Here is a 72089-nt window from a genome sequence, read left to right on the forward strand (position 1 = left end):
GAATACAACAGTCCTGGCCTAAGCCCTTCTGAAGGAGGCGCCATTACCGCCATTACCCCTAACATTGTTTGGTCTCAGGCCAAACAAGAGGGAGGGAACACAGCCTCACCCATCAACAGAAAATTGATATAAATGCATGAGAAGAAATTAAGGAACAGCTTTCAGGAGAAATTTCTACTTGACCTGATGTTGTTGGGATTGTTATTCAGTTGCTAAGTTGTGTCTGACTCTTTACAACCCATGGACTGTAGAACGCCAGTCTCCTCTGTCTTCCACTATCTCCTGAGTTTGCTCAAATTTGTATCCATTGAGTCAGATATGCTGACTAATCATCTCATCCTCTGCCACCCTCTTCTCTTCCTGCCTTCAATCTTTCCCAACATCAGGGTCTTTTCCAATGAATCATCTCTTTGCATCAGGTGGCCAAAGTATTGGAACTTCAGCTTCAGCATCAGTCCTTCCAGTGAATATTAAGGGTTGATATTCTTTAGGATTGACTGGTTTGATCTCCTTACTGTCCAAGGGACTCTCCAGAGTCTCCTCCAACACCACAGTTTGAAACCATCGATTCTTTGGTGCTCAGTCTTCTTTATGTTTCAACTCTCACATCCATACATGACTACTGGAAAACCCATAGCTCTGACGAGAGAGACCTTTGTCAGAAAAGTGATGTTTCTCCTTTTTAATCTGCTGTCTAGATTTGTCACAGTTTTGCTTCCAAGGAGCGAGCGTCTTCTAATTTCATGGCTGCAGTCACTGTCTGCAGGAGCCCAACAAAACAGAATCTGTCACTGCTTCTACTTTTCCCCCTTCTCTTTGTCATGAAGTGATGGGACCAGATGCCATGATCTTAGTTTTTGAATATTGAGTTTCAAGTCAGCTTTTTCACTAGCTTCTTTCACCTTCATCAGGAGGCTCTTTAGTTCTCCTTCACTTTCTGCAATTAGAGTGGTATCATCTGCATATCTGAAGCTGTTGATATTTCTCCTGGCAATCTTTATTCCACCTTGTGATTCATCCAGTCCAGCATTTCTCATGATGTACTCTGCATAGAAAGTCGCTCAGTTGTGTCTGACTCTTCGCAACTCCATGGAATTCTCCAGGCCAGAATACTGGAGTGAGTAGCATTTCCCTTCTCCAGGGGATCTTCCCAACACAGGGATTGAACCCAGGTTTCCCACATTGCAGGTGGATTATTTACCAACTAAGTTGTCAGGTAAGCCTGAGGCAAACCATTTAATATCACAGTATTCCAAGACTACGTCCCAATCAGTAAAGCTGCAGAAGCTGACATTGATTGGTTCCATAAAGACCTACAAGACCTTCTAGAACTAACACCCAAAAAAGATATCCTTTTCATCATAGGGGACTGGAATGCAAAAGTAGGAAGTCAAGAAACACCTGGAGTAACAGGCAAATTTGACCTTGGAGTACAGAATGAAGCAGGGCAAAGGCTAAAAGAGTTTTGCCAAAAGAATGCACTGGTCATAGCAAACACCCTCTTCCAACAACACAAGAGAAGACTCTACACATGGACATCACCAGATGGTCAATACCAAAATCAAGTTGATTATACTCTTTGCAGGCAAAGATAGAAAGACTATACAGTCAGCAAAAACAAGACCAGGAGCTGACTGTGGCTCAGATCATGAACTCTGTATTGCCAAATTCAGGCTCAAATTGAAGAAAGTAGGGAAAACCACTAGACCATTCAGGTATGACCTGAATGAAATCCCTTGCAATTATACAGTGGAAGTGACAACTAGATTCAAAGGATTACATCTGATAGACAAAGTGCCTTAAGAACGAAGGATGGAAGTTCATGACATTGTACAGGAGGCAGTGATCAAGACTATCCCCAAGAAAAAGAAATGCAAAAAGGCAAAATGGTTGTCAGAGGAGGTCTTAGAAATAGCTGAGAAAAGAAGAGAAGTGAAAGGCAAAGGAGAAAAGGAAAGACATACCCATTTGAGTGCAGAGTTCCAAAGAACAGCAAGGAGAGATAAGAAAGCCTTCCTCAATGATCAATGCAAAGAAATAGAGGAAAAGAACAGAATGGGAAAGACTAGAGATCTCTTCAAGAAAATTAGAGATACCAAGGGAAAATTTCATGCAAAGATGGGCTCGATAAAGGACAGAAATGGTATGGACCTAACAGAAGCAGAAGATATTAAGAAGAGGTGGCAAGAATACACAGAAGAACTGTACCAAAAAGATCTACATGACCCAGATAACCATGATGGTGTGATCACTCACCTAGAGCCAGACATCCTGGAATGTGAAGTCAAGTGGGCCCTGGGAAGCATCACTACGAACAAAGCTAGTGGAGGTGATGGAATTCGAGCTGAGCTATTTCAGATCCTGAAAGATGATGCTGTGCAAGTGCTGCACTCAATATGCCAGCAAATTTGGAAAACTCAGCAGTGGCCACAGGACTGGAAAAGGTCATTTTCATTCCAAATCCCAAAGAAAGGTAATGTCAAAAATGCTCAAACCACCACACAATTGCTCTCATCTCACACAGTAGCAAAGTAATGTTCAAAATTTTCCAAGCCAGGCTTCACTAGTACATGAGCTGTAAACTTCCAGATGTTGAAGCTGGATTTAGAAAAGTCAGAGGAACTGGAGACCAGATTGCCAGTATCAACTGGATCATAGAAAAAGTAACAAACATGTCGTCACTCAGTCGTGTCCAACTCTTTGTGACCCCATGGACTGTAGCCTACGAAGGTCCTCCATCCATGGGATTTTCCAGGCAAGAGTACTAGAGTGGGTTGCCATTTCCTTCTCCAGGGGATCTTCTCGACCCAGGGATTGAACTCGGGTCTCCTGCATTGCAGACATATGCTTTACCCTCTAAGCCACCAGGGAAGAAAAAGCAAGGGAGTTAAAAAAAAAAAAAATCTGCCTCTTTTGCTGACTATGCTAAAGCCTTTGACTGTGTGGATCACAACAAACTGTGGAAAATTCTTCGAGAGATGGGAATACCAGACCACTGACCTGCCTCTTGAGAAATCTGTATGCAGGTCAAGAAGCAACAGTTAGAACTGGACATGGAACAACAGACTGGTTCCAATTTGGGAAAGGCGTGCATCAAGGCTGTATATTGTCACCCTGCTTATTTAACTTCTGTGCAGAGTACATCATGTGAAATGCCTGGTTGGATTAAGCACAAGCTGGAATCCAGATTGCTGGGAGAAATATCAATAATCTGAGATACTCAGATGACACCATCCTTATGGCAGAAAGTGAAGAGGAACTAAAGAGCCTCTTGACGAAAGTGAAGGAGGAGAGTGAAAAACATGGCTTAAAGCTCAACATTCAGAAAACCAAGATCATGGCTTCTGGTCCCATCACTTCATAGCAAATAGATGGGGAAACAATGGAAACAGTGACAGATTTTATTTTGGGGGGCTTCAAAATCACTGCAGATGGTAACTGCAGCCATGAAATTAAAAGACGCTTGCTCTTTGGAAGAAAAGCTATGACCAACCTAGACAGCATATTGAAAAGCAGAGACATTACTTTGCTAACAAATGTCTGTCTAGTCAAAAGTATGGTTTTTCCAGTAGTCATGTATGGATATGAGAGCTGGACCATAAAGAAAGCTGAGCACTGAAGAATTGATGCTTTTGAACTGTGGTTGTTGGAGAAGACTCTTGCGAGTCCCTTGGACTGCAAGGAGATCAAACCAATCCATCCTAAAGGAAATCAACCCTGAATATTCATTGGAAGGACTGATACTGAAGCTGAAACTCCAGTACTCTTGCCACCTGATGCAAAGAGCTGACTCATTTGAAAAAACCCTGATGCTAGGAATTTTTGAAGGCAGGAGAAGGGAAAAACAGAGGATGAGATGTTTGGATGGCATCACTAACCCAATGGACATGCGTTTGAGCAAGCTCCAGGAGTTTGTGATAGACAGGGAAGCCTGGCGTGCTGCAGACCATGGGGTGACCAAGAGTCAGACACGACTGAAGGACTGAACTGAACTGACCCTGCACTGAAGTTAAATAAGCAGGGTGACAATACACAGCCTTGTTGTCCTCCTTTCCCAATTCTGAACCAGTCTATTTATCCATGTGGTGTTCTTTTTTTAAAAAAATTATTTTGATTGAAGGATGATTACTTGAGAATATTGTGATGGCTCTTCTCATACATTGACATGAATCAACCATGGGTACTTATGTTTCCCTCCATCCTGAGCCCCCCTTCTATCTCCCTCCCAACCCCATCCCTCTGGGTTATTCTGTGTTGTTTCATGCATCAAACTTGCACTGGTGATCTATTTCACATATGGTGATATACATGTTTCAGTGCTATTCTCTCCAATCATCCCACCCTCGCCTTCTCCCACAGAGTCCAAAATTCTGTTCTTTACATCTGTGTCTCCTCTGCTCCCCTGCATGTAGGATCATCTTTACTGTTTTTCTAAATTCTGTATATATGGGTTAATATACAGTATTTGTTTTTCTTTGACTTACTTCCCTCTATATAATAGGCTCGTTTCTTCCACCTCATTAGAACTGACTCAAATGCACTCCTTTTTATAGCTGAGTAATATTCCATTGTGTATATATGTTCCACAACTTTATCCATTCATCTGCCAGTTGACATCTAGGTTGCTTCCATGTCCTAACTATTGTAAACAGTGCTGCAATGAACATTGGGGTACACGTGTCTCTTTCAATTCTGGTTTCCTCAGTGTGTGTGCCCAGCAGTGGGATTGCTGTGTGGTATGGCAGTTCTGTTCCCAGTTTTTTAAGCAATCTCCACACTGTTCTCCATAGTGGCTGTACTAGTTTGCATTCCCCACCAACAGTGCAAGAGGGTTCCCTTTTTTCCACAACCTCACCAGCATTTATTGTTTGTAGAATTTTTGGTGATGGCTATTCTAACCAGCATGAGATGGTACCTCATTGTGGTTTTGATTTGCATTTCTCTAATAATGAGCGATGTTGAGCCATCTTTTCATGTGTTTATCAGCCATCTGTATGTCTTTTTTGGAGAAAAGTTTGTTTAGTTCTTTTGCCCACTTTTTGATTGGCTTGTTTGTTTTTCTGGTATTGAGCTGCATGAATTGCTTGCATATTTTGGAGATTAATTCTTTGTCAGTTGTTTCATTTGCTATTATTTTGTCCCATTCTGAAGGCTGTCTTTTCACCTTGCTTATAATTTCCTTCATTGTGCAAAAGCTTTTAAGTTTAATTAGGTCCCACTTGTTTATTTTTGTTTTTATTTCCATTACTCTGGGAGGTGGGTCATAGAGGATCTTGCTGTGATTTATGTCAGAGAGTGTTCTGCCTGTGTTTTCCTCTAAGAGTTTTATAGTTTCTGGTCTTATGTTTAGATCTGTAATCCACTTTGAGTTTATTTTTCTGTAGGTGTTAGAAAGTGTTCTAGTTTCATTCTTTTACACATGGTTGCAGTGCCGGTTCTAATTTTTAATTCCGGACGTGCATACAGGTTTGTCAGGAGTACCTCCTTATTTAACTCAAAGACATTATTTCAGAGTTCTCCATTTTAAAAAGTTAGAAGATATTTTGTGTGCATTTGTGAGTTAAATAGTTCTGAAATTATTCTTTTATTCTAATTCATGTTCTAAATCCGGTAATATAAATGTTTATCACTACAATCTTTACTGATTGTTATGCATGTTCCATATTAGGCACTAATCAATAATTATAAAATAGTCTATGGTTTGAAGGAGATTCTTCTATAATAGCAAAAAACAACTGTGAATTGTTTAAAGTGCTTTCAAGAGGGACTCTATATGTAAATAATTATTTTAAAAACCCAAACCATGTTCACCCCTGTTCAGTTAACACAGTATTGGATTAGAAAACACATAAGCTAGACTATGTAAACAGTACTTCTTTGTAAAAAGTTATAATGTCAACTTTTCGCTGACTTCAGTGGGCTTTTCTAACAGTTATGTGGACACTTTCCCTGAGAGCAGAAAAAATATTTATAAGTAACTCTCCTCAGGTAAAGAATCTGCCTGCAATGCAGGAGACCTGGGTTCGATCCCTAGGTCAGGAAGATCCCCTGGTGAAGGAAATGGCAACCCACTCCAGTATTCTTGCCTGGAGAATCCCATGGACAGATTGCCTGGCAGGCTACAGTCCATGGGATTGCACAGAATCGGACACAATTTAGAGACTAAATCACCATAAACCACCACTACTTAGGTTGCTACTTGGATGAGCTAGTTGCCTAAACTAATAAACAATATACCAAGGTATAATACCCTTCCAGAAAAGGTTAGGGGCATGAGTAAATTGTTCGATCTTGTTCTTCTGTGTTGGAGGACATGTCAAGCCTATTACAGAAGGATCACTTTCAAATACATATATATAAAATATATAGTTTTAGCACTCTAATGCATTTTGGTTAATAAGCTTCTTTTTTCAATGTAATGTCATATATAACACAGTAAAAATAATCATTTAAAATCAAATATCTTTCTCTCCTAAAATCTAGCTGGTTATCCATATGGGAGAAATTAAAATTTATTCTGACCGTGGGATGTGAAGAACTTTGGAGTATGAAGCCCTTCAGACTTAGGGTAGAACTTAAGTGGAACATGTAATTGAGTCCCCAAAGAGCCTCTCTAGTGCTATACACAGGAGAAGGCAATGGCACGCCACTCCAGTACTCTTGCCTGGAAAATCCCAGGGACAGAGGAGCCTGGGAGGCTGCAGTCCATGGGGTCGCTAAGAGTTGGACACGACCGAGCGAATTCACTTTCACTTTTCACTTTCATACATTGGAGAAGGAAATGGCAACCCACTCCAGTGTTCTTGCCTGGAGAATCCCAGGGACGGGGGAGCCTGGTGGGCTGCCATCTATGGGGTCGCACAGAGTCGGACACGACTGAAGTGACTTAGCAGCAGCAGCAGTGCTATACACAACATAGGTTGTCAAATTCAGGGTTGTGCTTTCCTTATCCAGGCTTGAAAGGAAAAGTTACTAGTCTCAGGCTTTACTATATACTTTTCTAAATTATAGTGAAAATGGAACGGTGTTTTCTAAAAATATTAAATTTATTATATTCTCTATCAATTGTTCTCAAGGTGTGGTCCCCAAACTAGCAGCATTAGCATTGCTAAAAACTTGTTAGAAATGTAAATGTTCAGACCATAACCCAGACCTACTGAATCAGAAACCCTGGAGATAGCAATCTGGATTTTATCAATAATATTACACATCATACTTTGTAAACACTATGCTTCACTGTTCTATAGATAAGTATCCCTTTCATGTCATCATTTATTCTAGAAATATCTACATCTAGTATACAATATGTATTGATAATTGAAAAATGTATGTTTGGTAACATATTCATGTTGTAAAGGATCTCAAAGAGTGATGTCTTGAATATTACCTAAAAGTTGACAACTAATTCTATTTTAAAAGATCTAGAAACCAACACAACATTGTAAAGCAGTTTTCCTCCAATTAAAAAGTAAATTTAAAAAAGAGCTATTAAGCAGTTATTCCAATTTGTTTGTAGTGTTAATGTCCTGTGATTATTATTTTGAAATGTGCATATCTTCAACATGACACGTGGCACAAAAATGGTTTAAAACTGTTAAATAAAAATCTGAGTTTCTTTTCAGGATTTAATATACCAAACTCTGAAAGTACGTCAATATAACTTATTTCCTGTTTAACTTAATTTGAGTTTGAGTAAACTCTAGGAGATAGTAAAGGATAGGGAAGCCTGGTGTGCTGCAATTCATGGGGTTGCAGAGAGTTGGACATGACTTATCAGCTGAACAACAACAATAATGGAGAATATCTGGATACCATGTCTAATAACCCTTCGTAAATACTTGAATATATTGTCTCCTGTCAGTCTTTTTTTCCTAAATGATCCCAGTTTCTTAACCTTTATTCACTGTCTTGTTTCTCAACTCTTTAATTCTCCTCTTGCAGTTCTCTGACTCTTCCCCAAGTACACCTTATTTTCTCCAGCAATTAAGTCACAATATATGCTCTATAGTGTCCAAAATATCATTTATACACATTTGATTTAAATTGGTGAAGGTCATTATTTACATACTTTCTATATGTAAAGGTATATAATTTATCATTTGGAAATACAGTTTTAGGAAGTCAAAATTTGAACTCTTATGTGAACATGAATTTTTTTCTGCTGAATTAGAATGACAGCATTTTAGAACTAAAAGGCAAAGGAGATCACTTAGCTCAGCTCCCACCTTTTAAACAAGAAGAACTTAAGGTCTTGAGAAGTTATTCTGCACTATCCAATATGGTAGCCACTATTGCGGTGGCTGCACAGGCGCAGCAGGGCCTAGAGGAGCTATCCCACATTGAAGGTCAGGAAGGGCAGCAGTGAGGAGATACCCTTTGTCCAAAGTAAGGAGCAGTGGCTGTGCTTTGCTGGAGCAGCCGTGAAGAGATACCCCACGCCCAAGGTAAGAGAAACCCAAGTAAGATGGTAGGTGTTGCAAGAGGGCATCAGAGGGCAGATATATTGAAACCATACTCACAGAAAACTAGTCAATCTAATCACACTAGGAACACAGCCAGGTCTAACTCAATGAAATTATGCCCGCTGGGCAACCCAAGATGGGCGGGTCATGGTGGAGAGGTCTGACAGAATGTGGTCCACTGGAGAAGGGAATGGCAAACCACTTCAGTATTCTTGCTTTGAGAACCCCATGAACAGTATGAAAAGGCAAAATGATAGGATACTGAAAGAGAAACTCCCCAGGTCAGTAGGTGCCCAACACGCTACTGGAGAGCAGTGGAGAAATAATACCAGAAAGAATGAAGGGATGGAGCCAAAGCAGAAACAATACCCAGCTGTGGATGTGACTGGTGATAGAAGCAAGGTCCGATGCTGTAAAGAGCAATATTGCATAGGAACCTGGAATGTCAGGTCCACGAATCAAGGCAAATTGGAAGTGGTCAAACAAGAGATGGCAAGAGGGAACGTCGACATTCCAGGAATCAGGGAACTAAAATGGACTGGAATGGGTGAATTTCACTCAGATGACCATTATGTCTACTACTGCGGGCAGGAATCCCTCAGAAGAAAGGGGGTAGCCATCATGGTCAACAAAAGAGTCCGAAATGCAGTACTTGGATGCAATCTCAAAAATGACAGAATGATCTCTGTTCGTCTACAAGGCAAACCATTCAATATCACAGTAATCCAAGTTTATGACCCAACCAGTAACACTGAAGAAGCTGAAGTTGAATGGTTCTATGAAGACCTACAAGACCTTTTAGAACTAACACCCAAAAATGATGTCCTTTTCATTATAGGGGACTGGAATGCAAAAGTAGGAAGTCAAGAAACACCTGGAGTAACAGGCAAATTTGGCCTTGGAATGCGGAATGAAGCAAGGCAAAGACTAATAGAGTTTTGCCAAGAAAATGCACTGGTCATAGCAAACACCCTCTTCCAACAACACAAGGGAAGACTCTACACATGGACATCACCAGATGGTCAACACCGAAATCAGACTGATTATATTCCTTGCAGCCAAAGATGGAGCTCTATACAGTCAACAAAAACAAGACCAGGAGCTGACTGTGGCTCAGATCATGAACTCCTTATTACCAAATTCAGACTCAAATTGAAGAAAGTAGGGAAAACCGCTAGACCATTCAGGTATGACCTCAATCAAATCCCTTATGATTATACAGTGGAAGTGAGAAATAGATTTAAGGGCCTAGATCTGACAGATAGAGTGCCTGATGAACTATGGAATGAGGTTTGTGACATTGTACAGGAGGCAGTGATCAAGACCATCCCCATGGAAAAGAAATGCAAAAAAGCAAAATGGCTGTCTGGGGAGGCCTTACAAATAGCTGTGAAAAGAAGAGAGGTGAAAAACAAAGGAGAAAAGGAAAGATATAAGCATCTGAATGCAGAGTCCCAAAGAATAGCAAGAAGAGATAAGAAAGCCTTCTTCAGCAATCAATGCAAAGAAATAGAGGAAAAGAACAGAATGGGAAAGACTAGAGATCTCTTCAAGAAAATCAGAGCTACCAAGGGAACATTTCATGCAAAGATGGGCTCGACAAAGGACAGAAATGGTATGGACCTAACAGAAGCAGAAGATATTAAGAAGAGGTGGCAAGAATACACAGAAGAACTGTACAAAAAGATCTTCACGATCCGGATAATCACGACGGTGTGATCACTCATCTAGAGCCAGACACGCTGGAATGTGAAGTCAAGTGGGCCTTAGAAAGCATCACTACGAACAAAGCTAGTGGAGGTGATGGCATTCCAGTTGAGTTATTTCAAATCCTGAAAGATGATGCTGTGAAAGTGCTGCACTCAATATGCCAGCAAATTTGGAAAACTCAGCAGTGGCCACAGGACCTGAAAAAGTCAGTTTTCATTCCAATCCCAAAGAAAGGCAATGCCAAAGAATGCTCAAACTACCCACAATTGCACTAATCTCACACGCTAGTAAAGTAATGCTCAAAATTCTCCAAGCCAGGCATCAGCAATACGTGAACCATGAACTTCCTGATGTTCAAGCTGGTTTTAGAAAAGGCAGAGGAACCAGAGATCAAATTGCCAACATCCACTGGATCATGGAAAAAGAAAGAGAGTTCCAGAAAAACATCTATTTCTGCTTTATTGACTATGCCAAAGCCTTTGACTCTGTGGATCACAATAAACTGTGGAAAATTCTGAGAGAGATGGGAAAACCAGACCACCTGACCTGCCTCTTGAGAAATCTGTATGCAGGTTAGGAAGCAACAGTTAGAACTGGACATGGAACAACAGACTGGTTCCAAATAGGAAAAGGAGTATGTCAAGGCTGTATATTGTCACCCTGCTTATTTAACTTAAATGCAGTGTACATCATAAGAATAGCTGGACTGGAAGAAACACAATCTGGAATCAAGATTGCTGGGAGAAATATCAATAACCTCAGGTAAGCAGATGACACCACCCTTATGGCAGAAAGTAAAGAGGAACTAAACAGTCTCTTGATGAAAGTGAAAGAGGAGAGTGAAAAAGTTGGCTTAAAGCTTAACATTCAGAAAACGAAGATCATGGCATTCGGTCCCATCACTTCACGGGAAATAGATGGGGAAACAGTGGAAACAGTGTCAGACTTTATTTTTGGGGGCTCCAAAATCACTGCGGATGGTGATTGTAGCCAAATTAAAAGACGCTCACTCCTTGGAAGAAAAGTTATGACCAACCTAGATAGTATATTCAAAAGCAGAGACATTGCCAACTAAGGTCCGTCTAGTCAAGGCTATGGTTTTTCCTGTGGTCATGTATGGATGTGAGAGTTGGACTGTGAAGAAGGCTGAGTGCCGAAGAATTGATGCATTTGAACTGTGGTGTTGGAGAAGACTCTTGAGAGTCCCTTGGACTGCAAGGAGATCCAACCAGTCCATTCTGAAGGAGATCAGGCCTGGGATTTCTTTGGAAGGAATGATGCTAAAGCTGAAACTCCAGTACTTTGGCCACCTCATGTGAAGAGTTTGACTCATTGGAAAAGACTCTGATGCCGGGAGGGACTGGGGGCAGGACAAGGGGACGACAGAGCATGAGATGGCTGGATGGCATCACTGACTCGATGGACGTGAATCTGAGTGAACTTCGGGAGTTGGTGATGGACAGGGAGGCCTGGCGTGCTGCATTTCATGGGTTCACAAAGAGTGGGACAAGACTGAGCGACTGGACTGAACTGAATTGCATATTAAGTAGAAAATTCCATTCCCTTAGTCACACTAGCCACGTTTTAAGTGCTCAGTAGCTATGCATGTGGTTAGCAGCTCCAGATATACAACACTCCCCTTACGCCAGAAAGTTCTATTGGATAGCACTGGATAAATTACTTGCCCATACAGCTTTTGTGTGACAGAACCAGAGGTTCCAGTTCCTGGTCCAGAGGTATCTCACCATATTTATTTTAAAATAATAATACCACCTTTTAAAAAAAGGCAAAATAGAATAGATTACTTATCTAAAACATTAATTAAGTTTTATAAAAGCAGTGTGGAAGGCATGGATCCTGACCCCAAAAGGCTTTGAAGAAAATTACCTTAGGTGGGCTTGCTGCCTATTTAAAACAACAGCAGGAGGTTTAGTTACATGTCCCTTCTGCCCTCCAGCTATTTAATGTCTATAGCTGACTCTTGTACAGTGTGTGGGCTGGGGCTCCAACCCTCCCCACAGTCCAAAAATCTGCATATAAAATTACACTTGTCCCTTGATTTTACATCTAAGGATTCAACCCACTCAGATCATATGGTACCATGGTGTGTATTTAGTGAAGGATAGATGGGTGTGAGCTGTTGAATCTGTGTTGTTCAAGGGTCCACTGTATATGTATGCAAATGTGTATTCACTGAATGCACCAAATGTTTACTGAAGTGTATTCAGACCCTTTGATTTTCCCTGACATATCAGACATTTCTCAATTCACATCTCAGTTCTTACAGCTCACTCCTAGCTGGTCTCCTAGGCTCCATTTGGCCTTTCCCACTTCTGTCAATTTTCTATCGTTCAAAATCCATTTCCCTCAATACCATTTTCACCCTTGATCTTCTATTCAAAACTGTAGTGGATTCCTCGTGTGTACATAAACTAACAAATATGATACAGTCAACGACTTGCATTTGCAAAATAAAAACTTCTCCACACATTACCCATTTCCATTTTTCTCCCCAGATTTCAAGGCCTTCAATTAACTGTTGCCCTTTTATTTCACAGGATTGCTTCCTGTTAAATATTTTAAAGACTTTTTCTAAAAGTTCAAAAACCGGGAACTTGAGAGTCAGCCTCGACTTTCCAGTTCCCACTTCCCAACCCCCAGTTCAGTCCATCAAAAAGTAATGTTGGTTTGGTTCTGGGTCCAGAAAAACATCTGGAATATATCCACTTCCCTCCATGTATTAGTTTGCTAGGGCTGCCATAACAAAGTATCCCAGACTGTATGGTTTAAACAACAGCAATTTACTTTCCCACAGTTCTGGAGACTAGGAGTCCAACATCAAGGTGTCATCAGGGTTGGTTTCTTCTCAGGTTTCTCTTCTTGGCTTATAGATGGCTGTCCTCTTCGAGAGTCTTCACAGAGTCTTCGCTTGCTGTCTGTGTCCTAATCTCCTCTTATAAGGATGCTACTCATATAGGATTAGGGCCCATCAATGTGACCCCATTTTACTTTTTGTTGTTCAGTGTCACTAAGTCGTGTCCCGCTCTTTGCAACCCCATGCTTGGCAGCATGCCAAGCTACCCTGTCCTCCACTGTCTCTTGGAGTTGTCTCAAATTCTGGTCCATTGAGTCAGTGTTGCTATCTAACCATCTCTTCCTCTGTGGTCCCCTTCTCCTTCTGCCTTCAGTCTTTCCCAGCATCAGGGTCTTTTCCAGTGAGTCAGCTCTTTGTATCAGGTGGCCAAAGTACTGGAGTTTCAGCTTCAGCATCAGTCCTTCCAATGAATATTCAGGGTTGATTTCCTTTACGATGGACTGAGTGGATCTCCTCGCATCCAGTTCAGTTCAGTCGCTCAGTTGTGTCTGACTCTTTGTGACCCCATGGACTGCAGCATGCCAGGCTTCTCTACCCATCACCAACTCCCAGAGCCTACTCAAACTCGTGTCCATTGAGTCGGTGATGCCATCCAACCATGTCATCCTCTGTCGTCCCCTTCTCTTCCTGCCTTCAATCTTCCCCAGCATCGGAGTCTTTTCCAACGAGTCAGCTCTTCGCATCAGGTGGCCAAAGTATTGGAGCTTCACCTTCAGCATCAGTTCTTCCCGTGAATATTCAGGACTGATCTCCTTTAGGATGGACTGGTTGGATCTCCTCACAGTTTAAGGGACTCGCAAAGAGTACCACACTTTGAAAGCATCAGTTTTTCAGTGCTCAGCCTTATTTATGCTACAACTCTCACATGTGTATGTGTCTACTGGAAAAACCATGGCTTTGACAATGACAAACCATCACTTTTTTGGCAAAGTGCTGTCTCTGCTTTTTAATATGCTGTCTAGGTTTGTCATAGCTTTTCTTCCAAGGAGCAAGCATCTTTTAAGTTTATGGCTGCAGTCACCATCTTCAGTGATTTTGGAGCCTAAGAAAATAAAATCTGTCACTGCTTCCACTTTTTCTCTTCTATTTGCCATGAAGGGATGGGACCAGATGCCATGATCTTAGTTCTTTGAATGTTGGGTTTCAAGTCAGCTTTTTCACTCTCTGCTTTCACCCTCATCAAGAGGCTCTTTAGTTCCTCTTCACTTTCTGCCATTAAGAGTGATATCATCTGCATATCTGAGGCTGTTGATACTTCTCCTGGTAACCTTGATTCCAGCTTGTGATTCATCTAGCTCGGTATTTCACATGATGTACTCTGCATATAAGTTAAATAAGCAGGGTGACAGTAGAGAGCCTTTTCATACTCTTTTCCCCATTTTAGCTTAACTACCTCTTTAAAGCCCTTATCTCCAAATACAGTCATATTCTGAGGTACTGAGTATGAGGAGCTTTAGGGAGGACACACAATTCAGCCAGTAACATTCTATCTTCAACAAAACCAACCTAGCCCAAACTGTCTTCATTTCACATTGGACTATGGTAATAGTTTCCCCATGTTGTCTCAAAACCATTTACAAGTTAACAGTCACGGTGACCTTTTGATCTTTTGAAAATGTACATCACTCCCTTGTTTCAAACCTTATAGCAGTCTCCCACTGCACTACCATTAAATTCCAAACTCATTTTATTGGTGAGACATGAGTGATCGTTCTCTTTCCCAGTTTCAACTCATGTCACTCTTGTCTGTTATGCTCTGTCCACAATGACTTCTGTCAATTCCTAGACACACTAAACTCATGTCCCTCCCAGGGCCTCACATATGCTGTATTTTTCCTGAGAACATTCTTGGACTATCATTGATTTATTTCCTAGAAAAATCATAATTTATAATTACTTTATGTATTTTATAGTATTTTTTTGTCACTGGATTATAGTGTTTTGGAAGCAGTGATTTTTGGGTTTCGTTTACCACTGTGTTCCCAGGGTTAGCATTGTGCCTGGCACTCAGTGGACATTAGATGAATGATCTACTTCTCTAAGTGTATCTACTGCTCTATTCAGTTCAGTTCAGTTCAGGTGCTCAGTCGTATCCAACTCTTTGCAACCCCATGGACTGCAGCACGCCAGGCTTCCCTGTCCATCACCAACTCCAGGAGCTTACTCAAACTCATGTCCATCGAGTCCGTAATGCCATCCAGCCATTTCTCATCAAGTGGCCAAAGTATTGGAGCTTCAGCTTCAGCATCAGTCCTTCCAATGAATATTCATCAGTCCTTCCAATGAATATTTCCTTTAGGATGGACTGGTGCATCTCCTTGCAGTCCAAGTGACTGTCAAGAGGCTACTTCAACAATACAGTTCAAAAGCATCAATTCTTCAGTGCTCAGCTTTCTTTATAGCCCAACTGCTCTATTCAAGGAAGTTCATAATCCTACATGTTCTTTCTACCTCTGTACCATAGCCTGAAACGTTTTCTCTGCCTAGAAATCTTTCCCCCCAAGCTAATCCATAACTGTCCTTTCTTTTAAAATGTCCCTCAATTCCCTTCTCAAAGAGTCCTTTCATTATGAATCATCCTTGACTCTGATCTCTCTAGACTCCCTCAGAACTTCAGTGATAAGTTTTATATTTTAAATGTAGGAAGTAAGCAGTTGCTTTATATGGAGGAAGTAAGTAGTTTTAAGCAAAATAAGCATTTTATTTTACAAAGTGTTAAGAGGATAAATGGTAATACCTGATAAAAAATTTGGTTGAATGAAAGTCATAGGTGGTTTCTATTTTACTACTTCTTTCATACATATATATTTCTAGTAACAAAAAAGGTAAGAAGAGGGAGGTGGGAGGGGGGTTCATGTTTGGGAACACATGTAAGAATTAAAGATCTTAAAATTAAAAAGAAAGTAAATAAATTTAAAAAAAAAGAAAAAAAAAGGTAAGAAAAATAATTTACAGATTCTATTTGTTAAAGCCCAGTAACTTAGTTCTTTCTAAAAAAAAATAAAAAATAAACAGAAATGATAAGTTTCCTTATCATTGATAAGATCAAGACCACCTTGGTCTTCCCTGGTGGTTCAGATGGCAAGGAATCTGCCTGCAGTGCAGGAGACCTGGGTTCAGTCCCTGGATTGGGAAGATGCCCTGGAGGAGGGCATAGCAACCCACTCCAGTATTCTTGCCTGGAAAATCCCATGGACAGAGGAGCCTGGTGGTTACAACACACGGGGTCACAAAGAGTGAGACATGACTGAGCGACTAAACCTTACTGAAATCCAGTTCAGCCTGCCTATCCCAATTCACTGTAACACATGTGCCAAGTCTCCTCACTTGAAGACTTAACATTAGAGGATATCGGGTATACCAGCTACTAAAGTTTGCCAGTTGGACACTGCTAAATGTGGCTTTAAATGCACCTTTTTAGTGCTAATTAATGCAGCTTTTACTTAAAAGACACATACTTCTCTGTCTTTAATTCTTTCCTTTCATCTACTCTCTGTCTTTTTTTTTAAACTAGAGAAGTAAAGAGCAGATGCCCAACTGTGGAGCTGCCCACCAGAATGAATATATATTATCAAGGGAATATACAAAACTCAATGTTCCACCTCATAAAAAAGTCAGAACAATTAAAATAATAATTACCATTTCATACAGATTGAAAATAATAAAAATTATGAGTGTATCATTTCTCCAGCAAAACTCTAAGTTTCTTGAGAGTAACTGGGTATTTCTCTCATTGCTCCTCACAAATGTTATGGGTTCTAGAATGTAAACTCCCCAGTATAGACATTTTTGTCTTTTTTGCTTATCACTGTATCTGTACTACCTAGAAGGGCCCACCCAGCACATAGTAAATAATCAATAAATATTTTTGGAAGAATGAAGGATATTAGTTCTTAACAAACATTTGCTGATTAACTGGATGACTGAAAAGCCTTCAGCCAGTTTTCAGAAACTTCAGACCTAGGTTTTTGAAGTTGTAAGGACCAAAGTCGGTTGAGCATGGGCTGGGGCAGGCAGAATGAACGATTTCCCCTCTCCGACCATAGCTTCCTGACACAGTTCCCACTTCCCAGTTCTTAGTGCTTCAAGTACCCAACACTTCATAATTCACTCAGTAGCTAAGTTTTGGGGGCCATGGCTAATTTTTTCCTAATGAGCACTCTATTGTTATGTACTTCATGATACCCAGAAAGGTCTCTATTGTTATTAACTCAGATCACTCAATTTTGTGTTTCAACAATTATTATAATCTTCTATTTAAACTTTGGACCTTGAACTTTCTTCATGCCAATTTATAACCGATGGACTAATCTTTCCAGAGTACCGCTTTCATAATCCTACTACCCTGCTCAAAGGTCTTTCATGACTTCTATACATCACCTACTTAAAAGATTTGAATTTCTTAGCTTTGTACCCATAGCCTTCAGTGACCAGGACCCCATTCACTTGTCTTCCCTGTGTTATTACCCAGAACTCCTGGACAGAACTCCTCAGTCCCAGTTAGTCCAGGTGTACTTACGTCCTCCTCAAATCACCTTGTGTTTCAATGTCTCTGTATTTATTTGCTTGCTCATGGGTCTTAAGAGTCCCAAGTTCTCTGTTATTCAGCCTAGGGGCCTTTTCTGAACGTCGAAATTATAATTCTGTGAGCCTTCTCTCTTTAAGTTACTTTCAGAATTTCTGAAGAATGCTCTCAAATTCTGGAAAACCATTCTGTTGTTGCTTGTCACTATGGTTGTTTTTTTTCACCCCAGAAAAATCCTCCACCCTCAGCTGATTACAGTTGACTCTTTCAAAGCTGGCTTTCACAGGCTGTTACTGTTCTCCAGGGACAATTTTGTCCCAGGCATGTTCCCAGGCTGCATATCTAATCCCACACAGTACAGCTAAATCCAAATTATAGTAGTTTGCAAAATCTTACAAAAGGCTTAGGAACAGCGAGAGGAAATACTGCATTATTGATACTCCTGGTCCTTACTCGCCCACCCTCTGCCCCCCATCTCACACCTGCAGTCACACTTCAAGAGCCAGCTTCTCTCCAGCAAGTGGACTCAATCAGGAAACCGATATTGAGTGTCAACTAAGTGCCAGGCAGTGTGCCACACATTGGGGATGAACCAAATAGACACAGTTCCTGTTTTCAAGACAGATATTAAATAAATTATTACAAATAATTGGGAAAATAATTCTAAGTATGCAAAATGCTGCCAAAGAAATACCTGGAGTACAGTTTTAAGTCCACATTCTCTAGTGGCCCAGGGGGAGGGGGGCGTGGAAACCAGTTCCCATCTCTTACAGATGTCTAATCAAATTAGTAATGGTATAATCTGTAGAAAAGCAATTCTGACCTTAAGGAAGATAGTATTTTACATTATGCAGACAATTTAGCTCCAAGTTTTTTTTATTTCCTCCATGGAGAATGAAAAGAGCCAAAATGCATGAACACTTAAACTATGTTCTTGGTACCATTCTAAGCCCAATATATATTAATTTATATAATTTCCACAATAACCAATGAAGGAGTCCTACTATTTTCCCCATTTCACAGATAAGGCAACTAAGGCACAGAAAGATTGTAACTAGCTCAAAGTCACACAGCAGGTAATGGCAGAATTAAGAATCCAGGCAATCTGACTGCCAGCCCCAATTCTTTATTACTGGGCTATTACACCTCTCAATACAGAGAATTTCATAATCTTTTCTCAACAGCGCATTCCTATCTTTTGCCTCTGGATGTCCACCCCAGGGCTGGGGTTAGAGCACCCTGCCACATCACGCTTCTCCACTCGCTGCACTGTTTCTCCTAGTTGCTGACAGCCCACTAGTTCCTCTATAGAAGCCAGAGGAGACCCTTCCTAGGTCTTCACAGGAATCACTTCTATCTCTGAATTCATGTACAATCACTGTGCACAGACACACTCTTACAGATTATGTTCTCTACTAGGTTTACAGCAAGTATATGTTTCCCCAAAGTAAATAGCACAGTACCTTGTAAATTGGTACTCAGAATTATTAAGAGAGGGTCCCTGGGTTGTAGGGGTCTGTATGATAGGCAGCAAAGTCAGTGGCAAATGGACATTTTAGTTCTTGAGTTTATGTTTTTATGATTTTTTAAAAAAAAGTCTATGGAGAAGCCAATGGCACCCCACTCCAGTACTCTTGCCTAGAAAATCCCATGGACAGAGGAGCCTAGTGGGCTGCCGTCCATGGGGTTGCATAGAGTCGGACACAACTGAAGCGACTTAGCAGTGTCATGGATATTAAGACCGTATCTGGAAAATATTCTTTCAATAAACATTTAACATACCAAAGCATTGTGCTAAGTATTAGAAGTGAAACTGACTCTGTTTCCTGAACTATATACCTAAATTGGCAGCTGCCTTCCAGGTACAACCACAGGTTCAAATCCAAGACTATTATCCTGATCCCTGCAACTCAGAAATGCATATTCCAAACAGCTCTTCCTCAGGGTTTCAGCATTTCTTGCAGGCTCTCCATCATCATCTTTGGGGTATATGTCAATCATTAAAAAGATCAGTTATATATTCATTGTATGAAGGTAATGAGGGGCTTCCCTAATAGCTCAGTTGGTAAAGAATCCTCCTGCAATGCAGGACACCCTGGTTCAATTCCTGGGTCGGGAAGATCTGCTGGAGAAGGGATAGGCTACCCACTCCATTATTCTTGGGCTTCCCTGGTGGCTCAGCTGGTAAAGAATCTGCCTGCAATGTGGGAGACCTAGGTTCAATCCCTGAGTTGGGAAGATCCCCTGGAGAAGGGAAAGGGTATCCATTCCTGTATTCTGGCCTGGAGAATTCCATGGACTTTATATAGTTCATGGGGTCACAAAGAGTTGGGCATGACTGAGTGACTTTCACTTTCAATGAAGGGACAGTACTAAGACACCCTGTACTTTACTCATCTGCCAACCTAATAATACAATGAGGGCAACTCTCTTTGTTTATACAGCTCTTGAATTAGTGGTGGGGCAGCTCCAATTTTATTACATAATAAAAGAGTTTTCAATTATGCTCAGAACATTATTTTTTTTTTATTGAGAATTTTAAGTGGGACAAATGAAACAAAGGAATGGTTATGCTTTTCACAGTTCCAGAAACAAATCTTCATACAATGAACAAACGTAATTAAATGAAACTTAAATTTTAAAAGCTAATGATTCACATTGATTCATGGTTAGACATGTTTAGTTTTCTCTCACAATTTCAATCCAGAATTAATTGGCTTCTAAATAAAATGCATGGAATATTGAAGACTCACTTGAAAGTTAATGTAACAAATATGAACAAGATTTTTAGTTCTTTGTGACTTTCTGTAAAAATTTCATAACTGTATTGGTGGAGATTACATTAGAGATAAAATTTGGTTCCTGTGCTGGTATTCTACAAAAATTTAAAGAAAAGCATCTTGGTATCTGTTTTCTTCTCCTCTACACAGGTTCTTTACATTTTACTTGAATTAACTTGCAGAGTAAATGTTTATCTGTAAATCAGTGTTAAAATAAAAAATTGGTAAAGAAAAAACATTAAGTATGGATAACCTGAAAAAATATTAAGACACTTCCCCCACGCCATAACAGTGGTATAAAACATGAACATGACGCTTAATAGGATCCACAATAAAGTAAGAAAATGTCTGTTCATGACTCTTTGTTGAAGGGTAGCACACACCAACAGAATCCTGAAAAAGATAAACTTATTTAATATACAGCTACATTTAAATAATAGTCAACACATTTAGCTATTATGTATTTTCTATTAAAATATCATGAAACACATATAAAATCTTTGACAGTAAGTTGGACAGCACAGTCTACTATGCCAACAATACATATATACTATACACACATGCATACATCTTGACCTTAAGGAATTTATAATCCAGAGAAAATTCTATCTTTTAAAAAAGTGCTAATATAGAAAAAAAAGTTTTGCATTTTTCTTCTATCTTCGCTTTTGTTAGAACACAGTCTATAAATACTATTTGGGCTGGGACTATGTTTCCTTTGTTTAACCCTGGACCCTAGCCCAGCACAGTAGCTGATACACAGTAGGAATTTTAAAAATAATTATTCAGTGATTGAATAGTTACAAACTGCTTCATATGTATAATAATATTTTGTGCAATGCTAAAATTCAAGTATCAGATGCTGTGATATAAAAACATTTATGTCATTCTTACTTATTTGTCCTATAAATTATGGTTTGACAAGTTTAAGGAACTGTGTTCTACCTCATCTGAGCTACAGATTTAGCTCTCAAATAAGAAGTAACTATTATTAGGCATGGATAACAGAAAAGCTGGGGGGGGGAGTTCATCCCATTCTCCAAATAAAGCATAGCTCATCAACTTTTAAGAGAAAACTATTAAGTTTATGTTAACTATGTTCTGTGCATACATGTATGAAGTAAAAAAGTAAAAGTGTTAAGTCATTCAGTCACGTCCAGCTCTTTGGAAGACGCCATGGACTGTAGCCCGCCAAGCTCCTCTGTCCATGGAATTCTCCTGGCAAGAATACTGGAGTAGGTAGCCATTCCATTCTCTAGGAGATCTTCCCAATCCAGGGACTGAATGTGGGTCTCCTGCATTGCAGGCTTATTCTTTACTGCCTTAGCCACCAAAGAAGTGTATACACATATATGTTCTCTTAACCGTGTCTCTCCTAGTTGCTAACTCCAGTTACAACAATTCTAAAATAACAAGTAATTAAATTGATTGGCTGCAAATTTCCCCCTCAACACTTACATATGCTGTAACTTTAAAAATAGAAGAGGTAATTTGTATTTTCTTGGTCTGAGGATTCTTCCGAACACTAAAATAGGGGGGAAAAGGGAACATTTTAAAATTCAGCAAACACTAGCGTAATATATTTAAGATACTGATCCCTTTTAGTACTTGGGTGTCCTCATTCACATATAACATGGAAATATAAAATATCTAATTACGTAGTTTGAAAAGGATGGCACCTGTGGTTTCAGTAAGGTTGACTGAACTGAAATTGCAGAAAATGGAATTTTTCAGTTGGAGGGTTTGAGGTTAGTTTGAGACTCAGATGATAAAAGCACTGTTAGGCCAGAGACAATTACTGACAAACAAGAACAGGTTAAAGTTAGAGTTAAGGGTAAACAGCTGAAAGGGGTAGATAAAAGCATACTAAAGACTTAAACAGCCTGAACATAAATGCCAGTTTTGTCACCAATTTGTTATTCTACTTTTAGCAAGATTAACCTTTCTCAACATCAGTTTTCTCATATGTGAACTCATGATATGGTTCCTTTTAGGATTATATGAGAATTAGGATTATATGAGATATTAAGAATAATATCTATGAAAACTATTTGTTAAATCATGTATTGCTAAATTAAAATCACTTTCTCTCCTAGCTCTCTTTCACTTATTCTCCCCACAAAAGATAATCTTTAGTAACATATAGTGCAGAAGCAAACAGAAGATTGGGGAAATAGATGACTTAATTTATATATAAATAAATACATGTTAAATTTACAATGCTTTACAATCTGCAAAAAACTTTTTATACTTTACTTCACATAAAGATCACACAACTCAGTGAGGTAGGCATCATTTTGCCGATTTTATAGACAATAGAACTAGAGAAGTCAAATGATATATTTAAGACATTCCAACTAAAAGTGACATTTCTGGAAATAGAATGTAGGTGATACAGAGTCCAGTTTTCTTTCTCTACATTTCACCTGTTTATCCTATACTTGTTATATAAATTCATATGCATCAAAGGTATTGTTCATGTGTTATGTGTATAGTTTAAATTTAAAGGAAGGGAACCCTCTTCACTTTGTCAGGTGAGATTATTGCTTTCCCTTCACGATGTATGTAAAACAATGGGGGAAAAGAGAGACGAGCAGGAAGAAGGGGGACTCTGGGGGAGGGTATGCATGTACATTTGTGTTTGAGCTTGGGTACCTGTTGGAGGTGGCCCCAGACTATTTCAGAGTTTAGGGTTTAAGATTATTAGGTAGTTTTCATCTCAAAAACATTTCACTAAAATTTAAACCCAGGAATCATGCAATTATATTGATTTCTATCTATTTCTGTAACATGAATTGAGGTCATCTTCTTTCATTTCTAATGCCTAAGATACACTGCTTGAAAGTTGGAGACTACATTTAAAACTTCTTGCTTATCACAGGGAAGCCTATAAGCACTACATATAAAACATTTATATATACCTATATGACCACCCAGATTAAAATACAGAACCTATCTATAATTATATCTAATTTTAAATCTTGATCTGGAGGTGGTTATATGGGTATAAACATATATAAAAATTCACTGAGCTTATGTGTACTACGATTTGTTGAGATTACTGTATGCAAATTACTCCTTAGTTTAGAAAAGTCTAAAAAAAAACCCTTGTAAATGTTTGTGCCTATCAGATGAACTTGGAGGAAAATTTAGTATTTGATACTACATGTAATAATCACTTACCACCTACAAACACGTACCATAGATGTCTCACTTTTAAAAAGAAACTACATTGGTACACTATTAGAAGTTGGTACCTAATAGATATTAATATTATTCCACTTTACTACCTCTGATCCTATATTACTGTTACTTTAAAATATCTCTAAGACAATTTGCCTGATTTTTTACAGATCAAGCAAAGTACAGTATTATCTGTCCTATACCTCATAAGAAAAAAAAGAAAAGGAAACATAAAGCGATATTCATTTGTGCCCTGATACAATTGCATTGTATCAGATTTTTAGCACTCACTAAATCACTCTTCAAAAACTGGTTCCAAATAGGGAAAGGAGTACGTCAAGGCTGTATATTGTCACCCTGCTTATTTAACTTATATGCAGAGTACATCATGAGAAACACTGGGCTGGATGAATCACAAGCTGTGAACAAGACTGCCAGGGGAAATATCAATAACCTCAGATATGCAGATGACACCACTCTTATGGCAGAAAGTGAAGAAGAACTAAAGAGCCTCTTGATGAAAGTGAAAGAGGAGAGTAAAAATGCTGGCTTTAGCTCAATGGTGTCATCACTCACTTAGAGCCAGACATCCTGGAATGTGAAGTCAAGTGGGCCTTAGAAAGCATCACTATGAACAAAGCTAGTGGAGGTGATAGAATTCCAGTTGAGCTCTTTCAAATCCTGGAGGGTGATGCTGTAAAAATGTTGCACTCAATATGCCAGCAAATTTGGAAAACTCAGCAGTGGCCACAGGACCTGAAAAGGTCAGTTTTCATTCTAATCCCAAAGAAAGGCAATGCCAAAGAATGCTCAAACTACCACACAACTGTACTCATCTCACACACTAGTAAAGTAATGCTCAAAATTCTCCAAGTCTTCAGCAATATGTGAACTGTGGACTTCCAGATGTTCAAGCTGGTTTTAGAAAAGGGAGGAACCAGAAATCAAATTGCCAGCATCCGCTGGATCATGGAAAAAGCAAGAGAGTTCCAGGAAAACATCTATTTCTGCTTTTGACTATGCCAAAGCCTTTGACTGTGTGGATCACAATAAACTGTGGAAAATTCTGAGAGAGATGGGAATACCAGACCACCTGACCTGCCTCCTGAGAAACCTATATGCAGGTCAGGAAGCAACAGTTAGAACTGGACATGGAACAACTGGTTCCAAATAGGAAAAGGAGGACGTCAAGGCTGTATATTGTCACCCTGCTTATTTAACTTATATGCAGAGTACATCTTGAGAAATGCTGGACTGGAAGAAGCACAAGCTGGAATCAAGATTGCTGGGAGAAATATCAATAACCTCAGATATGCAGATGACATCATCCTTATGGCAGAAAGTGAACAGGAACTAAGAAGCCTCTTGATGAACGTGAAAGAAGAGAGTGAAAAAGTTGGCTTAAAGCTCAACATTCAGAAAACTAAGATCATGGCATCTGGTCCCATCATTTCATGGGAAATAGATGGGGAAACAGTGGAAACAGTATCAGACTTTGTTTTTAGGGGCTCCAAAATCACTGCAGATTGCAGCCATGAAATTAAAAGATGCTTACTCCTTGGAAGGAAAGTTATGACCAACCTAGATAACATATTAGCAGAGACATTACTTTGCCAACAAAGGTCCGTCTAGTCAAGGCTATGGTTTTTCCTGTGGTCATGTATGACTGTGAGAGTTGGACTGTGAAAAAAGCTGAGTGTTGAAGAATTGATGCTTTTGAACTGTGGTGTTGGAGAAGATTCTTGAGAGTCCATTGGACTGCAAGGAGATTCAACCAGTCCTTCCTAAAGGAGATCAGTCCTGGGTGTTCATTGGAAGGACAGATGCTAAAGCTGAAACTCCAATACTTTGGCCACTTAATGCGAAGAGCTGACTCATTGGAAAAGACTCTGATGCTGGGAGGGATTGGGGGCAGGAGGAGAAGGGGACAATAGAAGATGAGATGGCTGGATGGCATCACTGACTGGATGGACATGGGTTTGGGTACACTCCAGGAGTTGGTGAATGACAGGGAAGCCTGGCGTGCTGCAGTCCATGGGATCACAAAGAGTCGGACACGACTAGGCAACTGGACTGAACTGAATTCACTCTTCAGGTACCATGGTTTTTAAGGATGTTGGAACATAAGTTCCACATAGAAATTTATGTGGAAATAATCATATTTAAAAAAATATGATTAGGGAATTCCCTCATGATCCAGTGGTTAAAACTTGGTGCTTTCTCTGCTGAGGCTCCTTGTTTGATCCTTGGCTGGGGAACGAAGCTCCTGCAACCCTCACAGCACAGCGAAAAAAAAAAAAAATTGGATGTTAACAGTATGATTATATTAATTATTTAGAAATAAAATAATATGATGATTGATTTCTTATCAATATCATTTGTGCTAATTTCTAAGGATTTGTCCCATATTGATTCTAAATGTCATGGTGTACAGAACATTCTAGCTAGCTCTGCTCATTTTAAGAAGCAATAATCCTATTGCTTAATAAGCATCAGAAGGCCATAATCTAAGCCTAAACCGGTTCAAATCATAAATCTAGGGGAGATATGTAGTTTGGGGAAGCTCTCCAAAATATCTGACAAGAGTGTGTTTAATGTCTAAAACAGGAAAGACAAAGGCACTGTTAGTAGTATAGAATTATTTCTAAGACATTTTTGAAATGTAATGAAACAATTGATTGTTTACTCTGATAAAATGATTTTAAAGTATTGCCTATGTGATTTAAAGAACCCATAATCCTTGAAAATAAGGCATTTCCCAAAACATTTAAAAGATGTCTATTATAGGAGTTATATTAATAATTATGGATGAGGGAAAAAATACCTTAAGAATGTTTTTATCCTTTTGTTTGAGCTAGAGACCTCTAAAAATCAGGCTCTGTAATGTGCCCTCAATATCTACTGATACAAATGTAAGGGATCAACTTCTTTGATAGAATTAAATAGTAACAATGTTTACCTGCAAGTGCAGGTTAGATACTGTAAGGTAGCCACTGCATGTATAATTAGAAAGAGAGCAGATATTTTTCTAAAGCAGATAAAAACGCCCAAATTTCAAGTAAAGGAACAGAAAAAAATATTCTTGGATAAGTTAGCTTGTACAAACGACACAACTAGATATGTGGCTCAGAATTCTGAGAAATTACTGACGATATTTCAAGTCCCACCTGTGCTTTCTCTACTTCTATATCCCTTGATAACGGCTATGTTGAACCACCTATATCTTTATCTTAATCAAGATGTTTATTCTAATCATAATTTTCTACTGAAGTTGCATTGAGAAGACAATTTTATATCTTTTCCTCATTCACCAAAGAAACTCATAAGCATGCTTAAACTTGGATCATTGAGAGAAATATTTACTAGTTCTCAAAGAAAAGTAATGCTCTAACTGGCTAGTCTTCTCATTCTCCCTAGAATGACAGACTTGGGGTGCATCGCCCCTGAATTGGGAACAGACTGCCCTCCTGTTTGCTGGCCCTTGTGGACTCCATTCCATCAAGAAATTCTAGAACACTTGTACCCACACTGACAATGTCTTCTTTTGAACTTCTGAGGTTTTTATTACAGTATAAAGAACTATAAACATTTGCCTATACATAACTGAACATTGGATTATATAAAAAATATTTACTTATAAAATATTTTAAGCAATTACTTTATTATTATTTCCTATGTTAACTTGTAATTTCCTTGAGGTCAGAGACCACCTGATGACGCCTGTTGCACTCCTGAGTGCCTCCTGATGACTCCTCAGGGCCTGCCAGGGTTCCGTGCCTAATATTAACACTTGCTGGTGGCCTAATCAAGTGAGTCCATGGATAGGTTCCTATTCTTTGTATATGATGTCATGAATTTTGCCTACTCATTTTATGAGTGGCCATTACTCTGAGTCATACATTTCTTAGCACCCTCAAAACAGAGAAGAGAATCACAAGAATTCAAGGAAGAGACTGTGGGAAAAAACTGTAGTTTCTGTGATGTTTAGGTTCTGAAGTTGTTTCAAGTATCTCTAACAGAACCTCTTCCTCCACAGCACATGGCAGTGAGGAATTCCACAGGTTCCTGTGGCTGGTGAGGGACAGCACACTGTGGTGGCCGTGGTGTGTGTGTGTTTGGGGTATGCTGAGGAGTATCTAGCGGGAGTGCTAGAAGTCGTAAGTTTTCATGGGCTGCAAATGATAAGAATGTGTTTGATGTAGGTATGTGCATGCTGCTTCTGAAATAGTTTCTGTAATTTCTCTTCTAATAATCCTTATGAATTGACACAATAACTTTCATAAAAATCAGAAACAGATTATAGAAATATTTTTTTAAAACTGTATCAGAAATAAACTCAGTAGAGTAACTGAACCATGCAGTTTGTTGTACAGCTGTATGACACATGTAATGGTTATGAGAATCAAGATGCTGAGGATAAGTAAAGTAATAAGAGTCTGATGGGAAGCTAGTTCTACTATTTGCCTATGAAAGTAAAAACTTGTAACCAAATTCTGGGAACCTTTGCTTTTTACTTTTTCCTATCCTGTATGCCTATAAACATGATCCAACATCTTCATCATTGAAAAACCCAACCATAGAATGTTCACTCAAATTAAAAAATGTATCAAAGTTCTTATCCTCATGTGATCTTCAAAAAGAAAAAAACACCCTAGTGCAATACCAAAAACAAACCTAGGATTAATTTTGAAAAGATAAACACCTTGGTGAAAATTCTTCCCCCTCCTTAGAACGAAGGTAATTTTTTTACTATTATTTATTAGTATTAGTCAACCAAATTCAAACATCCTGAGGGATCTCATGTCTCCCTGAGATTTAAAAGGAGGCCTGGGGGGAAAAGGGAGACCTGGAAGACAGCAGTTGCCAGTAAGGGATAGAGTGAGTGACAGGCCTGGCTGAGGAAAGGTCAAGGGGCAGAAGAGAGAACTGAGGGCCAAAACAGGGTCAGGGAGATGACATGTTCTAGTCTGGAAGTGAAGAAGGAGGCTCTGAGGAGAGAGCCAGAGTAGTGCTATTGTTATTCACTTTGGCTATTAATAGATCCACAAATGGAGGCTGGGTAATCTTACCAGAGTTAAATAATTTCCTCTGCTAACCAGAGATTTACATATTGTAATAGAGCAACATTACCTCACTAGATCCTTATAGATAAGTTTTGTTGTTTCCAGATATGGATTAATTACATCTTCATATTGACAAAGGGCTCCACCAAGGCAAAGATGTTTGAAAAGACAAAACAGGAACTCTTCTCTATCTGGTTGGCTGAATACCTCATATTTTTCTGAGTCTTCCACTAGCAAAACCTATATAAGATAATAAAATTCATCTTAATGTAACATAATTCAAGGTTCTAATTTTTATGCTTTCAAAAGTTTCAATTTATATGTTTAAAAGTGATTTTAGACCTATTTTAAGAACCAATCCTGAGGCCATGGAGAAGGAGATCTGTAAGAGCTGCGCTTATTTTCCCTCCATTAGGTAATGACACTCAGTGAAAGGAATAAATCTAAACCCAAGCCTTCTCTTCTGTTGCTTTCTTTGTTCTAGTTTAATCTTTAGTAATTTTGTGCTACTGCAATTTTAGTCTTGAGTCACTGTGAATCTCATTTGGAAACAATGGGAGTATAAATAAATGGAGAAACTTTTCCATCATAGTCTTTGCTTCCACCAAGAAACTAAACAAAAATGTTCATTTTCTAAGCCCTCTCATAGTGTTTGGATTACTACTTTCTTTATGCCTGCAGTTACACCATTTTGAACTATTCTGGTAGCTGGAGCCTCATAATCACCTCTCTTTTTTTCCTGTTCTCCTCTAATAATATCACCTTACACATCACCAACCTACATGGACTCTTGCTCTCTTGTGCCCTTGCTACCTCTTTCGGAAAACAGTTTGGCTAGCTCTGATGTGGAAGATTTTCTTACAACATTGTGCATTACAGACAATTGCTTAATTTGTTGACTGTGGTGGACATAAACAGGTGATGAATGTACACTACAAAATATATTCCTTTTTATTGAATTGCTTATACACCACTTACTTGAAAAAAGAATGTAAAGGAAGCTAACAATAAAATATAGATACACTGAGATAAAAATAATAAGAAACAAAAGAATGTAACCAAGACATAAATTGGGAAGAGAAAATAAATACACAGAAGAACTCTAGATGGAGAAAAGCTATAAAAATTGTGTGTAACACTTAATACTGCCATACAGGGAAAGGAGGGACACATGAGTCATAACAATCACAGTCTAGAAGTAAGAAGCACATTTTTATTAGGAAAATTGATTAAACTTAACCATTTTATTTACCTTAATCTCAAATGAAAATCACTCCAAGGTCATTAAATAAAGAGGCATTTAAAAGTAATAAACTTTATGGTACTGTCTGTATATAATTTACTTATAATGACTTGATGAAAGCCAAAGTATATACAGTAAAAGATAGGTGAGGGCTTCCCCGCTGGCTCAGTGGTGAAGAATCCGCCTGCCAATGCAGGAGACATGAGTTTGATCCCTGGTCTGGGAAGGTCCCACATGCTGCAGAGCAACTAAGCCCGTGTACCACAACTACTGAGTCTGTGTTCTAGAGCCCAGGAGCCACAACCACTGAGTCTACCTGCTGCAACTACTGAGGCCCACACACCCGAGAACCTGCGTTCCACCGCAAGAGAAAGCCTACATGCTGCAACCAAAGAGTAGCCCCTGCTTGCTGCAAGTAGAGAAAAGCCCACCTAGCAACGAAGATGCAGCACAGCTATAAATAAAAAAAATACATAAAATAGTAAAAAAAGAGAGGAAGTGGTCTACAGTTTATTATTCTGTGTGCCACATGTAACACTTGCACATCTCCCCTCCAGCTCTTCCTCCCTCTCGATAAGGAAATGATATGATACTGAAACCCAGGTTTACAGCTGCTTAAAGCTCTGGCCCTTAAAGAACAGTTCACACATTTCTAACACAAGGACTCTAATATACTGAACTGATTAGGCTGTGCAATTAAAAGATTGTAATAGTAAAATTTTGTAGTGAATGTTAAAACAATAATGCTTTATGTCTGATCTCCCTGTTTGTTCACATACAGATCTGTTCAGTTGTGTAGCCCTCCAAGAATAGATATGCAACAGTTAATGAGTCCAACTTCTGAGCCAGTCAGGAAGGATACTATGATCAGTTCTTACCTGAGAGCTGGCCTACAGAATCTGTGTTGCTACACAGTGGGAGGGACCTTTCCAGTTCAGGCTAAAGCTAGAAGCTATTTATATATGTATTTTTTAGCCAGAAAGCAACAAAGTTAAATAAAGCCTTCTCAGTTGCCACAGAATGGCAAAGAACACAAGAGCAAAACATAGAGGCAAGAAGCAAAAAACATGGAGCCCAACACTTCCTGAATAGAGGTGCTATTCACTTCAAGAAATAAAATAGGCAGCAACTGATGGTTTTGCAGAGTATTCTGTTGAAAACCAAATCCTTTTAAAAAGTCCATTGCTGAGGCTCTCTCTATAGAGGTGAGAGCATAGGAATGAGAGTTCTTTTAGGTACTGTTCTAGTGAAGATCAATATATAGACTGGTGGGATGCCCTCTGGTCTCCTTCAGATAAGATTTCTGTGTCCAGAATGGTATACGAATGGCTTCCCTAGTTCATTTTTATCTGATTTATAATACATTAGACTTGTACATCTCTCTTAATGTAAAATAATAATAATAGTAATTAGTAGTAGTAGTTAATATTATTGAAAGATTACTAAGTGCTGGGCATTGTACAAAGCATTTTAAATGCATTATCTAACAAAATTCTTACATTATTCTGATTTCATATAAGAAACTGAAGCTTAGAGAGGTTAAGTATGACCATGATTAAGTGGCATAGCCTGAATTGGAACCTACATCTATTTGACAGCCCTAAATTTTTACCACCTTGTAAATAATAATAATTCATTTCAACAGGATTTCATAAAATGCTTTCTCAACTCACCTTCTCAGCAATTTTAGGAAAACAGTAGAATGGGCATTTTAATTTCCATAGAGTATAGATAAGATCTTGAGGCTCAAGATACTGAATGACTTGCCTAAGGTTATTATTCTCTTGTAAATAATAAATCAGGAATTAGGTGAATAATCCATGTCTTCTGATGTCAAGTTTAGTACAACTCTCATTAAAACAAAAATTAAATTGGTTAATCAAATAGCTTTTTGATCTCAGCAATGAGATTGACAGATTATTTCACTCCAGGGATGTTTTTAAATATTCATTTCACATGTTAAGGGAAAATTTGAAAGAAAAATAGTCATCAACTTAATAGGCCAGTGTTTCTTGAGCTCAGGGTTTACTGACATTATGGGCCAGATAACTTTGTTTTGGGGACTGTCCTGTGCATTGTATGGTGTTTAACATTATCCCTGGTCTCTACCCGTTAGATGTCAGTAAAACCCCACTGAGAACTAATGAAATACAAATAAACAAGTTGATAAGAAAAGTGCCATTCAAGAAGACACCTACATGCAATGATTATTACTGATCATTATTCATTGATAAGAGGTATTTTATGGGTTTTAGGCAGGCAGAAGTTTTTGACATTAAGCATTTCCTGAAATGAAATTCTATTGTGAAAATTTTAAATTCTGTACTTACTTTTCGTAACTCATCAGAAATAAGGAAGGGATCACAAAAAGAATCTAGACATTTAACAATATAGCCATTGTCTCGTACAATAGCTTCATCATATAACCGATTAAAAAATGACATTGAAAGCTGTGTGCAAGGAACGTTTATAGCTTCAACTTTTTTCACTTCAGTTCCTGAATAAAGAGATATAAAAATTAATTTAGTATTCTCAATTACTTCCAAAACAAATATCACTATTCAGAGATTCTAAGAATTAACAAAAAATGACATATGTTTTGATATATTTAAAAGTCACATTAGTTTAGGGATTTTATTAAATTCTTACTTAAATTTCACCATTTCAGGCCTAGATGAAGGATATGTAAATTAGAAAATATCAATACTTGAAAATGAAATACATTTATTGGGTTGCAGGAGGTTCTTAGATCACTTTTAATGAATGATATCAGAACTACCTGTAAAAACATAGAAATTGCTTCATATGATTTTAGATTTGTATTATGTTTAATGTTTTATAATTCATAATACAAAAATTTTAATTAATGTAACAAGTGTGTTTCTAAAGTCACTGAGGGTGTTTTGAAAATATTTCTCTCCATTAAAAAATTTCCTCCTCTGATCTCACTGACACTGTTTATTACAAAAAACGTTTTCTCCAAGCCATGGTAAATTTTGAACCAGGTCCTACTCAAGTTATTACAAGTATGGAATTAGAGAAATTTGAAATCTATTGTTCTAATCTGGTACTCTATTTTTCTCTTTCAGCTTTAGTTCTTCCCCCTTCCAAACATACACTCCCTCCCTGACATTTCCAGAATGTGTCTTTCAGGAATATATTTTCCATTAGTAGAGGTTCTATTAAGTGATAGAAAGATATAAAGATTAAGGTGAATTTTTTTATTATTGCCTCAGTGAATCACTCAGTCAGTTTCTCTCTTTTATGCACCTACATATGAACACGCACTCACTTAGATATAAAGGGATGGGGCTCTCCTTGTTCAAAGTTCTAGGAAGACTGCAGACTTAGACGTGGTATGTCCTCTCCCCAATATCTTTGCTGGATCTCTGATCTGAGAAGCAGTTTGAGCTTGAGAAGAGTAATATTGGTGATTATTTGCAATTCCTCTCTCTTGTCCACCCAGAGTCCTGGCTAGGAACTATTGCTCTCGTTCTGATCCTGAGCTGGGCTACTGTGGAGGCAAGAAGACTGTCTGGAGCCAAGAACTTGTGTGTGAGTCACTCAGCTGTGTCTGACTCTTTGTGACCCCATGGACACAAGGCTTCCCTGGTGGCTCAGATGGTAAAAGAAAACTGTGTTTGCCTCAGTTATTTCAAAAGCTTTGCTGCTAAGAAAAGCTTCTTTTGTTTCAGGGGCAAAATTCTCTGGGGGATTAAAGTGAAAAGAAGATCCTGGAAAGTGATAAAGTAGGTCTGAGCAATATTGGAAAACCAAAGAACAGCAGTATAAAACCAGACAATCTTTGAACATGAGTCGGTGGCCACAGGATGAGGGACTGACACTGGGCAACTTGCCACTTTAATAAACCTACCCTGGTTCTGATGTGGGGAGTGGCAGGAGGGTAGGGATGGTGAGAGAACGTAATTAAATTCAAACCACTTAGTCTGAGACACAGAAATAGCATTTGCTATGGACTGAATTGTGTCCATCCAAAACTCATAATGTTAAAACCCTGTCCCCCAAAGTGATGGTACTTTGAGATGGAGCCTTTGGAAAAAGTAATGAGGTCACAGTGGGTTAGGAGGACCTCAACATATGAAGTTTGAAGGGACACAATTCAGTCCATAGGCTTCTGCCCTTGTCCCCCTCCCAAATTTATTTTATCCTGACAACCTCAAAAGTCTCAATTCATTCTGGCATCAACCAAAAAGTTTAAAGTCCAAAGTGCCATCTAAATCGGATATGGGTAAGACTCGAGGTATAATTTGTCCTGAGGCAAAATTCCTCTCCAGCTATGAACCTGTGAAATGAGACATTACAGGCTTCCAGAATACAATGGTGGGACAGGCATAGGACAGACATTTGTAGTCCAAAAGGGAGAAATAGGAAAGAAAGAGGTGATGGTCCCAAGCCAGTCTAAAACTTGACAAGGCAAATTTCATTAGACTTGAAGCCTCAAGAGTAATCCTCTCTCGTCCAATGCTCTGCCTGCCAGACCTACTGCATGGGGGGTGGCCCCGTGTTTCTTCCTCTGAGGTGGGTGTGTCACTGAAACTGAGGGGTGGCCCTCACGATCTCTGAATTGCCTTCTCAGTCCTTCTTCTCTTTGGTTGCAGCCATGGGCTGCCCCAAATAAGATTTCACCCAAGCACCCTCATGTTAGTGGACTCTTACCTGACCCTCTTCCCTTGGGTGGAATTGACCACTCCCCTCCTTTTGCTCCCATTGCTATGGGATATACCAGCGATAGATTACTGCACATATTTTCAAACATATCAGTGAGTTCCTTGAGTACAGGTTTTCTCTTATTCTGATTTCTCTTATTCCTCATTCCCTGCATCTGTCAGAGTCCATGGATGGTGCACAATAAATACTTTCCAAATGAATGTAAAGAGAGAAAAATTGCCCTTATGTGCTAAGCCAGGATATCTATAGTGGACCCTTGGGGGGAAGATATATGGCAGGCCTGGCACAGACAATTACTTTGACCTTGATGTTATCAAACATGAGTCACTATTCATAATCTGTACTTTATTAACGAAAATTCCTCAAGTGAAATTTTGTTATAATAGTAAAATAGTAATATGAAGAGATGAAAATAAATTCTGTTTACCTAATGTAAGCCACTCTCCAGAAGATTCTGAAAGTAATTTCAAATTGGGAATGACATTTGGATCTTTGAAAAAGGCCTAAAATACAAATTTGAGGGGAACAAAGTTAGTTACATTATTGTCCACAATAATAAGAATTAACTTTAAAATAACTATAGTAGAATCTTATTTAAATTGGGGAAGGGAAATCTTTAATTAGTAAAATGTCTGAGTAATTAATGTGTCATAAAGAAATGAAGTTTTCTTACCTTCACTTTAGAACAGTATTAACAATAATGTCCAAGTAGCTACCTTTGGAACTTAATATAATAAATAGAAAGTTATGATTTATAGTGAAAAGTAGGAAGTTAAATAATGTTTGGAAATTTTGTTTTCTTTTAACCTCGTTCTCTCAATTAACTTAGTAATCATTACTCCCACTCTCCCTACCTCTCAAATCTAAACAGTAAAGTGAAAGTGAAAGTTGCTTAGTCATGTCCAACTCTTTGTGACCCATAGGCTGTAGCCTGCCAGGCTCCTCTGTATCCTGCCAGGCTTGTCTGTCCATGGAATTCTCCCGACAAGAATACTGGAGTGGGTAGCCATTGGCTTCCCTGGTGGCTCAGACAATAAAAAATCTGCCTGCAATGCAGGACACTAGGGTTTGATCCTGGTGTCAGGAGAAAGGAATGGCTACCTATTCCAATATTCTTGCCTGGAGAATTCCATGGACAGAGGAGCCTGGCAAGCCATACAGTTCATGTGGTCACAAAGAGTTAGACTTGACTGAGAAACTAACTAAATCTAAATCTAAATGTAATTGTCAATTTAATTCTATCCAAGGGGGACACAGAAAAGTGACAGATTTTGCTTTTTAAAAATGAAAACTTTCTGTATAGCGAAAGAAGGAAAAGTAGCCATGAGTTTTATTTTTAGGCACTAGCAGCTGACTCTGGGCAAAAAGATCTGAAGAGAAAGTTATTAAAAGTATCTCAGGCAGTCCACATAATTTTCAGGAGATATAGAGAATCAGGCTAAGGCACTGGGAATAATAGAGAATCATATGCAGAGCAGCCCTGATGAGGAAACAGTCTCCCTTGCTATAGCCTCGCTAAGCACTAAAAAATGCTATCATGATCCCTTCCTCACCAAGGCCACTGCTGTGCCAGGAGTGCCCTGCCTGAAAGCTAGATGCCTTGGCCACCAACCCTTAGGGTTCTGTGTACAGAATCTTTCCTTAAGTTGCTCACTTTTTTTTAGTAAATTTATTTATTTTAATTGGAGGCTAATTACTTTACAATATTGTAGTGGTTTTGCCATACATTGACATGAATCCGCCATGGGTGTACATGTGTTTCCCATCCTGAACCCCACTCCCACCTCCCTCAGTTGCTCCCTTTCGAAAAAATGGTTTTGTACTGATGAGTCTGACTAGTAACACTAGATCCTAGATTTGCACTCTGAGTGCAAAAAGAGGCAAGTATTACAAAATGAAGTAAACCGTCAACAAAATGAAAAGGCAACCCACTGAAAGGGAGAAGATATTTGCAAGTCATACACCTGATTAGGGGTTAATCCAAACTATATAAGGAACACAGTTCAAATAACTAAAACTCATAACTCAATAACAAACTAAAAATATGATTTAAAAAATGGGCATAGAGTCTGAACAGACATTTTTCCAAACAAGACATGAAAAGATGACCAACACTAATCATCAGGGAAATGTAAATCAACCCACAATGAGGTATCACTTCACATCTATTGGAAGTGCTATCAACAGTAAGACAAGAAATAACTAGCATTAGCAAAGATGTGAAGAAAAGGTAATCCTCACGCACTGCTGGTGGGGATATGAATTGATGCAGCCATTATGGAGAACAGTATGGAGGTTTCTCAAAACACAAGAAGTAGAATTAACATGTTACCCAGCAACTGCACCTCTGACTATTTATTCAAAGAATATGAAAGCTCTAATTCAAAAAGCTTTATGCACCCTGTGTTCACTGGAGCATTATTTACCAACAGTCAAGATATGGAAACAACCTAAATAACTTACATGTCCATTTATGGATGAATGGATAAAGCAGCTGTGTTTTATATATATATATATATATATATATATATATATATATATATATATATATGATGGAATATCAGTCATAAAAAGATTGAAATCTTGCCATTTGTGACAACACGGAAGGACCCTGAAGGTATTACAGTAAATTAGTGTAATAAGTCAGACAGAGAAAGACAAATACTCTATGGTTTCACTTATATATGGAATCTAAAAAACAGAATAAATGAACAAACCAAACCAAGCAAGTGAGCTTCTCAGATAGCTCATTAGTAAAGAATCAGCCTGCAATGCGGGAGACATAGGAGACAGGGGTTCGATCCCTGGGTCAGGAAGATACCCTAGAGGAGGAAATGGCAACCCACTCAAGTATTCTTGCCTAGAATATCCATGGACAGAGGAGCCTGGTGGGCTACAGACCAAAGGGGCACAAAGAGTCTGACACAACTGCGTGAGTGAGTACAAACCAAACCAACAGATACAGAGAACACATTGGTTGTTGCCACAGAGAAGGGTTGCGAGGGAGATGAAATGGGTGAAGGAGGTCAACAGGCACAAATTTCCAGTTGTAAGATAAGTTAGTTATAGGGTATGTAATGAATAGCACAGTGACTATAATTAATGTATCACATATTTGAAAGTTGCTAAGTGAATAAATCTTAAAAGTTCTCATCACAAGAAAAAAGAAATGTAATTTTGCATGGTGACAAAAGATAATTGGCCTTACTATGGTAACCATTTTGCAGTATGTGAATCATTATATTATACCTGAAACTAGTATCATATGTCAGTTATGCACTATCAGCCACTCAGTTGTGTCTGACTTTTTGTGACCCCATGGACTGTAGCCCTCCAGGCTCCTCTGTTCACGGACTTTTCCAGGAAAGAATACTGGAGCATGTTGCTATTTCCTTCTCCAGGGGATCTTCCTGACCCAGGGATCGAATGCATGTCTCTTGAATCTCCTGCCTTGGGAGGTGGATTCTTTACCACTGAGCCACCTGGGAAGCCCATGACAATTATACCTAAAAAAAAAGCAAGTGTTTTGGATTCTGCTTTGGACTTCCTAAAAAATGAAGGTTGAAAATCACTCCAAATCACATGTATGTTCAAAAAATATTGGGCAGTCAGAAAATAATGATGCCCAGGATGAGCAATAAAAGAAAAACAACAGATTGGTAAATATGATTTAAAAGAGAGGGAGGTTGATATTCCTACTGGCTTAAAAAAGCCCAACATTTATGATAAGAAAAACTGACAACCCAATTTAAACACAGCCAAAAGATAACAAAAAGCCATGTAAAAAAATACAAATAGCCAACAAACTTATGAAAAGATGCTCAACTTCAAGAGCAGTGAGAAAAATAAAAATAAAAGCCAGAAGATATCATTTTTACCCACTATATTGGCAAGATTTAAAAAGACTAGTAACTTTTGGTAGGAGTACCAGAAAATATGCACTCTTACATACTGCTAGTAGAAGTCTGAATCTTTATAACTTTTATAAAGATATTATCTTTAACATTAAAAACATGTAACTTATGATCCAACAAATTCAACTTTTGGGTATGTTATACAAAAATGAAACCATCAGTAGGTAAAATTTATGTACATGGAATTTTTTAATAGTATTGTCTGTAGTGTTAATACCTGAAAATTTCAATGCCCCAAAATTTCAATGCCCATCAGTAGAATGATTGAATAAAATGGCTGAGTAATAATAAAATAAAATGGCTGGATACAGTACATCTACACTAGATGGCATGCAGTTATTGAGAAGAAAGTAATAGAATAGAATGTAAGCTTCAGAAGCTTGTGTTTCTTATTCACTGTTATATTGCCGGGGCCTGGCATATAGCAGTTACTCAGTTTACTGTTTTGACTTTGAAGGAAAGCTGTTAAGTATTTTGAGTAAAAAGAGTAGTTTAAGAGTAATATATATGAAAAAAACAAAAATCTTTACACAAACATAAAGAAAAGTATGGAAGAATATATACCAAACCGTTGCCAATAGTCACCTAAGAAGTGATAGTTGTAGGCTTGTGGGAAGAGAGGGGTTGAGAGGGTTGGATTAGATTGGGGTATTAGATTGTTGACTCTGAATTGTTCTTTGCTGTTCAGATTGTTTCAATAAACATTTCTATAATTGCGACACTTCCTTTAAGCTATTGCTCTATTTTCTTAAATGGTTTCTTGAAAGAGGAGTCTATCTTGTTTCACTTCTCTGTCTTCCAGTTATTTTTCTACATCTGGCTCCTGCTCCTAACACTCAACTGAAAGTATCCTAATTCCCAAAATCAAATGGACATAGTCCCGCCCTCATAGAATCAACAGACTGAAAGGAGAAATGTTAAGATATTAACGTACCATGAATGTAATGAAAAAATACAGGGTGCTAATATTGAAGTATATAGTAGGCAGACCTACTCTAACAGCTGTGGGATGAAAGGTTAATGCAGAAGTACATTTAGGTTCAGATCTAAAAGCTGAGTAGGAGTCAGCTGGAAAAAAGATATACTAGTAAATGCTTAATAACTGAAACACCTTCCTCCCCAAAAAGCCCTGATTTGTAGCATTTGATGATTTCCAGGGTGGATTTCAAATTGCCAACAGTTTAACAGCCAGCAAAGATTCCTGAACATTTAGCAGTTGAGCTGTCCTGAGCTGGTTTCAGTGTGACACTGGAAAGACTATCTTTTTAAGGTGGAGAAAATGGCGAGTTTAAAATCTTTAAGGTGAGAATGGAGGGGACATCCCATTGAAGAAAAGTAATGAGGTTCATGAGACTTTCCTGGCAGTCCAGTCATTAGCCGCGCAGTGTTGCCAAAAAAAAAAGAAGTAACAAGGTTCAGTGTGACCAGAGTCGATGGGCCAACGGGTCTAATGACGTTGGGGAGTTAAAGTGAACTTTGGAGGTCAAAAGTCAAAAATTTGTATCTTAATGTCACACTGCTCTAGACTGATCAGTATTTTGAGCTAAGGGCAGTTGGAAGACACTGAAGAGATTTAAACAAAGGAAAGATGTGATTAGAGTCATATTTTTAAAAGTTCATTCCTTCTGTGGTATGGAGAATGAAGTGAGGGGCTGTAAAAAGACTGGTTAAGAGAGACGGTACTGCTGTAATCCAAGAAGGTCTGATGTTCACATGTCAAAATGATAGCAAGTGGGGAGGGAGAGAAGTGGATGGAGTCCATGAATATTTAGAAGAAAGGGACAATGGGAGAAGGAGGACTCAAAGATGACTCCCCAAATTTTTGCATGAAAAATCAGGCAGAATGAATGTCATTTAATGAGAGGCAACAGTGGAGAGAACCAGATATGTGAGTGAAGATTAGTGCAACATTCAACAAGTACTCAATGCATAATGTCTACATTATGCCAAGCAAGACAAAGTCCCTGGTCCCATGGTGTTTACATTCAAATGGTGGAAATTAAAGACAAACACCTTACAGGTATCATATACGTCTAACTACAAAAAAAAATCTTACTCAGAAAAAAGGAAGTTACTTTATAAATTTAAGAAGTCAAATAAGGAGTGTTTGTGCAACTATTTTAATTCATATAACACACATTTTAAAAAGACATGTATGCTAGAATCAACCCCAATTAACACTGGTTTTGAATGCTTTTTAGAAGTCTTCTGAAAGAATCAGCAAAAGGGGAAATTTAATTCAGATTTAGTAATTATACCTGGGGGGAATCCACTTACATTTTAAATGTCACTATGAATGGAAGTAGGTTAAGTGGCCTGCAGTGAATTGGCCTGGAGCCAATGGAAATAAGTCTTCATAAAAGGCCCAGGGATAACAAAGATACTGATATAAATGCAGGAGGAGAAGGGGAACAACAGAGGACAAGATGGTTGGATGGTATCACCAACTCGATGAACATGAGTTTGAGTAAGCTCCAGGAGTTGGTGATGGACAGGAAAGCCTGGCGTGCTGCAGTCCATGGGGTCCACAGAGTTGGACACGACTGAGCAGCTGAACAACAGCAATAACAAAAGGCCCCTCAAATAAAGCAATAGTTGTTATTGAAATCATAATTATACACCTGAAGAATGAATTTTCTTAAAAAACACAAGAACAGCCTGCCTTAATGTGTACAAATGTTATGTTGGGTTTGTTATAGAATTTCCAGTGAGGCATTAGAAGTGATTCTCTGAATCTCGGATAGCTTTAAGAAAGCTGACATGTTTTGGAATTTTTTATTCCCAAATAGGAGTGATAACAAAGATACTGATATAAACAGTATGAACATGTATGAAAAGGCAATGAACCAGGAACAGTAAGAAAGGCAAAAAAATAGGACACTGAAAGATAAACTGCCCAGGTCGGTAGGTGCCCAATATGCTACTGGAGAAGAATGGAGAAATAACTCCAGAAAGAATGAAGAGATAGAGCCAAAGCAAAAATAACACCCAGTTGTGGATATGACTGGTGACAGAGGTAAAGTTTGATGCTGTAAAGAGCAATATCGCACAGGAACCTGCAAGGTTAGATCCATGAATCAAGGCAAATGGGAAGTGGTTAAACAGGAGATGGCAAGAGAGAACATCGACAATTTCGGAATCAGTGAACTAAAACGGACTGGAATGGGCAAGTTTAACTCAGATGACCATTATATCTACTACTGTGGGCAAGAAGCCCTTAGAAGAAATGGAGTAGCCGTCATAGTCAACAAAAGAGCCCGAAATGCAGTACTTGGATGCAATCTCAAAAATGACAGAATGATCTCTGTTCGTTTCCCAGGCAAACCACTCAATATCACAGTAATCCAAATCTATGCCTCAACCAGTAATGCTGAAGAAGCTGAAGTTGAATGGTTCTATGAAGACCTACAAGACCTTCTAACACCTACAAGACTTACAAGACCTAACTAACACCCAAAGATGTCCTTTGCATTTAGGGGACTGGATTGCAAAAGTAGGATGTCAAGACTTATGTGGAGTAACAGGCAAATCTGGCCTTGGAGTGAAGAATGAAGCAGGGTAAAGGCTAATAGAGTTTGCCAAAAGAATGTACTGGTCATAGCAAACACCCTCTTCCAACAACACAAGAGAAGACTCTACACATGGACATCACCAGATGGTCAATACCTAAATCAGACTGATTATATTCTTTGCAGCCAAACATGGAGAAGCTCTATACAGTCAGCAAAAACAAGACCAGGAGTTGACTGTGGCTCAGATCATGAACTCCTTATTGCCAAATTCAGACTTAAATTGAAAACAGTAGGGAAAACCGCTAGACCATTCAGCTATGACCTAAATCAAATCCCTTATGATTATACAGTGGAAGTAACAAATAGATTCAACGGATTAGATCTGATAGACAGAGTGCCTGAAGAACTACGACAGAGGTTTGTGACATTGTACAGGAGGAAGGGATCAAGACCATCCCCAAGAAAAAGGAAATGCAAAAAGGCAAAATGGTTGTCTGAGGAAGCCTTACAAATAGCTGTGAATTGAAAAGAAGCGAAAGGGAAGGAGAAAAGGAAAGATATACACATTTGAATGCAGAGTTCCAAAGAATAGCAAGGAGAGATAAGAAAGCCTTCCTCAGTGATCAATGCAAGGAAATAGAGGAAAACAATAGAATGGGAAAGACTAGAGATCTCTTCAAGAAAATTAGAGAAACCAAGGGAACATTTCATGCAAAGATGGGCTCAATAAAGGACAGAAGTGATATGGACCTAACAGAAGCAGAAGATATTAAGGTGGCAAGAATACACAGAAGAACTATACAAAAAAGGTCTTCATGACCCAGATAATCATGAAGGTATGATCACTCACCTAGAGCCAGACATCCTGGAATGCAAAGTCAAGTGGGTGATAGGAAGCATTGCTACAAACAAAGCTAGTGGATGTGATGGAATTCTAGTTGAGCTGTTTCAAATCCTAAAAGATGATGCTGTGAAAGTGCTATACTCAATATGCCAGCAAATTTGGGAAACTCAGCAGTGGCCACAGGACTGGAAAAGGTCAGTTTTCATTCCAATCCCAAACAAGGCAATGCCAAAGAATGCTCAAACTACTGCACAATTGCACTCATCTCACACAGTAGGAAAGTAATGCTCAAAATTCTCCAAGTCAGGCTTTAACAGTATGTGAACCGTGAACTTCCAGATGTTCAAGCTGGTTTTAGAAAAGGCAGAGGAACCAGGGATCAAATTGCCAACATCTGTTGGATCACTGAAAAAGCAAGTGAGTTCCAGAAAAACATCTATTTCTGCTTTATTGACTATGCCAAAGCCTTTGACTGTGTGGATCACAGCAAACTGTGGAAAATCCTTCAAGAGATGAGAATACCAGACCACCTGACCTGCCTCTTGAGAAACCTATATGCAGGTCAGGAAGCAACAGTTAGAACTGGACATGGAACAACAAACTGGTTTCAAATCAGGAAAGGAGTAAATCAAGGCTGTATATTGTCACCCTTCTTATTTAACTTATATGCAGAGTACATCATGAGAAAACTAAGATCATGGCATCTGGTCCCATCACTTCATGGCAAATAGATGGGGAAACAGTGGAAACAGTGACAGACTTTATTTCTGGGGGGATCCAAAATCACTGCAGATGGTGACTACAGCTATGAAATTAAAAGACGCTTGGTTCTTGGAAGAAAAGTTATGACCAACCTAACAGAAGCAGAAGACAGCATATTAGAAAGCAAAGACGTTACTTTGCCAACAAAGGTCCATCTAGTCAAAGCTATGGTTTTTCCAGTAGTCATGTATGGATGTGAGAGTTGGACTAAAAATGTGAGAGTAGAAACATATTTCTAAATGTTTTAGAAATTTTACATAACAACAGTTTAAATGTATGTTTGTTAGATGCCACACATTTGAAATATAAGTAGATGTCTGACTCAATCATGTATCTGGCAGACTGCTGATTTCTGATCCAATATCATATCTCTCTTTCCTTAAGGAATCTCAATTTTATTTTAAACAGTAATATGCTCAGCTAAACATCTATGCTTCCTAGCAATCTTTGTGGCAAGTGATCCTGAGATATATGCAGAGTCTGGCCATGAGATATAAGCAGAAGCTATGTGCAGACCTTCAGGAAGCTCTGTAAACTGAGGAGCTCCCTTGCAGTGAATTTGGAGGGTTCCTGTCAGTATCTCTAATCCATGGTGAGAATGCCAGCATTATATCTAAGCACAGAGGTCTCTTGAGACTCAAAGTGAGATCTTATATTCAACTATCTAGGATACTGCCACTTGGATGCACCTCAAATTTAGCATGCCTGAAACTGAAATCATTTTCGTTATTTATTCTTTTCCATTTTCTATACATTTAAATCTTCCACTCTAGTCAACCAAATAAAAAACTCGATCATCCTACATTTCCTCCTTTGCCTGTCAGTTATCTCATCAGTCCTTGAGTACTACCTGTCTCATAAAGATCTCTCCAGGCAATCTCAGTGCTTCTGTCTTAATTCAGGGCACCACCATATACGGTCTGGAAGATGTTTCCAATTTAGTCTGTTTCCAGACTCAGTTCTAACAATCCACCCCCTATACTTCTGCCAGGTGATCTCATTACTTTAAATTATACTGTTTTGCTGAAAACCTTTCAGCAACTCTTCAGCTACATAAAGACCAAATTCCTTTGCATGGCACAGGAAGTCTTAAAAAGTACTGTCCCAACCACCTGTTTAACAATACCCCACTCTGCCTACCTGACAAACTCCTATTCATCTTTCAGGCCAGAGTTCAAGTGCCCTGTCTTTTGGAAGGGCACTTTTTTGACCTTTTTTAAGGTTAATTTTAACCTTTTTAACCCTTTCCTTTAACCACCTCAGTCAAAAATGACCACTTTCTCTTTTGTGCCACCGCAGTACCTTGTGCATTTTATATTATACAGCTTCTCATTCTACAATGCACTTTTTGGTCTGTTTTCCTCTTTAACTATGTCCTGCTCATCTGTACAGACTAAGAAACTAAAGAAATATTTTCTGGATGAATATTTCCTTCTTTCCATCCACTTACTACCTTACAAACTTTTGAAATCTGTTTCTAAATTTTAAGCGAAAATTCAAAATCTGGAATCCTACTTTAAGCAGCACTCTTTGCTCAGTTACGGGTTTTGTAGTAAAAATGACATGGAAGTTGGAGCCAAAAGGTCTAGGTTTTGCTATTTGCTGGGCAAGCTTGCACAAATTATTTAGCCATTCTGAGCTTCAGTTTCCTTAGCTGTAAGCTGCTGCTGCTGCTGCTAAGTCACTTCAGTCGTGTCCAACTCTGTGCGACCCCATAGATGGCAGCCCACCAGGCTCCCCCGTCCCTGGGATTCTCCAGGCAAGAACTCTGGAGTGGGTTGCCATTTCCTTCTCCAACGCACAAAAGTGAAAAGTGAGACTGAAGTTGCTCAGTCGTGTCTGACTCTTAGAGACCCTATGGATTGCAGCCCACCAGGCTCCTCTGTCCATGGGATTTTCCAGGCAAGAGTACTGGAGTGGGGTGCCATTGCCTAAAGTGGAGGCCAAAACACCAAATCTACCAGATTGTTGTAAAGATTAGTGGTAAATGGATAAAAAGTGCTGAAAGCTAAATCTGGCACACAGGAGTCATTACTGCTTTGGGAAAACATTTTGCAAAGTAGTATACAAATGTTAGTAACAATAACAGCACATTATAAGCCGGGCATTTTGCTAAATATTTTTATATTTCACTCAATCTTCATAATAATCTCAAAATATATTCAGCATTATTTTCATTTTCAGAAAGTACTTAAGTGTTAAGCATTGTGATAATTTTGTAGGAAAGTAAAGGTTGAAGAACTTTAAATAACTTGCCCAACGTCATACAGCCAGTAAGCAGCAGAGTTGGACAGACAGCTATCTAGAGGTCAAATGAAGGGAGGATCCAGGTTCTGTAGTGTCTTAAGCATGTACAATTTTAGGGGTTCTAAGAATATACAAGGTCTTCCCTTGGGGCTCAGCTAGTAAAGAATCTGCCTGCAATGCGGGAGATCTAGTTTTGATCCCTGGGTGGGCAAGATCCCCTGGAGAAGGGAAAGACTACCCACTCCAGTGTTCTGGCCTGGAGAATTCCATGGGTCCATGGGGTTGCAAAGAGTCAGTCACGACTGAGTGAACTTCACTAAGAATACAAAACATTTAATTTTGAAAAATTCCAAAAACATGAGCATGTGAGTATGCTGCTGGAGTAGCTCAGAGTTCCTTGGAAGGGGATTCTGTGAGTGAGGAGCTTGAGCTGGTGAGGGGTCCTGAAGATTCAGTAGCTTCAGGGTAAATCCCCTTCTGGAGGCCATTCTCTCAGCCACAATGCTTTATCTCCTCCAAATTAGTTGCATGAGTAAAATTAAGGATTGTATGAATACACTTCTTTATATTAAAATATGAGAATACTGCCTACTCACAAGAAAAAAGGATAAAGATGAAAGATATTGAAAATTAGTTTGAAAAAACTGCCTATTACAGAAATTTATTGTGCTTTACGGATTAATATTGATTCTGTTGAAGATCTCTGTGTGTACTGAACAAACCAAATTAATTCTACACTCTGTCTATGAAATTTTTCTGATACCAATGCCCCTCCATTGAGTGATCTTCTTCCTTGTGCCTAGGGCACCTTATATAGCAGCTCCAATATAGCAATTATTTTGTCTTGTAGAGAATTTTCTACACTTCTAGCGTCCACACCTATACACATGACTTACAAGCTGGGATCAAGTCTCTTTTTGTCTTTTTAACACCTCCCAGCAGGGATACAGTAAGTATTTGACAAATATTTGTTGAATAAATAACTTATATTAAAATTTTTACAGCACTGTAAAATTCAGTTAATAAAATCCTGATGATCTTAAAAAAAAATTCATTTGAGAGCCAGTCCTGGCATAAATTAGATACATTAAAAACTATAAAAATCTAGTTGAATGAGAAATGTCATTAATATTATAATCAGTAGCATATTAACATTATAACAATCTGAGGTAAAGGGAAATAGACTTTAAATAATCTACCCTCATTTTAAACAGTATTTCCTCAGCCCCCTGTCCAAAATTCATGTCCTTGGGACTTTGGAAAGTGACCCTAGTTGGAATCAGGGTTGTTGTGGATACAATTAGTTAAAGTGAAATTATACTGGAATAAGGTGGGGCCTTAATTCAATATGGCTGGTGTTCTAATAAAAGGAGAAGCGACACAGCTAGGAGGGAGACAAGGAAGGAGAGCTAAGGGGCTTTGACAGGAGTAGAGATTCACCTTTTGCAGCTGCAAGCCAAAGAATGCCAAGGATTGCTGGCAACCATGAGAAGGTAGGAAAAAGGTGAGGAAGGAATCCTCTCTACAGATTTCAGGGAGAGCATAACCCTGTTAACCACATGATTTTGGATCTCCATCCTCCAAAACTGTAAGATAACACATTTCTCTTGTTTTAAGCCACCCAGTTTGTGGTACTTCCCTACAGCATCCCTTGAAAATTAATACACCCTCACAGTAAATATTTTGGTTAATTAGATTAATATTTTGTTCACTGCACTATCACTCTATATGAGATGATCTGATTTTTTAAATTTATTGGCAGTCTTGCTAGGAGTCGGTAAGATCCTTGAAAGCCAGGCTCCTGTCTTCTTCCTTCTGGCATCCCCACTACCTGACAAAATTTCCAGCACAGGGCAGCCCCTGAGGAAGTGTTTTTGAATGAGTGAATAAACTATGCCAACTAGACACTACAGTCAATGCCTGAGGCCATGAACTGCAAAGATAATATCACAAACAATAAAAGTATTTTTCCATTTAACTGAGGACTAAAAAACCCCTAGGATTTTAAATAACGTGAATGAAATACAGTGAACACACCAGAATCTGTACTTTGAAATGTTTTTCCCCCTTTCAAAGCAGCCACCTCTACCAGCTAAAGATTTATTTCAATAACTTAGTCACTGCTTAAAACTTTTTCTGGAATTCTTCATACGGAACTGCTAATAGAGCCTCTTCTCACAGGGTAGATTTAATTTCGGGAAACTACCAAAAGTAATTTGAAGCTAAGCCTAGTAAATAAAGCTGGTGATAAAGCTGGATAAGATTTAAAAATGAGATGTGCCTACTAAAAAAGAGACCGATTTTCCAGGGAGAGATTATCTTTCCAAAATCTAAAAGTTCTTTATGGCGGCATACTGAAGAGCTAATTTATGGTGATGGAAAACATAAAAGTTCCTGTGAAACAATCGATTGAACCATTTTATTATCCTCAAACTTCAAGAAAACGTCGTCACAGAATAATACCGTGTTCACCAGAATCTATGCCAAAGTAGAAAAAAAAAAATGTAACATCAGCAGTGGTTCAAGGAACGCTCCAACTTCCATACCAACCATAACGAAATCATCCTTGCGATAAGTCTGAAACGTCTGGTCAAACCCGAACGCCTGCGCCTCGATTCTACCCAGCATAGACCTGGGGCAGAGAAGAGAAGGACGGTCAACTCGGGCTGGTACCCTCTGGGCAGCACGTTCATCCGTCCCACCCACGGAGCCCGCCCTTCTTGAGGGTAACGCTGCCTCCGGGTTTCACTCAGGACGGGGCCGCCTCGACGCCCGATCCGTGCCTCCACAACAGAGAAGGCCAAGGGGCATAGAGAAGAGCCCCTCGGCCTCTCACCACTGGCGGAGCCGGCTGGTAGTCTGCGGGGTGCTCAGAGACTGGAAGGTTTTCTGAGGCAGGAATCTGAAGCTGTAGACGCCCAAATCGCCTGGCTCCCCGGACGCCATCTTGGTCCTCACTGCGAGGAGTTGGGGCCGTTTCCAAGGCAACGCAGCAGCCTGGGGAGGGGGGAGGTGACGCTGAGGGGGCGTGGCGGGGCCACAGCGGGGCGGGGCCACGGCTCTACCGCGATCAAGGAGTCCGCGGAGCCGGCGGAGGAGGAAACTAGGGGTCTGCGGCAGAAAGCGCCAGTACTTACTTGCTGGCTTTAACCGTTAATAATTACTCCGCGTGGGTTAATTTCTTAGTTTCAAACCTCTAATCTTAGATTTATAGCCGTCTAAGTTTAGTGACTCAACCATTTGTGAAGAAAAAGTTATTCTGAACTAATTATTTTCAAGAGAGATGTCTATATAATTACTTGGGAAACTGTTTCACCCTCTGGCTTTTTTTTTTTCTTTGAACGTTACCTCTGAAGGCTAAAAAAATTTTTCCAAATACACTACAGTACAACGTGCTGTTTAATAGAAACATATATTTCTGATTTTGTATTGAAAATTGCGTTTCGTGTGTGTAGTTGTTTTGTCTAATAGTTGTGTATCAGAAGGAGCTGAGAAATGGCAGGATGTCGTTCTTTGCCACCTCTTTTCTAACTCCCTTTCCTTTTCCCTTCAGTTCAGTTCAGTTCCCTTAGTCCTCCATAATCTTGATTATTCCGTTTTCAGCCAACAGCAGTAGGAGAGGGAGGGAAACGCGCGCGCGCACACACAGTATTCGTCTTCATTATTGATTTTATTGTTTTCATTAACTGTCGTCTTCTAAATATATTAGTCCTTTTATGTCATGAACATGGTTGAGTTTAAGACTCTTCGTTGTTTTGTATTTCTGTTCTTTCTTCCCTTTAATCCAACAAAGAAGAAATAATATTTTATTTCATTTTTCTCCTTTTTAGCTTTTTAATTATATGTTTTAGTGTAGCTTTTAATGATTACTCGAGATAAAATATGACTACTTCATTTATTTCATACCACCTTAAGTCATCACTTTAACCATGTTTCAAACAAGAACCTTAAAACAGGTAAAAATCTATTCACTTTTTACCTTTTGTTTGTTGCGGAGGATCAATATTTTACGTTTACAAAATGTCCAAAATACATTATTTTGTTACTGTTATTTTAAGCATTAGATATTATTTCATATTTACTAGTATATTTACCCTTTGCATTTTTCTTATTCGTTCTAGCAGTTCTGAATTTACAATATGGGCTTTTCATTGAAATTGAACATCTTCCTTTAGTATTTATCATTCAAGTCTTCTGATAAGTAAATTTCTCAGTTTGTTGTCTGAAAGTGTCCTTATCTTTGTGTTTGAGTGATATCAGGCTGTGCAGAATTCTAAGTTGACAGTTATTTTTGTCAGCACTTTAAATATGTATTCCATTGCCTTCTGGGTTTCAAATTTTTGTTGTAAAGTCAAGCATTATTTTTAGCGTTGCTCCTTTCAAAGCCATGTGTCTTTTTTTTTTTTTTTTTCCTTTGATTTCAGCAGTTTGGCTATTCCCTCTCTCTCTGTTTTGTTTGTGTGTGTGTCTATCTTATATATACGTGTTTTTATGTGTGTGTTGTGTTTTCATCCTGTTTGGGATGAACTTCTTGAATTCTTTCAGTGATCTCTTTTAATCAGTTTTCAACAACTCAGCCATTCTCTCTTCAAATATCCTACTTTGTCCTTTTCTTTTGGACTCCAATTGCATGAATATTAGAACTTTTAACTATTTCCTGTATTTCTCTGTTACATCTTTTTCAATTCTTTGTGTCTTCTTGTGCTTCATCTTTTTTACTCTTTATTGATCTGCCTTTGAATTCACTAATCTTTCCTGCTTAATTCTCAATTTTAGATATTTTATTTTTTATTTCTCAAATGTCCATCTTAATCTTGTTTATTCTATTTAAGTCTCCATTTTTCATTCATTTAGTATACATTTTTCTTAACAGATTAATTGAAGTTATTTTTAAACCTTTGAGTGCTTCAATAGAAGAATTACTTTTGGATCTACTTCTTCTGCCTGCTTTATTTCTTGATTATAAATCATGGTTCTTTGCCTTCTCACACATTTAACAACTTTTTGTTTTAGATACAACACTGTGTATTTGAAATGCATAAGGGATTCAGAAGATGCATCTTCCACCAGAAAGTGTTCACTATTTGCTTTAGCCGATAACTTTAATAGAATCAGGGGTTCAGTAGGTCAAGACTGAGTTTTAGTTTTAGTAGGACTGAACTGCAGTCTTGTCTGTTTTGTTTCTATACCTTGAGCAGGCTTGATTGAAAATCTAATAGATCCTTATCTTCTGGGCCCCCCAAAATGAGAACATTCAGGTCTTCTTTTCAGAGGTATTGAGCTTGCACTTCAGCTTCCTACATTCTTGAGCACTGAAATCTAGCAAATGTCTTGACGAGGAGACTGAATGTGTGTTTGAGACAGGCCCCAGCTCTTCAGTAGGACTTTGCTTGCTAAGCACCAGGAAATTATGGAAAATCTCACTGTGCTTTAGAAGTTTCTGCAGAGCAACTCCACATCCTACACAATAGTGCCCAAACTCAGCAAATTTACTTTGGGAGTGTAGCCATGTTCAACCCTTAAAATTTCCTTGCATGACTACCAAAAGTCATTCAGTCTTAACTTTGCATCCGTCAGTCAGTCAGTTCAGTCGCTCAGTCGTGTCTGACTCTTTGTGACCCCATGAACCGCAGCATATCAGGCCTCCCTGTCCATCACCAACTCCTGGAGTCTACCCAAACCCATGTCCATTGGGTCAGTGATGCCATCCAACCATCTCATCATCTGTCACCCCCTTCTCCTCCTGCCCTTAATCTTTGCATATCAGTCAGTAAATGAGACTTTTGAAAACCTCAACTCATCTTGGAAGGGTTTTCTAGGGGAGGTATCTGAATGTAGATTCTTTGATTTTACCACCAGAGATTGAGATTCCACAACTCTTGGATGGTGTGTAGGAATTTTATTTTTAATATGTACTTTGGATAAATTTGATGCAGATTTTCCACACTATTCAATGAGAAAAACTTTCCCACACTTTCTTTAAAATCTATATTAAATATCATCTCATGAAAAAATTTGTTTAATACTTCTGTCTGACTTTATATAGATTTGGTTCTTGCTAGACAATCAAATATTTGATCATATACTATTTTGAATTTTTATGGTTCTGATTGTTTGGAAACATCTTTCCAAAGAGATTACATGCTATTCAGTATGGAATTTGACATTTTATAAAAACATTTTCCGTAGGGCCTAAGCCTGTGTATTTGTTTAGTTAATTTTTTTCTAGGTTTCTCTAGCTTCGTTGAGGTATAACCAACTTACAATGAACTGCATGTATTTAAAGTGTAAAATGTGATGAGATTTGATATATGTGACCTGTGTGTTTTTTTAAAAAGCCCTCAAATAAAAGTAAAGATATAATTATACTTATTTTGAATTTAGGATGCTAATTTAAAAACTTCTTTGCTTATTTTTGCGTTACTCAAAAGTAAATCATTTTTACTTGTGTTGTTGATGAAATTCATCCTCTTTTTTTCAACCCTGTAATCAGTGATTATACTTTGCCTGTATAGTCTTAAGTTCAGTATTTACTTGGAAATTGATAGTTTTCTAGTTGCTGTTTGTTATTTAAATATGCATGATTGGTATATGTTCTATACAGCCTTTATTAATTCAGTCTCGACAGTAGTTTTTTATTTTTATTTCCCAATCACCTGGCCTTCCATGATGGCTCAGCAGGTAAAAAAATCTATCTGCAGGGCAGGAGAAACTGGAGACTCGGATTTGATCCTTGAAGAAGATCACGAAGGTCAGGAAGATCCTCTGGAGGAAGAAATGGCAACCCACTCCAGTATTCTTGCCTGGAGGAAGCCTGACAGGCTAAGCACAAGCACAATCATCTTTAAGTTTTTCCTTTATTAAAAAAGTACGTAACATGTTTAACCAGAATAAAAATAAGTAAGCAAAAAGAACAGAAATACCCATGATCCCAGAACTATAATCTTTCAAGTTCTTGGAGCAGTGAATAACATTTTCCATAGAGAGATTTTCCAGAAAAAAAGTTTTCAGTCTGAATTTCATTGACACATTCTAAGGCGCCTTGGTCAGACAAGTCTATGTAGGAAAAAAAACCCTCCCATATTTACAAAACAGTTCTCATATTGTATTTAATTTTATGTATGTTTATGGTTTGTTTTTTCTTTATTTTTACTATCAGTTTCAGTATTTTCAAAGTATTGTTACTGATCAGGGTCCTTGGACTCTTTAATCAAAAGAAATTATCAGAGACCAGACAAGGAGTTCAGACAAGGCTTTACTGGGACTCCTGCTGCAGTGCAAGGAAGTAAAAACAAGTAACAGATTCTCTTGCTCACTCCTTGAGGGGCTGCTAGCTGGTCCCTGGAAAGGGGTGAGGGTGGAGCTGATGGGTAGTTCAGGCCGGAGGGGCGGATTAGGTGGTCTGCCCACCCCCTTGGTGGTGCTGTGTGCAGAGATCATTTACAGTGCCCTGCTTTTGCTCTCTGTACCTCAAAAGTGGAAGCTGGATTTTGGCCTTTTTGTATCTTGTTCATAATTTGCCCCAACTGGGACTAGGTGCAGTTATAGTTTCTTTGTATTCTGTTGTTCTAGGAGACGCTTGTATGTGTAAACACTATAGCAAAGGGTCTCAGGCCCCGGGTCCCAACCTGTCTCAGTATAACTGTGTTTAATAGCATGGACAATGAGGTTAGATCAGAAATCTAACTCTAGCTCTGGTGTTTAGGTTTCCTCATCTATAAATTGAACTTTTTTTTTTTACTTTATAGTAATATCATGAGGATTAAATTAATTAAGTTGTATGAAGTGCTTATCACAGTGACTGGCACTTAAAATTCCAGTGTGTGGTAGTTGTTAATATTAATGGCTATTTTCACATGGGCTTCTAAGAACAGAATACCAGTATATAGTTTGTATATATAGGAAATAAGGTTTGAGTTGATATATTTCCATTTGTGGCTCTCCCTTAGAGATTCATTGGATTTGTTGTTTTCGTTGTTCAGTCACTAAGTTGTGTATGACGGTTTGTGACCCCAAGGACTGCAGCATGCCAGGCTCCATTGTCCTTCACTATCCCCCAGAGTTTGCCCAAATTCATGTCCATTGAGTCGGTGATGCTATCTAACCATCTCATCCTCTGCCACCACTTTCTTCTTTTGCTTTCAGTCTTTCCCAGCATCAGGGTCTTTTTCAATGAGTTGGCTTTTTGCATCAGGTGGTCAAAGTATTGGAGCTTCATCATCAGTCCTTCCAATGAATATTCAGGGCTGATTTTCTTTAGGATTGACTGGTTTGATCTCCTTGCCATCCAAGGGACTCTCAAGAGTCTTCTCTAACACAATTCAAAAGCATCAATTCTTTGGCTCTCAGCTTTCTTTATGGTCCAGCTCTCATATCTGTACATGACTACTAGAAAAACCAAATTATTGTTTTTCTCTCCTTTAGCTGTTTATAGTTTTTCATCAATTGCTATGAATCTCAGTTTGCATCCTTAAAACATGAACTTTGCTTCATTGGATTGTAAATTGTTGCTATAGTGGTTTAGTTGCTAAGTCATGTCCTACATGGATTGTAGCCTGCCGGCTCCTCTGTCCTTGGGATTCTCTAGGCAAGAATGCTGGAGTGGGTTGCCATTTCCTTCTCCAGAGGATCTTCCCGACCCAGGGATCGAACCCAGCTCTCCTGCATTGCAGGCAGATTCCTTATCGACTGAGCTACAAGGGAAGCCTTTGAATGTGTAATTATTACTGCTGGCTCTCATGCATTCATGTAACTGTAAAAGATTGCTAAGTAAAACATTACCATTGTTCTGATATTTGGTCATTAAGTGAAGTTGCTCAGTCGTGTCCGACTCTTTGCGACCCCGTGGACTGTAGCCTACCAGGCTCCTCTGTTCATGGGATTTTCCAGGCAAGAGTACTAGAGTGGGTTGCCATTTCCTTCTCCAGGGGATCTTCCCAACCCAGGCATCTAACCCTGGTCTCCCGCACTGCAGGCAGACGCCTTAACCTCTGAGCTACCAGGAAAGTTAGCTGTTATTATTTGGTCATTAGCTGTTATTATTCTTTCAGGTTTTACATTCTTTTCATTTGGCTAGTTTGCACATACCCTGCATGTTATTAGGCACTATGAGAGTTCCAAGATATTGATGAAATATTGATCCTGCCTGAAAAGCTCTTACAAATTAGTTGAAAATTACTGAACAGTCCTTCTCATCTTGTATGCATGTTTAGTTGCTCTGTTATGTCTGACTCTGGAACCCCGTGGACTGTAGCCTGCCAAACTCTTCTGTCCATGGGATTTTCCAGGCAAGAACACTGGAGTCGGTTGCCATTTCCTACTCCAGGGGATCTCCTGATCCAGGGACCAAACCCGGGTCTCCTGCATTGCCAGGCCAATTTACCACTGAGTCACCTGGGAAGTCCATGTTATCTTGCCTTTCATGTGCATAAACTCTGCTTAGTTCCTCTCATTCTTCTAAAATTCAACCGAATCTTCTCATTGATCATTTACTTATCCTCTGTCACTGTTTAAGGTTGCCAAACTGCCAGCTTTTACCTGATAATTTACAGTACACACCTGTTTGACCTAAAATAGTTCAGTTCAGTTCAGTCGCTCAGTCGTGTCCGACTCTTTGCGACCCCATGAATCACAGCATGCCAGGCCTCCCTGTCCATCACCACCTCCCGGAGTTCACTCAAGACTCACATCCATTGAGTCAGTGAAGCCATCCAGCCATCTCATCCTCGGTCGTCCCCTTCTCCTCCTGCCCCCAATCCCTCCCAGCATCAGAGTCTTTTCCAATGAGTCAAGTCTTCGCATGAGGTGGCCAAAGTACTGGAGCTTCAGCTTTAGCATCATTCCTTCCAAAGAAATCCCAGGGCTGATCTCCTTCAGAAGTCTGACTTAAAAACATTCAATAAATTGAGGAGAGAGCTAATTCTAATATTGGCTTATATCAATGTGTCAAAATAGCACTTATGTTCTTTCTGTAATTCTACTTGGTGGGAATTTTCTATGATTCTAATGATGTGAAAAAGATTTATGGAACACAGTTAGTAGCCAAGAACAATATTAAGTTGATTTTAGCGGTTGTGTGTTCCTAATAAATAAGGATAGAATTCTTACTTTGGAGGAATGAAATAGTAACTGTGATCACAACTATTTGAAATTTGAAAAATGTTGTTTATCGATAAGTTACTTTGTTTAGCTCAGTGGCTATTCAAAGTCAGTTCATAATAAAAACTTCATTTTGTCTGTGGCCAAATGAACAAACTAAGCATGATATACTTTTTCATAAAATTAAATCCCTTCATATTAAAGAAGCTTCTCTATTTCTAAATTATGCTGTCTTTTTTTTTTTTTTTTTGTGATTAAAATCTCCTTTCCTTAGGAAATGGGCTTCCCTGGTAGCTCAGTTGGTAAAGAATCCGCCTGCAATGCAGGAGACCCCAGTTCGATTCGTGGGTGTGGAAGATCTGGTAGAGAAGGGATAGGCTACCCACTCCAGTATTCTTAGATTTCGCTGGTGGCTTAGCTGGTGAAGAATCTGCCTGCAATGCAGGAAACCTGGGTTTGTTCCCTGGGTTGGGAAGATCCCCTGGAGAAGGGAATGATGACCCACCCCAGTATCCTGGCCTGGAGAATCCCATGGACTCTCCATGGGGTTTCAAAGAGTCGGACACAAGTGAGCAACTTCCACTTCCTTAGGAAATAGTGATATTAAATAAAAGTTTTATAACCCTATGTCTGTTAGGTTGGTAGAGTCTTGCTGCTCAAAGTGTGGTTGATGGTCAAACAGCATTGACATTATTTGTGAGCTTGTAGAAATGCAGTATCTCTGACCCCACCCCAGACCTATGGAATCAGATTCTGCAAGTGATTCATATACACATTAAATGAGAAATGCTGATCTAGAAATACCCATCCATCGGCCCTATCCTCTTTTATTTTCAAGTTATTCTGTCCTTCCGTCTCTACCCATTTCCTCAATTCAGAAATCTAGGCCTTATCTTTGACCCTACCTGTCTCACCCGTCCCCTATCCTCTCCCATGCCAAACGCATCATTAAATTTCATAATCTTCTAAATATAGAAGATATCCACTTCTCTCCAGTTTCCACTGTTGACACTTCAGTTTAAGCCACCACCATCTTTTTGATTGGATGACGATCAGCAAGGCTTCCTACCTCCTCTCCCTCTTTCACGTCTGCCATCCTGACTTCCATTCTGGACACTGCAGCCAGATTGAGCTTACGAAAATAATAAATCAGATTCTAAAACTTCACTGTTGAGAATCCTTTAATTGGTTTCCATTCAGTTCAGTCACTCAGTTGTCTCCAACTCTTTGTGATCCCATGTACTTTGGCACGCCAGGCTTCCCTGTCCATCACCAACTCCTGGACCTTGCTCAAACTCATGTCCATTGAGTCGGTGATGCCATCCAACTCTCTCATCCTCTGTCATCCCCTTGTCCTCCTGCCTTCAATCTTCCCCAGCATCAGGGTCTTTTCCAACGAGTCAGCTCTTTGCATCAGGTGGCCAAAGTATTGGATCTTCAGCTTCAGCATCAGTCCTTCCAATGAGTATTCAGGATTGATTTCCTGTAGGATTGACTGGGTTTGATCTCTTTGCAGTCCAAGGGACTCTCAAGAGTCTTCTCTGACACCACAGTTCTGTTGCCCTTAGGTAAAATCCAACTTCTGGTGGTCTGTATTCTTCATTTTCAGCCTCATTACTCACCTCCCTCTTGGGCTCCCTACTCGGAGATCATTGGTCTGGAAAGAGCCAAACTCTTCTTGCTCAGGGCCTGGTAAAAAGTATATCCTTTGCTTGGAACACTTTTCTTCCTTTTGCTTTCAGCCTAACTACTTCCTATGCATCCTTCACATTTTGAATTATTAATTGCTTCCGTAGAGGGACCTTTCTGACAGCCTGGTTAATATTGGTTTTCCTGGTTATTCACTCATAACACATGTCCGTCATAAGCTTTATAACAATGTACAATTATTTAAATATTCGTGTGCTTCCATGGTTAATGTTTGTCTTCCTCACTAGCCATAAAAATCCAAGAGGTCAGAGACTGTTCAACACATGTTCTTGGTCACTGGCACACTGAAGGAAATTCCAAAAAAATCTATTGAGTAAATGAGTCAGTGATCCTGATTTTACTGAGCTATTTCATGTTACATGGGCTTCCTTAGTGGCTCGGTGGTCAAGAATTCGCTTGTCAATGAAGGAAATGGCAACCCAGTCCAGTATTCTTGCCTGGGAAATCCCATGGACAGAGGAGCCTGGAGGCCTAAGGTCCATAGGTTCACAACTTAACAACTAAAGAACAACAGGAACACCACCATATTCTACACAAATAAGACAAATAATTTGACTAAGTTGTGTTTTTGTTGTAAGCTTCCTGGATGGCTCAGTGGTAAAGAATCCACCTGCAGTGCAGTTGACACAGGAGACACAGGTTCAGTCCGTGGGTCAGGAAGATCCCTTGGAGGAAGAAATGACAACCCACTCCAGTGTTGTTGCCTGGAGAACTCCGTGGACAGAGGAGTCCATAGGGTCACAAAGAGTCTGACACGACAGAGTCTGAGCACACACGAAAGCATTAAGTTTAGCTCCAGGCAGATTTGCTGCCTTCTTCTATCTCTTGAATTTAAAACAATTTGAGCTCTTATATTTACAGATAACTTTTTAGAGGTTTAATTTACAGGTAATGAGTACTGTGGGCTAAGCATAGATTGTTTTTTAGGTCAAGCTATCTGCTCTTTACTCTGCCTCATACTAATCTCTAAGCCTCAGTTTCCTCATCTGGGTTGTTGCAAGAATATACATGCTTATCACAGTGCCTGTGTGTGCTAACTAAGGGAGCTTTATCATTATTTGCTTACTGGCTTTGACTGTGTTTAGCACAGCAACAGCCTGTAGTTCATCAACTCATGTATCTGCAGCAGTTAAAAGGCCCTGCGGTAAAGAAAAGGGTTAAACCTAACGCCTCCTGTTTCTGGAAGATTTCTGCCTCCAATAGTGCAGAGGGGGATGGGCAGGGCCCCAGGAAGAGATAAACAAGTTGGGGCTGGAACTTGTCTCTGCTCTGTGACAGGGCCGCTTACTGTCTTTGACGTTAAAGCTTTTCAGGACTGTCAAGAAAAGAGTTCCTTTGCCTTTCTAATAGTTGGGTACAACTCGTTAGTCTTGTTTGGTTTCTATAAAAATATTTTTTATTGCAAAATCCTGGTTTGGGTTGACACTTGTTTAAACAAAATTTATGAAATGGTATATAGTAAGGGACCTTGATTTCCTACTCCAATCAGTCCGCCACGCCTCCAGCCCTGCGAGAGGGGTAAGGCCCAGCGAGGGGTGTCACTCTTGCCTTCGATGGAGGAAAACACTAAGAACCAAAGCAGGAAACTGGTGCTCAGGAATGAAGGTTGAGGGGGAAGGGGTGCACTTGATTATTACTTGCAGGTTATTCTTTATGAGTAGATCTGTAGATAAACTTCCACTTAGTCCAAGAACTGACTGTTCTGCTTGCAGAAAGGGACGCTGAGCTGTTTCACACTAGTTTTGTATTGGGAATGGAATTCTGGTGAGAGATCCTCCGTGTTAACCTGTTAACCGTGACCACCCTTCACCCCCAACCGTGTCCTCCCACCTCGATTGCCTTTCCTCATCTGAGATGTTCTGGCTCAATGTGTTGTTTCCTATTTGGAATTAGGAACATACTTGTGCGGCCCAGTCCATAGCTGTTCCTGCATGCTTCTTCCAAAGTGTAATATTTATCTAGCTTCTCACGCAGGCAGGCCCAGCTCCTCTTTCAAGGCTATAGGGAGTCTTTCATTTGTATGTTGCAAGGTCAGGGAGCTGCAGGAATGGGGTGGGGTGTCTCTCAATCAGAGCAGGTCTCTCTGCAGACCCAAGAAGACAAATTCTCAAGATGTAAAAGGTTATTATTACTATTATTATTTTGTACAAGAGATATGGACTATTGTTGATACTTTAAAGATTGTTGTGGTTTAACACGACTCCTCAGAAAGCACAGTGATTTGTTAAACCAGCTCATCATGTTCTTTAGATACATATTTAAATAATTATTAATGCAGATGATAAGATGCGGTCCTTGAGATGTGCCAGTGTGTGCACCAGTCTTTCTTGGCTGCAGGATCACACTGTTTTCTTATCCGTGCATTTCTTTTCTTTGTAGATCACTGTGAATGCTTTTAAGTGATTTGGTTTGAATAAGCTGTAAAGGCAAATGGAGCTGTGCATGCGGCTTTTTGATGTTTCTTTCCTCTGCAACTTCTCCGTCCCCTTACCTTGCACACAGAGTGGTATCTGTAGATTTTCAGGTGTGTCCAGGCTCCAGTACTGCAAAGGAATAAGCATACCTCCTCTCATTCATCCGGTCAACTGAGGTGGTGGATTGCAAGGATTAATGATTTAACACATGGAATGTGCTTAGACCAGTCTTCTGCACACAGAAAGCTCTCAAGTGTTAGCCATTGTTATTGTTTATTGGGTGCCCATTATTTACACAGGGGCTTTCCATGCTTCCTAGAGACCAGTCTTCTGAAAGTTTACAATATAGTAGGAGAGACAGGACATGTACATAGCAGCTAGAGTTACTGCTTTAAAAAAAAATGTGATCATAACTTTTGTATAAAAATCTTCAAACTCTTATCAGGCCTCTAGTGGTCTGTCTGCTTGTACCTACCAACACAGCCATATCTTGTACCAGTTTCTCCTTTGTTCTCTAAACTCTAGCTATATTGGATTATTTCATTCCCTGGAATGCAAACTCCATTAGGAGAAGGAATTTTCTTCTGTTTTTGTTTAGTGATGAAACTCCAGCACCTATGATGTAGTCTGGAACACAGGAAGAGATCTATCTTCTATCATTTGTTATTGTTGTTGAATAAATGTTAGTGTTAGCATTTGCGGGCTAGCGGGCAAAGAATCTGCCTGCAATGCAGGAGACACCAGAGACTCGGGTTCATCTGGGTTGCGAAGATCCCCTGGAGGAGGAAATGACAACCTGCTCCAGTATTCTTGGCTTAGCGGGCAAAGAATCTGCCTGCAATGCAGGAGACACCAGAGACTCGGGTTCATCTGGGTTGCGAAGATCCCCTGGAGGAGGAAATGACAACCTGCTCCAGTATTCTTGTCTGAAGAATCCCATGGACAGAGGAGCCTGGTGGGCTACAGTCCACAGGGTTGAGAAGAGTCAGACATGCCTGAAGTAAGCACAAACACTTACTTGAATGCAACCCACTTATCCCCATCACCTTCTTTCACTGAGCTACTCTCTACTTATCCTTTTGGCCTGTGTTTAATATCTCTCCTTTGGAGAGTTGTTCTCTGACACCCTTGTTTGCATTAGATTTTGTGCTACATGCTCAAATTTAATTTTGTGCTACTGTGAACTTTAAAACTTCCAATTGTTTAAAGTATCAAGAGAATCATATCTGTTTTGTTCACTCTGTATCCCCAGGTCCTAGTTTATTGCCCGGGTCATTGAAAGTTCTTAATTATTCAAAGTGAAAATAGCTCTAATAGAAGGTTGTTGTTGTTTCGTTGCTAAGTCATGTCTGACTTTTTTGCATTCCCATTGTCCTCTGTTTAGGCAAGAATACTAGAGTGGGTTGCCATATCCTTCTCCAGGGGATCTTCCCAACCCAGGGATTGAACCCATGACTCCTGCATTGCAGACAGATTCTTTACTACTGAGTCATCAGGGAAGCTCCTAATGGAAGGTAGACTAAGATAAACACTATAGTGCCATAAGAGGAATATAGATAAAGTGCTTGAAATTTAGAGGAGAAAAATATTATTTACAATAAGAATCAGGGAATGCTCAATAGAGGATGTAGCATTAGAGCTAGGCTTAATGGATGGGTAGGATTTGGAGGTGGTGAGAAATGTCCCCCTTGACCATAGCCTGAGCCAGTGTGTGAAATGGTATAGACATTAAGTGTACCGCCCAGAGTCCCTTGTGGAACTGAGGCACTCATTGTCCCAAAGAATGGAATTATGATCGGAGTCTTTCTCCGGAAAAGGCCCACAACCCAAGAGAGCTTCTCCACTCAAGTTTACTTCTCAGGGCAGGCACAATCCAATGCCTGGACAACATTGCCCCTTACTTCAATTTGGGACTTCTCATCTGAGTTTCAGAGGTCGTTCTAGTTTTTCCTGGAATCTCTGTTGTAACTGTTTCAGAGTTCTAACATCTCTTTCTGTTTTCATCCTGCTTCCTTCACTCCTTTACAGGACAGAACTTTTGTGCACAGATCTCTGCCTCAAAGTCTGTTTCCTGTGGACCTTGATCTAAATGAGCAGCAGACACTACAGGAGGATCAGTTGGTCTAGAAAATGGAAGGTTTTTTTTCTGCCCTCCCCTCCTCCCCATTTAAAGCAGTTGAATCTCTTCAACAAAATTCTTGTCTGGAAACATCATCATGTAAATATGGTGAAAGGGGAGTTTCTGTACTTGAAGTGGGAGGGAGTGCTACTGTTTTTGCCTATTTTGGCTCCCTTATTCTGTGCCAAGATAATTCTCAGAGGGCTTTACACACCCACTAGGTCTCATCTGAGTACAGTTCAAAAACCAGTAGGAAAATCACAGAATCCATGGAATAGAGTAGGAGAGAAAACAAGGTCAGGCTGTTGAGTGCTTTGAATGTCAGGACAGGAAATCTGAACATTATTCTGGAGGTGAGGGTAGGAGAATACTGACAGTAGTAAATTCAGGGGCTAAAGTGATCAGAACTGCATTGAGGCAAATGGGTAAACATAAGATGAATAAATGAAATCTCTTCCTCATATTATATAACAATTTCCAGGTAGATTACATACATATATGTAGTGAGGTCGTAAAATTAGTATAAAATATATAAATGTGTACAGAGTCTTGGGGTTTTCCTTAAAAACATGATACCACAAGTGTTACCTGGGGGGCATTCTTTTTAAGCATGATACTCCAGAAAGAAAAAGATTGACAGATTTAGATGAAAAATTAGAAACATCTGCACACGTAAAACACCCTAACTAAAAAACCCAAATGATAATTGGAAAATATATTTTGAAATAGATTGATAATTACTATCCTGAATACACAAAAGGCTCATGAAAATCAACTTAACAATAGAAAAATTGGGTAAAGTATATGTACAAGTAATTCACACACACACGCAAATGACCAAAATGAAAAAAAATTCCAGTAATCAAAGAAATACATATAAATTAAAATAATGATGTCCCTTTTTTCACTCATCAAACTGGCAAAGTATGGCAGGTACTGTTCTTTGCTTACCCCAAAGCCACCTCCTAGTCTCTTCCTTGCTAACAGAATCGTAGCTGTTTTCAAATTGGGTAGCAGTTTACTGTTCTCAATGAAGGCAGTTCCAGTCTTTGGTTTAGGGGTAAATCTGAGGTCCATTTAGGCTGCTGAAATAGAAGAGTAAATCATCAACCCTGAATATTCATTGGAAGGACTGGTGCTGCAGCTGAAGCTCCAATACTTTGGCCACCTGATTTGAAGAGCTTGCTGCTGCTGCTGCTAAGTCGCTTCAGTCATGTCTGACTCTGTGCGACCCCATAGACAGCAGCCCACCAGGCTCCCCCATCCCTGGGATTCTCCAGGCAAGAACACTGGAGTGGGTTGCCATTTCCTTCTCCAATGCATGAAAGTGAAAAGTGAAAGTGAAGTCACTCAGTCATGTCTGACTCTTAGCGACCCCATGGACTGCAGCCCACCAGGCTCCTCTGTCCATGAGATTTTCCAGGCAAGAGTACTGGAGTGGGGTGCCATTGGAAAAGACCCTGATGCTAGGAAAGGAGGAGAAGGGGGCAACAGAGGATGAGATGCCTGGATGACATCACAGACTTGATGGACATGAGTTTGAGCAAGCGAGGGAGATAATGAAGAGCAGGGAAGTTGGGTGTGCTGCAGTCCAGCGGGTTGCGAAGAGTCAGACATAACTGAACGGCTGAACAACAACAACTCCTGCATTAGCCCTTTAGCTCTACTTGTTTCTTTTTTTTCCTACTTGCTTCTTTACTTAATCATCCATACAAATGTGCACCATTATCTCACATCCTAAAAATAACATGAAAACAAATCTATGAAAACTTCTTTGGATTCCATATCCCCTTCTGGTTACCATCCCATTTCTTAGATTCCCTTTACAACAACACATCTTGAAAACTTGTCTTAGTCACTGTTTTACTTCACATTTTTTCCATCATCTGCTCTAGTTACACTTGAATCTGTATCAATTCATTAAGATTTATCATCAAGATAATTAGTGACATCCAATGTCTCTAAATCCTACTATCTTCCCTATTCTTTAAAATATAAATATATATCATACATGACACATATTACATATATATATCAATATCATATGGGCCTCTCAGGTGGCACTAGTGGTAAAGAATCCGCCTGCCGATGCAGGAGATGTAAGAGACATGGGTTCAATACTTGGATCAGGAAAGGAGGAGGGCACAGCAGCCCACTCCAGTATTCTTGCCTGGAGAATCCCGTGGACAGAGCAGCCTAGTGGGCTACAGCCTGTAGGGTCGAAAAGAGTTGGACATGACTGAAGAGATTTAGCATGCACGCATACATATTATATGAACAAATAAATAAATATATTATTTGGTTGCATTGGGTCTTCGTTGCAGCACACAGACTCTCAGTTGTGGCATGTGGGATCTAGTTCCTTGACTAGAACTAGAACTTGGGCCCCTTGCATTGAGAACTTGGAATCTTAGCCACTGGACCATAAGGGAAGTCCCTCTTCTTTATTCTCTTACTTGACCTTTTAGTATCTGTTTACTCCTGATGTCTCTTTCTCTCCATATGAGGACACCAGTCCTGTGGATTAGAGTTCCACTCTTATGACCTCATTTAACTGTAATGACTCCCTTAAAGGGTTTCCCAGGTGGCACTAGTGGTTAAGAACCCACCTGTCAATGCAGAAAATTTAGGAGACATGGGTTCAATCCCTGATCAGGAAACTCCCCTGGAAGAGGGCATATTCTTGCCTGGAGAATCCTGTGGACAGAGGGGCCTGGCTGGCTGTAGCCCATAGGGTTGCAAAGAGTCAGACATGACTGAAGCAACTTAGCACGCTCCCATGCATTTCCTTAAAGGCTCTATGGCCAGTTATAATCACACCATGGGTTAGGGCTTCAACCTACGAAATTTGGAGTGGTAGAAACAGTTTTGTACATAAGCAGTTATTTTAGTCTTAAATATCATGTCAACTTAAAAAAAAACTCTGACTCTGACCTCTCTTTGAAATTCCAGACTTGTATCTCCAAATGCCTCCTTAACATCTTGCATGAATGTCTAACAAGCACCTAAATTTAACATGGCCTAAACATACATCAGAGCTGTATATTGTCTCCCAGCTTAATTAAGTTATATACAGAGTACATGTGAAATGCCAGGCTGAGTGATTCTCAAGCTGGAATCAAGATTGCCAGGAGAAAGACCAAAAACCTCAGATATGCAGATGATTCCACTTTAATGGCAGATAGTGAATAGGAACTAAAGAGACTCTTGGTGAAGGAGGAGAGTGAAAAAGCTGGCTTAAAACACAACATTCAAAAAATGAAGATTATGGCATCCGGTCCTATCACTTCATGGCAAATAGGTGGGAAAATGTGGAAACAGTGTCAGATTTCATTTTCCTGGGCTCCAGAATCAATGTGGTTGGTAACTGCAGCCATGGAATTAAAAAATGCTTGCTCCTTGGAAGAAGAGCTATGACAAACCTAGACAGTGTATTTAAAAGCAGAGACATCACTTTGCCGACCAAGATTCATGTAGTCAAAAGCTATGGTTTTTCCAGTAGTCATGTGCAGACGTGAGAGTTGGACCATAAAGAAGGCTAGTCCAAAGAATTGATGCCAATGAATTGATGCTTTCAAATTGTGGTATTGAAGATTCTTGAGAGTCCCTTGGACTACAAGGAGATCAAACCAGTCAATCCTAAAGGAAATCAACCCTGAATACTCATTAGAAGGACTGATGCTGAAGATGAAAGTCCACTACTTTGGCCACCTGATACAAAGAACTGACACATTGGAAAAGACCCTGATGCTAGGAAAGATTGAAGCAGGAGGAGAAGTGGTGATAGAAGATGAGATGGTTGGATGGCATCACTGATTCAGTGGACATGAGTTTGAGCAAACTCCAGGAAATAGTGAAGGACAGGAAAGCCTGGTGTGCTGTAGTTCATGGGGTTGCAGAGTCAGGCACGACCTAGCAAGAGAACAACAGCAAACAGGCCCCTCCATCTTCTGCTTTCTCCACCACTCTCTAGTTTTTTTCCATCCTACTCAACAACCTCTCCTTCTTTTTTGTAGTTTAAGCCCCAAATATAAGAATTCCTGTCTTTCCCCTATCTTTCACAGCATATCTACTAGGAGTTTCTATCAATTCTACTTGTAAAACTTTCCAAATATGCCCGTTTCTCTTCCTGTCTCCTATTCCCCTGCCAGTACAAGCCTACATTTTTTCTCCCTTGGATAAAAGTTTCCTAATTGATCTGATTCTACTTTTGCTTCATAGTAATCCATTCTTATGGCAGCGACATGATCTTGTAAAAAGACCTTGCCGCTCTTCTGCTTAAAATCCTCCAATGGATCATAGAACTAAATGTAAAAACAAAATAGACAAAAGATTTGAGTGGGCACTTCACGAAAGATGTTAAAATGAATGGCAAAGAAATGCTCAACATCATGAAATATTAAGGAAATGCCAATGAAAACTACAATGAGATCCTGTCACTCCTTTGCTTAAAACCCTGTAGCATTGGGCCTAAATGTTACAGAGCAAAAACAAAAGAGCAACAACAGTAGGTCAAATGATTTAAACAGAGGCTCCACTGAAGATGATAAAAGGCAAATAAGCCCTTGAAAAATGCTCAGCATCGTTAGCCATTAGGGAAATGAGAACCAAAACCGCAGTGAAATCTTGTCATTCCTGTTGCTCAAACTAGGCCCAGCTTCCATCACTTCTCACCTGTCCTGTAGATAGTCTTCCAGCAGATCTATCTGCTTCCATTTTTGTGCCTCTTATTTCCCTTTATTGCACTTTCAAATATAATGCATTTTTTTTACAAATTGGAGGTTCGTGGTGACCATCTGTCAAGTAAGTTTACCTGTGGTATTTTCCAGTGGCATTTGCTTTCTTCCTATCTCTTTGTCGCATTTTGTTAATTCTTACAATATTTCAACCTTTTTCTTATTCTGTATTTGTTATGGTGATTTGTGATCAGTGACCTTTGAAGTTCAGTTCAGTTCAGTTCAGTCGAAGCTCAGTGTCCAACTCTTTGAGACCCCATGAATTGCAGCACGCCAGGCCTCCCCGTCCATCACCAAGTCCCGGAGTTTACTCAAACTCATGTCCATTGAGTCGGTGATGCCATCCAACCATCTCATCCACTCTGTTTTCCTCCTACCCTCAATCTTTCCCAGCATCAGGGTCTTTTCAGATGAGTCAGCTCTTCACATCAGGTGGCCAAAGTACTGGAGTTTCAGCTTTAGCATCATTCCTTCCAAAGAACGCCCAGGACTGATCTCCTTTAGAATGGATTGGTTGGATCTCCTTGCAGTCCAAGGGACTCTCAAAAGTCTTCTCCAATACCACAGTTCAAAAGCATCTTCAGCGTTACTATTGTAATTACTTTGGAGCACCATAAACCACACACACACAAGACCTCAAGCTTAACTGATAAACGTTGTGTGTGTCCTGACTGCTCCACTGACCAGCTGTTGTCTGTCTCTTTCCCTCTCCTTGGGCCTCTCTATTTCCTGAGATACAGTAGTTTTGAGATTAGGCTAATTAATAACCCAACGATGACCTCCAAGTAGTCAAGTGATAGGAAGAGTGGCATGTCTCTCACTTTAAATCAAAAGCTAGAAATGATTAAGCTTAGAGAGGAAGTGAAGTGAAGTGAAAGTCACTCAGTCGTGTCTGATTCTTTGTGACCACATGCATTGTAGGCAGCCAGGCTCCTCTGTCCATGGAATTCTCCAGGCCAGAATACTAGAAGGTGTTTCCCTTCTCCAGGGGATCTTCCCAACCCAGGGATGGAACCCAGGTCTCCCGTATTGCAGGTGTATTCTTTACCAGCTGAGCCACAAGGGAAGCCCAAGAACACTGGAAAGGGTAGCCTATCCCTTCTCCAGTGGATCTTCCCGACCCAGAAATCAACCCGGGGTCTCCTGCATTGCAGGTGGATTCTTTACCAACTGAGCTATCAGGGAAGCCCTTTAGAGAGGAAGGCATGTCAAAAGCAGAGACAGGCCCAAATCTAGGCATCTGGCTAAGCTGTGAATGCAAAGGAAAAGTTCTTGAAGGAAATTAAAAGTGCTACTCCAGTGAACACAGGAATGATAAGAAAGCCAAACAACCTTATTGCTGATATGGGAAAAGTTTTAGTGGTCTGGATAGAAGATCATTCCTTTAAGCCAAAATCTAATCTTCACTAAGGTCCTAACTCTCTTCAATTCTATGAAGGCTGAGGAAGGTGAGGAAGCCGCAGAAGAAAAATCTGAAGCTAACAGAAGTTGTTGAGCCATAAGAAGCCACCTCTATGACCTAAAAGTGCAAGGTGAAGCAACAAGTGCTTATATAGAAGTTGCAGCAAGTTACTGACATCTAGCTAAGGTCATTAATGAAAGTAGCACCACTAAGGAGAAGGCAATGGCACCCCACTTCAGTACTCTTGCCTGGAAAATCCTATGGACGGAGGAGCCTGGTGGTCTGCAGTCCATGGGGTTGCACAGAGTCGGACATGATTGAAGCGACTTAGCAGCAGCAGCAGCAGCAGCACCACTAAACAATAGATTTTCAATGTAGACAAAGCAGCCTTATAATGGAAGAAGATGGCATCTTTGACTTTCATAACTAGAGAGGGGGAAATGCTGACTTCAAAAGCTGTGAAGAACAGGCTGACTCTCCTGTTAGGGTCAAATGCAGTTGGTGACTTCAAGTTTGAAGTCAGTGCTCCATTTACCATGCCAAAATCCTAGGGCCCTTAAGAATTATGCTAAATCTACTCTGCCTATTCTTTAGAAATGGAATAGCATAGCCTGAGTGTCAGCACATATGTTTACAACTACTTTATTCAATTTTTTTAAGCCCACTCTGGAGACCTACAGCTCAGGAAAAAAAAAAAAAAAAAGATTCCTTTTAAAATATAACTGCTCATTGACAATGCACCTGGTCAAACAAGAGCTCTGATGGACTTGTACAATGAGATTAATGTTTTCTTTTTTTTTCCCATGCCTGCTAACACAACATGCATCTTGCAACCCATGGATCAAGAAGTAATTTTGAATTTCAAGTCTTGTTATTAAAAAAACACATTTCATAAAGCTACAGCCACCACAGACAGTGATTTATCTGAGGGGTCTGGGCAAAGTAAGCTGAAAACCTATTGGAAACCATTCTAGATGCCATTAAGAACATCTGTGAATTGTGAATGGGAAGAGGTCAAAATATCAACATTTATAGAAGTTTGAGAGAAGCTGAATCTAACCCTCATGGATGACTTTGAGGAGCTCAGAACTTCAGGGGAGGGAGTAACTGCAAATGTGGTGGAAAAAGCTGAAATTAGAGGGGGGTCTAAAGATGTGACTGGATTGCTACAGTGAAATGAAAGTGAAAGCTGCTTGGTCATGTCCGACTCTTTGTGACCCAATGGACTATACAGTCCGTGGAATTCTCCAGGTCAGAATACTGGGGTGGGTAGCTGTTCCCTTCTCTAGGGGATCTTCCCAACCCAGAGACTGGACCCAGGTCTCCTGCATTGCAGGCAGCCGAGCCACCAGGGAAGCCCCAAATTGCTATCTCATGGTGGAACTAGCGGGTGATAAGTTGTTTCTTATGGATGAACAAAGCGGTTTATTTCTTTTTCACGTTTATTTATTTAGTTCATTATTTTTGGTTGTGGTGGGCCTTCGTTGCGGTGCGAGGGCTTCTCACAGCAGTGGCTCTTTGCCTCGCGGGGCACGGGCTGTAGGAACGCGGGCTTCAGGAGGTGTGGTCTGTGCACTCTAGAGCACTGGTTCAGTGGTTGTGGCACACGGGCTTAGCTGCTCTGCAGCATGTGGGGGTTTTTCCAGACCAAGTGTCAAACCAGCATCTCTTGAGTTGTAAGATCAATTCTTAACTACAGGACCACCAGGGAAGCCCAAGGAAGTGGTTTCTTGAGCTGAAATGTGCTCCCAGTGAAGATGCTGTGCAGTGACAACAAAGCACTGGGAGATTACCTTAACCCAGTTGCTAAAGCACCGGCAGGCTCTGAGACCATCAGATCCAATTTTTATGTGGAAACAAGTTCCACTGTAGGTGAAATGCTATCTAACACCACTGGATTTCGCAAAGAAATTATTTATGAAAGGAAGAATCAGTCTATGTGGCAAACTTCATTGTTGTCTTATTTTAAGAAATTGTCACAACTACCTCGTGTCAACGAAATACATAAATATCTTACAGAACTCAATATAAAAATCAGACCATCCTATTGAAAATGGGCAAGAGATCTCAATAAGAGATTTTTCCAAAGAAGACATACAGATATCTAACAGGTACACAAAAAGATGCTCAGCATCACTAATCATTCAGTTCAGTTCAGTTCACTCAGTCGTATTTGACTCTTTGCGACCCCATGAATCGCAGCACGCCAGGCCTCCCTGTCCATCACGAGCTCCTGGAGTTCACCCAAACTCATGTCCGTCGAGTCGGTGATGCCATCCAGCCATCTCATCCTCTGTCGCCCCCTTCTCCTCCTGCCCCCAATCCCTCCCAGCATCAAGGTCTTTTCCAGTGAGTCAACTCTTCGCATGAGGTGGCCAAATTTTTGGCATAGTCAGTAATCACTAATCATTAGGAAAATGCAAATCAAAACCACAATGAGGTATCACCTCACATCTGTTGAAATGGAGATTATCAGAAAACAAGAAAGGAAAGTATGTGGAGAAATGGAAACACTGTGCACTGTTGATGGGGTCTAATCTGATGCAGTCACTATGGAGAAAGGAATAGAAATTCCTCAAAAGATAAGAAAATAGAACTATCATATGATCCAGCGTTTCCACTCCTGAGTATTTACCTGAAGAAAACAAAAACAGTAACTTGAAAAGACGTATGCATCCCTGTGTTCATTGCAGCATTATTTACAGCAGCTGAGATATAGAAACAACCTAAATGTCCATTGGTGGATGAATGGATAAAGAAGTTGTGAGATAAACACACACACACACATGTATATATCTCAGTGAAGTCAATATGCTAAATGAAATAAATTAGAGAAAGACAAATACAGTATGATCTCCTATATATGTGCATTCTGAACCTCCCCCCACCCCCCCGCCAAGCTCATAGATGCAGAGAACTGTTGGCAAGAGGTGAGGGTAAAGGGGGTAGAAGAAGTGGGTGAACCGTATTTTTTTGTTGTTGTTTTTAGTTTAAATAAACTGATTAAAAAAAAAAAACAGCAAAAAAAGAAGAGAGAGAGAGAGAAAAACAGCTAACAGAAATTAGTACTTCTAGGATATTTCCAAGTCGTCAATTCCTTTCCTGTAGTGGGTCAAGAAGCAACAGTTAGAGCCAGACTTGGAACAACTGGCTGGTTCAAAAGTGGGATAAGAGCACATCAAGGCTGCATACTGTCACCTTGCTTATTTAACTTCTGTGCAGAGTATATCATGCAAAATGCTGACAGAGGAGGAGATGGTTAGAGTGGATCACCGACTCAATTGACATAAATTTGGCAAACTCAGGGAGATAGCAGAGGACAGAGGAGCCTGGCATGCTACTGTCCATGAGGTCACAAAGAGTTGGATATGACTTAGCAACTGAACAACAATAACAAAGTTCCTTTCTTATCAGTTCAGTTCAGTTGGGTCGCTCAGTCGTGTCCGACTCTTTGCGACCCCATGAATCACAGCACACCAGGGCTCCCTGTCCATCAGCAACTCCCAGAGTTCACTCAGACTCACGTCCATCAAGTCAGTGATGCCATCCAGCCATCTCATCCTTGGTCGTCCTCTTCTCCTGCCCCCAATCCCTCCCAGCATCAGAGTCTTTTCCAATGAGTCAGCTCTTCGCATGAGGTAGCCAAAGTACTGGAGTTTCAGCTTTAGCATCATTTCTTCCAAAGAAATTCCAGGGCTGATCTCCTTCAGAATGGACTGGTGGGATCTCCTTGCAGTCCAAGGGACTCTCAAGAGTCTTCTCCAACACCACAGTTCAAAAGCATCAATTCTTCAGCGCTCA

General features: G+C 39.6%; 1 protein-coding gene across 3 annotated transcripts; it reads right to left on the minus strand.

Moving 5' to 3' along the window:
* Nucleotides 1–20616: 20616 nt before the first annotated feature.
* Nucleotides 20617–48755, minus strand: CFAP300 (cilia and flagella associated protein 300). 3 transcript variants are annotated; one of them, XM_068989332.1, is made up of 7 exons: nt 48646–48755; nt 48360–48441; nt 34958–35033; nt 32172–32338; nt 28666–28838; nt 21811–21877; nt 20617–20745 (listed from the first exon to the last, which is right to left on the minus strand). In XM_068989332.1, exons 1-7 carry the CDS (start codon nt 48753–48755, stop codon nt 20617–20619), a joined length of 804 nt encoding a protein of 267 aa, XP_068845433.1. The 3 variants fall into 3 exon arrangements, with proteins under 3 accessions (XP_068845433.1, XP_068845434.1, XP_068845435.1); XM_068989333.1 differs by lacking the exon at nt 21811–21877 and having other exon boundaries at nt 28671–28838; XM_068989334.1 differs by lacking the exons at nt 20617–20745; nt 21811–21877; nt 32172–32338 and having other exon boundaries at nt 28807–28838.
* Nucleotides 48756–72089: the final 23334 nt, after the last annotated feature.

This window comes from Capricornis sumatraensis, chromosome 16, assembly GCF_032405125.1.
Source record: "Capricornis sumatraensis isolate serow.1 chromosome 16, serow.2, whole genome shotgun sequence".
Lineage (NCBI taxonomy): Eukaryota > Metazoa > Chordata > Mammalia > Artiodactyla > Bovidae > Capricornis > Capricornis sumatraensis.

Bases quoted from the DNA above. Each gene is read 5' to 3' on its own strand.
- CFAP300 (XM_068989332.1), bottom strand. From the start codon at position 48,755: ATGGCGTCCGGGGAGCCAGGCGATTTGGGCGTCTACAGCTTCAGATTC. The intron at 32,339-34,957 runs GTAAACAGAATT...CTCTTTATTCAG, and splicing joins TGGAGAGTGGCTTACATTAG to GAACTGAAGTGAAAAAAGTT. The intron at 20,746-21,810 runs GTAAGTGTTGAG...TATCTTTTTCAG, and splicing joins TTTTTAAAGTTACAGCATAT to GATTCTGTTGGTGTGTGCTA.